We start from the raw sequence: 72,089 nt of genomic DNA on the forward strand, positions 1-72,089 counted from the left end.
ACGGCATGGCAAGATGAGCCTTAAGCGGGGCCATCTGCCTTTGCCGTGTCAGCCCCCTCACCATAAAAGACACCTTCAAAGGAACATGTGTCCTCCACGAAAGCTTGGGAATTCCAGGGTCACGAAGCGGACAGTGTCCGTTCGCTGGCTACTTGAGGGCAAGAGACAAAATGGACGTCGTATCTAAAATGGAACGCAAGGGTTCAGATAGACATACCCAAGAATGAGACGAACCATACATAGTAGCGTAGCGAAAACGCGTACACCCACTAAACTCGTCATTTGCGGTTCGTAGATACCAAACTCGTCCATATTCGAACATACCCAAAATGTCGGTCAGATTCTCACGGAACCTCAGACGCTCCTTTTGCCCTCATGTAGGCAAGCACTAGTCGAGATCAGAATCAATTTCAATATTCATCAAATCGTTCAGTTGCTGCTGGAACATCATTCTATTCATCAACGTCTCCTTGGTAACTGATGGCCGTCTTATACACGTTGTAGCACAGAGGCCACATAAGGCCGGACCACACTGTACGCAAAGACAACACGTGAACAGAAACGTCACAACAACCCCCATGATCATCAGAATCTTCCAACCCCAAGTTGATATCAGGCCCCAAAACCATCCTAGAGGCGTCCAATTACCCTCGTCCACGTGTATGGACTCGGAGATCTTATGCAACTTCGAGATGGCTTGGTAAACAGTTGGAGCGTTGTCAGGAATGAAAATGCAACAGCTTGAATGGATAACTTTGCACACACCACCTCTATCTGCAAGAACAACATCTAGAACCATACGGTTCTGCAACGTCATAAGTCTATCCGCCTGAAGTTCCGCTGTTAAATTACCAAGAGCACTCGCAGTTATGTTAGCAGTCAATTCTACCACACGGGTCAACTGTCTCAGGTTCCTACTATTAACCATAGGTCCCCAAAACGGCAAGAAACCCTTAAAGAAGTCTCCTGCTTCTTGACCCGCAGTGTCTTCTTTGCTGACAACGCCTCTCACAACTCTAGTTTTATGATAGTCGGAGGCAACTGTAAAAGTCGGTGGCAAAAGATTCGCAATGTAACAGGTTCCCGAGAAGTCACGGTGCAACCATGTATATGCACGCTCATAACATACGAAATAGGTACCCTTGGCAGTCAGGAAAACAGGGGAAGAGAGCATCGGTAGAACGTACGTGTCAGTACAAGCACTGTCCCCAAGCTGGGCTCTCAGATTTCGACCAAGACCTTTCAAGCAGAAATTACCGAGGTGGGGTACAATCCATATTGGAGACGAGCTCTTGAGCTGTCTATCACCCACTGACATACTATACTCAGCCTCACTCAGATCTTTATATGCTTGTATCTCTGCATCTGGAATAAGCGACACATCAAAAATATCTCTATCGAGATCAGCAATCGCTATCGCCAAAGGCTTGTGGTACGGACCAGGACCAAAGTTCGCTGAACGTGGCTCTCGACTGGGGTAGGAATCTAGTGCACTACGGAACATAGTTTGGAATGCTCGAGCTGACCCCTGGGAACTATAAGGAAGAACCAAATACGGAATACCTCTATCCATGGTATGTGGCATTAACCCACACACCCAACAGTTGGTAGTATTCATCACCAACTGATGCTGATGTAGGAGTTGAACAAAGGAGTTATTCATAAATTCCGCACGTCTAACCTGCTCATGTTGGGGCAGAGGATGAAAGGAATGTGGAGAAACAGTAGTAATGGAACTTAGTTTAGGAGAAAAGGTAGGTGAAACAGAAGGCAATAACGACTGTATCCCAAAATAAACTCCGCCCACCAATAGCATAGAAACAGTCAGAAACAGTAGAAATACCTGAAACAAAAAACATTTTGTTCGTACAATCTTATGCAATTTTGATCTTTGCGCCGACATCCTTTCTACTTCCAACAGCTTAGAGAACGCCATCCTCTAAAAACCGTCCGTACGTTCTTGACGCACTTCATTCTGAGTAGCAATTATCAATCCCCAGGAGTTCCCAGGAATCGACAAAAGGTAACTGACCTAGTATCAGGAACCTGCTAAACAGAAGGAAGTACCCGCACGGCCCTACGGTTAACCCAGATGATAGGTTTTCTTAAACAACATCCAACTTAATAAAAATCTCTTAGCTGTAAAAAAATGCACGTAGAAGGAAACTCAAAAATCAGCAAAGGACGCAATGGTTCTTAATGTTCGTGGCAACAGTAAAGGAAAATATAGAAAAAATTATTAGTCTTTGTCATGTGAACGAAGAAAATATCGACATCTTCCAGGTCGAGTCTGCTCTTCAAATAATTGTTCAGCTGGTGAAACAATGTTCAATCGATCAGATGACAATTCAGACCTTGAGTTCTCCAAAACTGACTACTCAACAGATGTGTCCGGCTGCAATGAATTGTCTACTACAGGTTGAGCATCGCTAAACGGCACGTAACGTAGAGGAGTCTCAGTTTCCGCTGTCGCAATACCAGTTCTCACCCAATTATCTGCTGGTGAAGGGATCGAAACCTTTTTGGTATGGGTGGCATGCACCCAGTTCTTTCTGCCTTCCAACCGAACTGCAGTCCTTGTTGCCAGCAGCACTTGAAAAGGGCCCACAAATCTTGGCTCCAGATTGCGTTTTCTGCCAAAATTGCGGGTAACAACCCAGTCACCCGGTTGGAGCCGATGTCCAGGACCCTCTGTCTGTGCCGGCAAAGCTTCAAAGACCTGTTGATGAATTAACCTCAGTTTAGCAGTCAGATCATGAAGATAATCAATTAACATTGGATACTCAAGGCTATCAAAGGCCTTAGGCCTCGGGACTCCCCAAATGTTTGCAGGGCGGCCGAACACAATCTCATATGGGCTAAGCCCTACTCGAGAGTGCACAGTCGCCCTGGTTGACAAGAGAGCCAGAGGCAAAGCATCAGGCCATGACAAACCAGTCGTAGCTTGTATCTTTGCAAGTTTCAGTTTCAGAGTACCATTGTACCCTTCAACCAAACCCGCTGCCTGGGGATGATTGGCGCTATGGAATTTCTGTCGAATTCCAAGGCCCTTACACACACTCTGCATCACACTTCCCACAAACTCACTTCCATTATCTGACCACACAATCCGTGGCATTCCATACCGAGGAAAGTATTCCTTCAGTAGGACTTTCGCTGTGGACAAGGCAGTATTATCCTTAAGAGGATAGGCCTCTATCCATCTGGAGAACGCACAAACCACAACCAAAACGTACTTCAGATTATTGCATCTCTCCATATGGATGAAGTCCAGCTGGATAACCTCAAAGGGACATGTAGGAGGGGCAAAATGGCCAGGTGGAGTGGGAGTGCCCTTGCCAGGATTGTACATCAAACACACCATACAATTCTTAACCACTCTCTCAGCACATTTAGCGATACCATCATTCTTCCATACAGGAGACAATAGCTTACATATACCTTTCGCGCTAATATGTGACAAACCGTGAGCCATAGTCACAACGGCTAGCACATATGCATCCGGTAACATCCACCTCTGACATTCTGACAAGTCAACCCAACATCCATAGGTATCTAACTTTCCCGTACTTTCTTTCCACTTGGTCTTTTCAGTTTTAGTGGCCTCATTCTGAATTGCTTTCACGCTCTCAACAGTGTCTTCACACATACCAGTCTCCGTCGGCCACCGCACTGAACTCGTAACATACATTCGAGACGCAAGATTCTTAGCCGTTTCCTTAGCAATCTCATCCGCAAATGCATTACCACGACCAACATCATCCGTAACCTTTCGATGCGCACTACATTTAATGATTGCCACCTGTTTAGGCAATGTAAGTGCATCCAAAAGATCATTCACAAGCTGTCCGTGTTGGATCTTCTTCGTACCATGCGATGTCATAAATCCTCTCTCTCTCCACAATCGGCCAAAGCTATGTGCAACACCAAATGCATACTGACTGTCAGTAAACACATTCACTCCCTTTCCTTTAGACAAGACACCCGCTCTCGTTAACGCAATCAACTCTACCGCCTGCGCTGAATTCTGACTCAATCTCGCAGTTTCCACAACCGTACTCAACGTCACTACAGCATACGCAGTCGTCACATCACCATTCGGCAACTTAAAACATGAACCATCAACATACAAAGTGCCATCGGGGTCTATCAATGGAGTGTTTTTCAGGTCCACACGACCCTTCGTTTCTTCTTGAGTTCGTAAATAACAATCATGTGGTGATACATCATTGGATTCCACATTAATCGGCAACAATGTCGCCGGATTCAGCACATTACAACGCTTAATCTGTATATGACTTGCCAAAAGTGTTAACTCGTAACCGGACAACCTTGCACTCGTCAGATGTTGAGTTTTTGTACGATTCAGGAGAGTGTCAACTGCATGCGGAACCATCACTGTAAGCATATTATCCATAACCAGACCTGCGGATTGTCGAATAGACACCGCAGCTGCCGCTGTCGCCCTCAAGCAACTCGGCAACGCTCTAGCTACCGGGTCTAAGGTCGAGGAAAAATATGCACATGGACGCTGCTTACCACCGAATTGTTGCGTCAAAACACTCAACGCACAACCTTCTCTCTCGTGAACGTATAGTGTAAATGGCTTACTGTAATCAGGAGTACCTAACACAGGAGCCGAACACAATGCATCTCGCAGTTCAGAAAAACTTTTCTGACATTCTTCCGTCCACGACAAAGTAGTCGAAACATCCTTGCACGTGAGAGCTATCAATGGCTTCGCTAACAGTGAAAAGTTTGGGATCCACTGTCTGCAGTATGACGTGATACCTAGAAAGGCACGCACATCTCTCTGAGTTGTTGGCACCGTCATTCGAGCAATCGCTGCAATTCTTTCTGGGGTCAACCTTCTTCCCTCCTTTGACAATAAGTGTCCGAGATAGGTTACTTCTTGACAACAATATTGCAATTTAGAGGGTGACACCTTGTGATGTAAGTCACATAGATGCTGTAACAGTGATACAGTAGCAGTTTTGCAAATCTGTTCAGTGTCAGCAGCTACCAACAGATCGTCAACGTACTGAATCAAGGCCGCACCAGTCGGTAACACAAACGCATCAAGTTGGCTCTTAAGCGCTTGACTATAGATCGATGGACTCTCACAGTAGCCCTGAGGTGCGCGTTTAAACCTGAAACTGCGACCACCTAACGAGAAACCAAATAGATCTCTGTTTTCCTCAGCAATTGGAATGCTAAAGAAGGCATTCTTCAGATCGATTACCGAGAACCATGATGCAGAAGCTGGAATCAGAGTCAGCAAAGCCGTAATGTCGGGCACTACGGGGAACTGTGGAATCACAATTTTATTTACCTCCCGTAAATCAATAACAAAACGATACACAGGAGGCTTAGATGGATCAGTTCGTTTCAAAATAGGTAACACAGGACTATTACACACGTTACCCCGAGTTTCTTCGATGACATCTTTATCGATCAAATCGTAAATGATCGCTAATAGTGCTCGCTCTCCATCAAGAGAGATACGATACTGGGGAATGCGTGGTAAGCGCACATTTGATTTCAATTGAACAACATAAGGCGGTATATCCAACAGGCCCACATCGTTGGGACCCGTCGCCCACAAAGACTTAGGAAGAGAACTCAATTCCGGTGGGAGCTTACCAGTCGACAAATACATAGGAGAGATCACTTTCTGACCCAACGTAAGCTCCACTCCCGCAGAAGAACAGTACAAAGTCGCATATAACCGCTTCAACAAATCCAGGCCCAAAAGATTCTCACCACAACCAGTAGTCAAAAGCAAAGGAGCTTCTAACTCACGATACCCAATTGTAAGGGGCAACGGGCTAGAAACTGGATTGCTAACGGGGGCGCCAGAGAATCCAACGGAAACATTCGTTAAGCCAGACAAAGGCGCGCCAGGGAGTTTCGAATGCATGATGGAGCTTTTCGCTGCACCAGTATCCAACAGAAAAGGCTCAACTACGCCCATTGTGGCAACTGTAACGTAAGGCCCTCTCTGATCAACCGGAACCGATACCACTCCCTTTCTTTGTCTATGGCTGTCCTAATAATGACCATCAGCAACATCATGCTCGACATAATAGTCATCCACATGATACTGTGCAGATCTACCAGCCAATAAATCGCGCCGATCAACGCAATTCTGCGAGTCTGCTGAAGTGGCAAAACGCTCATTCTGATTCTGAGTAACACCGCGACCTCTACCACGTGATGCTTGTTGAGGACCACTACAACCTCCTCGAGCCAAAACACCATTGTTTCGGTCACGCAAAACTGGACAATTAAACTTCAGATGACCCTCACCCCTACAATATGCGCATTGATTATACCCCAACATAGTTCGCGGTGTAGAGGAGTCGGTACGCGACTGCGACCTAGAAAACTGTGACTGTAATCGATTTTGCTGTTGCGAGTTATTTTGATTCGAGCGCGGAGAATACGCTTGCTGCAATAAGACCTTAGTTTTAAGATCCTTCGTTTTCTTATCTGCCCGTTCGCTTTCTTCTTTTTCTCTATTTTCGTAGTATTGGGCCGTAGCTAATATTTGAGCAGTGGTAGAAACAGCCCACGAACTTTCAGAATTCTTCAATTTGTTGCTTAGTTCAGGCAGCAAATTCGCTATAAATTTATCAACAAACAGTCGCTGACCTCCCTCAGTGCTCATATCCTGACCACTGTGATCAATGAATGCCTCCTCAAATCTCGTAAAGAAATCGGAGACACTCTCGTCCTTCTTTTGTTTGCACGCAGACAGTTTATCCCAGTTAACTCTTATTGCCGGCATAAGTGTCTTCATAAGTGTAATTATCCTCTGGGGCAGATTCTCAATGAGCTGTTCAGGTTTAGCCCCACCAACTTGCCGTGCGTCAACCGCAGCAAGAGCAGCCCAATCACCGCCTAACTCGGCTACGTGATTCTCTTGGCGGATTTTCGCCCAAATCGGTTGAGGTACTACATTACCGAACAACATATCGATATCGGCAAGGTTCATAATAGTAGCATCCACAAGTTGGGATAACTCCTTATAATAACCTGCCGGATTTTTGCGGGGGTCAGGCAAAGTTTGCTTCACCTGCAAAACTTCCGATCGCTTCCAGGGGAGGTGTATCCAAACTCTCTGAAAGTGTGGCGGAATGGCAGGGTTAGCAGCAGCATCACCTGGCATCCACACTGGGGGAACTTCCCGCATAGGGTACTGACCAGATTGTGCCATCCGCTCCTCAGCTTCGTCCTTAAACAATGCTCATGGTGATACCGTAGATCGAAAAGATAACAGACGCTCTAAAGCATGTCGGACATTACTACCCACAATCATACCACTCAAAAAGCGATTCTGAAGTTCAGTCATCTCGGGCGGTACATTGTCTACCGCATCAGTATCCCACTCTTCTCGCAAAGATTTACACATTTCCTCGTACACAAATCTTTGTGTGGGCTCATTAAACTGAGAAAATGTCTCGAAGACTATACGCGAAGTGTACTTCGCAGGATATCTAATCCATTTACGCGCCAGTTTTACCAACGACTCACGTTCTCTACCATCAGGAATTTGACTACGCCTCTGAGAGACATCAGAAAGATCGGACCCAAGTATCGGCCCAAAAAGCGGAGAATAGAGATTAGCGACAGCATTAAATATGCGACTACGAACAGAAGGGGAAGAAGAAGGAAGCACAGGAGTAACTACATCAGGGGTAACCGTAGAACTAGTAGAAGTAGTCGAGATAGCAGGAGTAGTGGTAACAATAGGCTGAAGAGGTACAGGCAAAGGAGCAATAGGGAAAAGAGCGGGTAGCGGAGGATGCACAATTTGCGGCACAAGAGGATTCGGAAGAACAGGAGGAACAACAGGCTGTCCAGCAGCCACCAAGACAGCAGGTTGGGGAGCAGGAGGAATCACAGGACCCACAGTATCTGGTGCATAGGGAGGTGGTGATTTCAATAGATAAGACAATAAGGAATCCTCGACCGTTTCTTCTCCCGTCTTATCAGGACTAGACGGTAAAACCGGATAACATTTATCCACCGCCATATGATGCAATCTAGCAGAAACTTCCTGCTCCTTCTCATCCTTGTCTCGCTGATACTGTTCTGCATTTCGCATCACCGCAATAACACCTTCTCTCTTATTTTTCTTAGACTGTTTAATTTCTTTCTGCTTGGCCTCTTTACGCCATAACCGAAAGGAATCAAACATGGCCGGCCTAGCCTTCTTTTTAAACAATTTAGTTTCAAGATTATCCAATATTGCAGTTTCGAAACTACCATGTGGTGGCCAACTAAGAACACCATCATTTTTAGTATATCGAATCCAATATTCATTATATACGATAGGACCTACTCCATGGCGACTATAGAGCTCATAAATTGGAGTTCCAACTGGAGGTATCGGACATGAATCCTCTAGTCGGGAATCCGTGCTACAACATTTAAAGAAACCAAACAAAGTACTACGGCCAGGCATCGTGCACACTAACCGAGTTTACAAACTTCAAGGGCTATCGAATTACGATGTCCTCGCAAAAAAATGCAAGACCCTCGGTTTTTGGCAATTGCAATTGTCAAATAAAACCCAACAACTAAGAACCAACGACTAAGAACCACAAATCCAATGGAACCATGCAAACAACCAAGTCTACTTTGGGAGCGACCCACAAATACTTAACTGAAAGAGCAATGGCGTCACCAGGAAGGCCCGTCTATCGTCTCACCGTACAAAGGACTACGCCAGGTGCCAAAACAGGTCGACAGTCAGGGCATCAGTCCGTCGCAGCCGTCAGGAGGCGGGAATCTTCGCGTGAAAAGTCTTCGGGCCACTTATTTCGACAACTGGATCGATGAAGCGGGGTGCACCTTCCCTCGGAGATTTCACACGAAGTTCCTCACGATCGTCGGGCTTTGGACCGGTACCGCTGATGTCGCCCCACGTTGGGCGCCAACTGAAGGACTGGGCTATTCTAAGGCCCAGCGGTGCCAGGGGACAACACCTGAAACCTTCGTGGGTTACCTGTTCCGGCGTACAAAACACAGAGATACGGGACACTTCCTGCGGCGTCAAAGATCAGCATTTATTCACTGCAGGGATACAGAAATCGCAAGAAGTACACAACGTGTAGGTTCTGAGAGACTGCTTCGAATTGCACAAGTGGATCGCTCCTTTTATACACATTTTCGTCATTGCACAACATAACGAACAAAGGTTACAACTCAGTTCCCACAATAAACTTCAAAAAGGTCGCATTCATGTTTTCAGAAACCTGAAACATAATTACAGCAGCATTGCCGGTTCCCAACTGTAAAAGCACATTAAGCACATTCCATTCTGACCGTAACGAATTAGAGGAAGGGACAGGAACAGATGCAAAGGAAAAAGATATGGATGTACAACAGTTTAGAAAACAGTGTAGAGAGCAATAACGGAAACTTGATTGCAGGATCAAAGGACTCGTGCCTAATGTATGCACGACTGAAACAATAAACGGCATGGCAAGATGAGCCTTAAGCGGGGCCATCTGCCTTTGCCGTGTCAGCCCCCTCACCATAAAAGACACCTTCAAAGGAACATGTGTCCTCCACGAAAGCTTGGGAATTCCAGGGTGACGAAGCGGACAGTGTCCGTTCGCTGGCTACTTGAGGGCAAGAGACAAAATGGACGTCGTATCTAAAATGGAACCCAAGGGTTCAGATAGACATACCCAAGAATGAGACGAACCATACATAGTAGCGTAGCGAAAACGCGTACACCCACTAAACTCGTCATTTGCGGTTCGTAGATACCAAACTCGTCCATATTCGAACATACCCAAAATGTCGGTCAGATTCTCACGGAACCTCACTTGGGAGTCCGCAGAAGCTCAGGATCAGCAGACCGGTCAATTGCGTTACTGTGCCTGCGAATGCAGGGGGAGTGACTCCTTTACCCCAAGGGAGATAACTTCAGTTGGCCTTGATGCTCCACAGGTCCTGCATGGAGCCTGTATGGTGCACGGGCACAGACAATGCTTTGGACAGAAAGGGGGACGAAGTTGGGCCCAGTCGAAGTCCAAAGTGTCCAGGCGGTCAAAGGTCAGTGGTTTCTTGTTCAGATTCTTGCCCATGTCAAATCTAGGGTCCTCAAGCCAGGTAAGCCCTTAAGTACCCATGGGAGAGGGTTGGACGACAGATTCCAGGGAGCCTCCTAGGATAGGGATTGAACAGTGGGGAGGTTACTCCCATGTCCTTTGTCCAGTTTCGTGCCAGAGCAGGAGCCAACGGCTTACAGGACTGGTTCAATTGGACTATGCACAGGGACAACAAATGTGCCCCTTGTGCAGACTTTCAGGAACTTTGGAAGTGCACCCTCCCAGCTCCAATACAATAACTCTTGTCTGGGAGGTGGTCACACCTCCCTGTGACAGGATGGCTACTGTGCTGCCTTCCCCTGCTCGAGCTAGGCTCAGCAGCAGGAGGGCAGAAATGTGTCTCTGGTCATCAGCAACCATTTTGTGCTGTCTGGCTCGAAAAGGCTGGTACTGGGAAGACCAGGGACCCCTTGAAGCTCACTTCAGAAGGGTGGAATCTTACCTCCCACACCGGTTACCGGTATGGAGGTATGATTCCAAGGTGTTTGATACCAAACAGGACATGTTTTGTTGCAGCCGTATTCGAGATAGCATTTTTCACAAGCTTATAATGCACCTATACCTATATGTCTGGCTGCGTCACCGACTACCCGGGAAAATGGTCTCCGAAGGCTGCAGGGGTGTTCGGCTCATGAAGTGGCACCCTCTTGTAAAACCCAGCATCCTGCCTTCAGGATTTTTAAGGCCTGCTAGAGGGGTGACTGATAGGTTTTAAGTTTAGTGACCTATAGATATAGTTGACCTATATCTTTAGTAAGTGGTGCAAGCACCAGCTTACACAGGCTGGCCTGGCAGGCCTGTAGTTACATTTTGCATGGCCTCTCATGGGTGGCATAATACATGCTTCAGCCGAGGGGAGGCCTCTGGGGTACCTATGCCCTGGGTACATGTGTACCATATACTAGGGACTGACAAGGGTACCCCAGTATCCAATCTGGAGTGCACCTAAGTACATGACATAACATTATAGGGAGAAAGCAGATAGACTGGGGTCCTGATTAGCAGGATACTAGTCAGACCAGTCAAAAACAGTGTAACATCGAGCAAAACGTGGGGTTAACCAAAATAAGCAGATCCTACTTTCCTACACACAGTGAATACAAGACCCACAAGAATGCACAATTTGAGATCAAAGGGCCTTATTTAGATTATGGTTGATGGGATATTCTGTCAAAACATGGTGGAATCCTGTCCACTCCACCATTTTACAAGTCCAATCAGCAAATATTCACTTGTAACACAGCGAATGGAGCATCTGCCACATTATTCATGGAGTTTCACATCCACTGAACTCTAAATAAGGCACTAAGTCTCTGGTGACCAGTCATTCTTATTTTATCCTGGCTCATGTATTGTTGGTCATATTTCACACTAAGTGGTTTACAGATAATACATCCTTGGTATTTTGAAATGTTCTTGGCGGGATGTTGCATTCTTTTTCTTTGCAAATCTTTTGAATTATGTCGTTTTTGACTTTATTCCATTTCCTACATAGATGCAAACCCTTAAAAACTATGCTGGCAAATAGTAAGCAAACAATGCCTTAGAACTTCACATTTTGCCACCCTTAGCACGCTGTTTTGCACTGCAGCATACAATTGGCAGCAAGTGCCACAGCAATTTTAGAACTCACTTAAGAATCTAAATAATCACATACTCCTTAGTGTCAACTCTACCATTACCAGGAAAGAAGTCTTCAGAGAGCGTTAGCACAATATGACTTATTAACCCATTGTCAGAACCCCTTTCAGAGGGCCATGGGACAAGCAGGAGCTACTGGGTCCAACTGTGGGGGTTGAGGTCTTTTACTCCTGATGTTCCGGGGCCTGGCCCACTATGGGTTCTGAGTGGCTGGGCCAAGTACTACCCCATCCAGGACCTGACTCTCAGTGGTGCACAAGGGGGCAACAGCCCAAATTTCACAGTGGTTCCTTCCTGCACACAGGGGTCACAGACTTGGCAGAAACAGGCAGACGGCCCACACTTCGGTCAAATCTGGACCATTGCAGAACGCCTCACACTTCACTCACTCTGATCCTCTTGACAGTATCCCCACTGGGCCTTGCTGCCTCCAGGTGCTCTCCTCCTCACGTGGTCCACTGGTCTTTGGCAGGCAGACTCGAGGTGCTCTCCTTCTCACAAGGTAGTCTGCATGCCTACCCAGGCCAGACAATTGGCGTTTAATGCTCAGGGCAAGTGGTCTTGACTTCATGGGTGATGACTCCTCACCTAGCAAGGAGTGTGTCAGACCTTGTCCCTGAGCCCTGATTTCAGCAGCAAGAGATTGTGGCAACCTTCCCTCTCCTGACAGGGCAGTGATGTTCATTAAGTTTGGGACTCGAGGCCCTACCTTTACAGTCCAAACTGAAACACATATGTGATTTAGTGTCTTGCCTTTGAAATTATTTTAGGGCATATCCACTCCTTTGCAGTGCTATCTCCTCTGCACTGCCCTTTGTCAAAGGGACTGTCTGCCAAAGCAGCATGGGCTCCAACTTTGATTGACGTGCTACAAATGCCAAGGGAGTAACAATGGATCACACCTGGCTGCCAGCCCCTACTAAAGTATACACATTATATTTTAAAGACCAAAGCCTTCCTCTCTTTCAAGATTCCATAGTCCACTGTGCCAACTTTTTCAGTCCCATCCCCTCCCTGACAATGAGTCCTGGGCCCACTGACCAGTAATATTTGCTGGAATTAAATAGACTTTGATGTGCACTTAGGATGCTCTGCTCCCCTCCTTTCAGTGTGTGTCCCACCCCAGCCCTCAGAAATGTCAGAAATGCACATCCTCTGTCATGGGGTTGCAGTCCTCATCCTTATAGCTTCTCTAAGGTCTGTGCTTTAAGAATGAAACCCCCAGGCTTCCATGTTATGTAGCACATATAGGTAAACATATTCATCCCAGCACGAACAGAGAAGTTTCACCTACTGTCCAGCACTACACACAATCCATGCAGACCAAGGGTGAGTTAAGTACACAGACACAGAGCTTAGCATGAGTGAGCCAGTAGACTCCACTACAGTGGCACAGATAATATTGGCATTTCACACTACAGATTATACTGAACACAAAATGTGTATGCTGCCACTACCAGGCCCGGATTATTTAACTCCATGTTAGGGCAGTAGCTCTGTACCTTTATGAGGGCTGTACTTTGAGAGCACCTCTTAGGGTAATATGGTCAGATTAGACAGAGACAGGCTTAGGTCATGGCCAATACACATTATTCGTGTTCGCCCATAGGCCAAATTAATGACTAGGGATCCAGATATCCATACAGCTGGGGCACTCGGGGATGGGGTGCATGTCTGTATCAATCCAGGATCTTTATGTGCCAACACCTAGTTCATATATGTATCTGATTTATATAAACCTTCCCTTTTGCTTATGTGATTGTTTCTATTCACTTCGTTATAGCTGTGGTTTACTGCGTCTGTACAGTGTCTTTGGTTCCTTTAGCCTTGTGGCTCAGGTAGTCATACTGCCCACTGTTTCATGCAAATCTTCCTTTAACACTAACTTTCAGTGCCTTGGTGCTTAAGTATAAATAACTTTTATGCAGTAATTATGATTGGCAGTGTTACATATGTTGTCATAAGTGACTAGGAGCAGAACACAAGTATTTGTCTACTTCAATCCTCTTTTTTGTGAGATTCCTACATTTCGAGGCAATCACAATATATTCTCAAACTATGATCAGAAAAACTTGATGTGCACATACTGCCACTTAGTTGGTCTAGCAAGAGGAGGCTGCAACTTTGGATGGGGAACTTCAATCCGACCATATGTAGGTAGCGCAAGTTGCTTTCAGCATGTCGTGACAAGCTACTCCATCACCCTCCCTACCCACACTACTCTCCCAGAATGAATAACCAATTCGTCCTCCAATCAGGAAAGATTTCTTCCAACTTTCCTTCCCTTTCCTGTAAGAGCATTGTCATATGTCATTAGTAAGAGAGTGACATATTTATGCAATTTTCGTTGGCTTAATTACTGACACTTTTGTAATAAATATGAGAAATTACATGTATGTTAAAAAAAGCAAATTCGATATTTAGAGCAATATTTTTACGTGAAATGCGTATGTAAGAATGCATATTGTGCTAAAAACACAAGTGCGGGAAAGCAGCAGCTGCTCGCATTCTGGTGGTGTGTTTCCAAGCTCTCACAGTACTTTTTTGCGGTGCATGGCATGTACATATGTAATGGGGCTTAATAGTGTAATTTCGGTAATTCTGTTTTGAGCAATTAATGAAAATCCACAAAGTTAAGCCAGCATAACATCACTTTTACTCAGGCCTAATACAGCGTTAGACATTTCCTCCTCCACACATGTCAAAGATTACACCTGCCGGACACTTGTAAAGGCTGCAGGAAAGACAAAATGCTCACTCGGATTGACTGCCATTTTCAATTGGCATGATTACAGCTGTGATTTAGATTTCTAGCAAAAATGCTATATCTCATAGAGATATCTAGCCGCGGATTCCTTAGCTTGTGAATTCTCCCCGGGCGTCAGACTGGATCCGGAAATCTTTCAGCAATATCTCTGAGACAGCGCGACTCCGTCACGCCGACGTCTGTTTCTTCTTTTCCACCCTGCAATGCGGATCCGGAGAACCGGTTCCTCAGGCTGTTTTTTCTGGCCTTTATCTACAGTTTGTGTCAGTGGGAACAGTATACCTTTCTCCAATGTCTTCGGGCTTTTTAGCCTTATGGGTCCTGTACTCAACAGAATTTGTGTCTGTAACTGACATTTGTTTGTATGTAGTGTTTGGGAGAACATTTGTTTAAATACTAGAACAAGCCCATCGACTCGAACGCAGTGCGCACTGTTCACTAATAAACAATTAATCAATTTATAAATCACAATATGTACTCTGCTCTGTTTCATTTTTAATTACTCATTTTCAACCTTAGTTTGTTGTATTCACATTGTTTGCAATGCCTCATACATCATCTAAGCAATACTGTTACCCGTCAGGCTTCCTGCACCCTGCCCCTGTTTCCTATAAGAGCATTACCTTTGCCATAATGCACTATTTCTGGAGGAAAACGCCCCCTCCCTGGATCGGGAATGTGTCAGCCCTTTTTAGGTCTCGCCTGACCCAGCGCATGCGTTGGTCTGGCGAGACATATTGTGAGGGCTCCAAAAAGTGCTACCAGGCCAGCCTAGACCTACAGTGCATGTGCGCGGGCACGTGCGTCGCGCTTTACCGCTATTAGTTTCACTTTTGCGGCCGCCTGGCCGCTTTGATCACTTTCGCGGCCGCTTTGATGTTCTCCGTGAGGCTTCAATAGATTGCAGCAGTTAAAACAAGCATTGGCATAGCCAATAGGTCGCGCTTTTGGGACCTTATAAGTGTTTAGTTATGCAACTGTAGCATGGCTAAACACTTATAAGGTCCCAAAGGCGAGACCTATTGGCTATGCCAATGCTTGTTTTTTTTGCATTCTTGATTATCGCCAGCGGGAGTAAGGCTCTCTGTTTCGCCTCTCCACAACGGCGTTTTTGGCCCCGCCTGCTCTGCCTTTTTGGACCCGCCGATCGCACACTCACCTTACTTTTGTAAACCTGAAGCCGGTTGAGTGAGGCAGCTTCCTTCTCCTGGATACATCTCAGTAGCTCCTTACCTCCTGCAGTGCAAGGACGTGCCGCGTCCCCTACAAAGAGGCCGCTTTCAAAGACGAGTGCCCCCCCCCCCCTTTGTCAGTAAGCGGTATTTCAATAACGGTGAGCATCGTAACAAAATGTTTATTTTTTAAAAACCTGGAAACATTTACTTCCTTTTACCTGCTAGTGCGAGGCGCATTAGAATTTTTTTTTGTTATTTGAGCACAGTCTGAGTCACTGAGGATTGAAGGACAGTGCTACTGACTTTTTGTTCTTTTCAACAAACTTTATTTAAACAATCTTGCTTGTTGAGAAGTGGACATTGGAGTCTATACATTACTTCTCTGCACATGCAGCCTTTGGCAAGATAGGCAGACTCTCAAGCACTTCAGCGGGACCTGGTTCATTATTTTCCTTTGGGTGTTTACGTGGTCACTCACAGAAGAGACCTTGTATTTAAACAGAACTCACCTTAGAGCATTTGTAAGTATGCGATGGTACACAACCTGAATTCTTGATCTTTTGCTTTACCATGTATCCCTCTTAATAACGGTTAAGACATATTTGATTAACACTTGTCACTGCATTTTTTCTCTTTTTTTATTGTTTTCATGTACTGCAGTTTAGTGGACAGATTATCCAATTTCTCACCCTCTTAATCTGCTGGCACTGCTGAAGGTCCTGTGATTGTCTCTTCTCTCCTAAGGGGTATTACACTATTCTGGTCTCCTTTCCTTTACTGACTGTGACTATACCTTAGAGGAGAGTTGGGGCCCTGTCTTTGCTCCCGAGGATACTGGTGTTCGCTGCTGTTCTGGAAGTAAGTTCCGACAAATACATTCTCTAACATAAGTTTACATTGAACATTTTTTAAATTATCAAAAGTTATACTGTAATATCTTTCATAGTACAAAAGTTCACATCCTGACTCTTTCATGCCAAATGTATTTTGGGACAATTAAGTCCCTTCCTCAGGGGCATACCTGAAACCCCAAACAGAATACCAATTTTTAATCATTGTCTTAGAATACATGGAGTTACAAAATCAACCAATAACCCATTTTATGCATGCTGGTGCACAATAACAGCTTACATCCTCGCTTATCTTGAATGCCAACGTTAAGTAAAATGATACCGCCTTGTGTGAGAAAATTCCCACGTGTCTGCTCGAACCATTTGGTTAATTACTGTGTGTTGTGATGATATCTACATATGTTTAAAGAAATTGTGCTAAACCGAATCATGCACATCACCCCCAGTGTTTAGATGCAAATGTGAACATAGCCAACAACTTGGCATTAGACGCCAATTTGTCTAACTACTGTTTGAATGCAGACAAACAGGTAACTGTTTCCATTGCTCATGCACGCGTGATCAAATAAAAATGAAAAGCTGCAAAAATAAGTGAGAAACAGGAGTTCAACTTAAACCAAATAATTATTGTGTTTGGGAGAACACCACGACTCAGAGGACTGGGGCTCCTGCCAGAGACTGAAGCCGAAGGTGCTCAAGGAACGCTGTATGAAGTTGCAGGCATGGTCTTCTGAGAACCTGCAGCCTCAGTCGTCTTCTCGTGTGGAGGTCAGTTTGCGAGGCCGTTCCTGGAGGCGGAGCCATTCTTTAGGATTTTGTTCTTCAGAAACATCCATGGGTAAGCACAGATATTTCAAATCGCGTCTCTCCCGACTTTGGCGTGTGGAGACTCATCTCCCATGGATCCTCCTGCTTGCCGGTTGAGGAGCGCATTTGTGACTCTCTCTCACCCTCTTCTCAGGAGCCGGGGCGTTGATGGCACAGATGAGGGAGTATTATAACTCTCTACATCTCATCTGTGGTCCTCCTTCCACTGGAGCACCCACATGCCCTTAAGGAGATGACTGGAGCCACGCCGGTGGGTTCGCCCTAGGTGTCAGTTGGGCCATTTGAGTCTTTATGTCGGCGTCAGCCCACTCTGCACTGGTGCACAGCCCTTCGGGGACTCCACCTTTGACGTTCTTATTGATCAGCCAACTGTGACATTGGCATCGGCAGCGCAGATCAAAGTCTCTCCAACTCCTCCTCCTCCGATCGGCGTCAGGAGCTGAGTCAGTAGAGAAAACTGGGGGGAATATGACATTTTTACTTTTTCCGAAGTCTCACCCTGAGAAGGGTCACCTTGTAACGGGTGATGCAAGGGGGCCTGGGCTTTTTCAACCCATCTCTGAGATGATTCTATCTCAGGTAGAGGAGAGTTGGATATCTGCTCTTGGTGAGGCCAGTGGGCTGGAGTTATTTACAGCCCCTGGGCTTCTCTCACCTCCTAGTCTTGTTATTGAGGCAAGTTCCTCCTTTGCAGATTTGTTGAAGAGAGTGGCAGCAGTGTTGGAATTGTCACTACCTACGTTGGAGAAGTCCACCAACCCTCTAATGCATGTCCTTTACCAAGGTCAGTCAAGGGGGAGCCTCTTCTTCCATACAGTGAAGCCCTGTTTGACATATCGTTAGGAACTTGTGCTAAGCCTGATTCAGAGTCTCGGTGGACTGTGCTATATCTCGCAGGCATCTGCCTGCTTCAGGATATCCAGTTTGTCTCCTCAGGCATCTTACCATGCATAGCATGGTAGTTGAGGTGGCTACAGCCTCTCGTGATTTGGATTCTTCCCCTAAGGCTCCATTAAGTGAGGACTCTCCGAGTCAAGTTACATGTGGCAAAAACATATTTGCTTCTGCAAGTTCTGTGTCCGGGTCTACCAACATGTTTTGTGTTCTGGGACGTTTTTCCCATGCTCTGTGGGATACCTTGCAGACTACGTAGCCATCACTTCCTGATAGCCTCCATTCTGATGTTGAAAACTTGATTAGAGATGGCCAAGAAACAGCTAAGCTGATAATCAGATGTGGCATGGATACTACTGATTTAGAAAATGTAATTATAAATTACTTAGGCTACCAATGAGAATATAGGCAAGCAGATATAAATACAAAAAAACCCATCACAATCTACATTGCAAATGATTTAATAATATAAAAAAACTAAAGATATGGAGACGTGTTTAATATACATCAAATAAATACACGATTCAAAAAGATATTTTCATTTTTATAACTTTTAAAAACAGTTCATTCTCCATCATCGATGTAGTGAAACTAGCCTATTTATCCAGTCATACCTCATCACTCATCCTTCTATTGTGCATGCATCATTCTTCAATGGTCTAATTGAAAAAATTGAGCCTATTGACTATATATATTAATATCCGTTCTATGTCTAGTCAGACAATGATGGATACAAAATTGAAACATAAAGATGATGGATGATATATTTCTATAGTCTACAGAGTTTCACATTTATTGCATCATGAATCACAATTTCTTTGCGATTCCTTATTGCTTGCTACAATGAGGTAAAAAAGAATGAAGACTGGATTTCAATATGTAGCTTGGCTTGTGACAGCATGGCTTAGGAAAAGGGACCTATGAGTGTTTCGGCTATGTAGCCTTCATCAGGAAGCCATGATGAAAGAAAAAACCTAAAAGGCATATGTGGAAAAATGATCTGTGTTAGAATGGCAATGTCCTATAAAACATGTTAAGAAAAGGACTGTCTATTGAGTGAGTCACATGAAGAACCCTAATAAGTGTGTAAAGACGGATAGCAAATGGATTAAAATTGTGCCCAGGCAGGATAGGCAATATAGAGAGCAGAGACTTACCAACCCAGTTAATAAAAATTTGGAGAGAGAGAGTTTAAAAATAATGAGACACAAGTTGGCCTCAAGGTTTACATATACCTTCACCCAAGGGGGAGAAAGAAACCAAACATGCACCGATGATGTACATAATGCAAAGTGTGCTAAAGCAGCTGTGAAGAATTTATAATTGCTGCTAAGTTGTTCCCATGCCTGCAAGGGATTGTGGAGAGGATTACCGTGTTTATGTGCGGTAGTCAGAATGCAGATGAGCAGAAAATGTGAGACCATCTCACTCTGAAAAAAATGCTACTGAGAAACGGATACATGATCTGTGAGGTCAATGTAATCAAACTAATGGGGAGGTGCAAGCATCCAAAAAGGCTGTGCAATAGCTACCTGGGTATCTACTTACATGCTAAAAGGATGGGCAGCAAATGTGCATCACAGGGTATATTATTCCCTATGGATAGCCCAAGGGAGAAATGGATAAAGAAAAACACATTTGTAAAGCATTAGCATAGAAAGGAACTGAGACCCTACTGTATATACGATGAAAATGGTGCTTTCCTGTCTATGGGTCACTCTCTACTAAAAACGAGTTTCCTTTGGCTGGTCTGGACTGGTTAAGTTCCAGATTTGGGTGTAGCGGTCCCGGAGTGTGACTTTGGTCGACCACAGTCCTATTCAGGTTGGAAATTAATACAGGACTTGCTGATTTGAGCTCCGGTGGAATGGAAGATAAGGGATAAACCATAGAGTCCAGGTCGTGGTAGGGGCCAACAATATGGACAAGATCTCAGCGATATGAGATAGTGGCGCCAGCTACGAAGGTGGCCCGCATACCCCCACGTACGAGGAGGCATTGGAATGCTGAGTTTAGATGGAGCACTGTAGAACCTACGCATGCTGGTCATCTAGCAATCAGGTGTGTGGTGAACACCAGAAATGGAAAAAGACCAGGCGGCCACCTGAAAAAACGGGTTGGCCATCTTGGATAGGGGATGAATGGCCCAAGCCAAATTTGGCGCAATGCGCGGAGCAGCGAAAACCGGCAAATACATAGACTGCCATATAGGATGGTGAGAGGTAAATTCTCATATATAAAGGTCTAAGCATTGCAACTAAAAAGTAGGGCAGAATATCATTTTGAATTTCACTGTTTAAACCTTTATTGTAGGTGTCTAAGGAGAGAATCCAGTAGACCTCTCTGTTTCCTAATCTCAGTATTTAGACTACCCATATTGGTGTGGATTATACAATGACGTATTCTTAAGATATAATTCATGGTATGTTGTGCCTCAATATAGTGTTTCACTAATGGTGCTGTGGTGTAGTTCCTATTTCCCTAATAGGCTTTGCGCATTGGAATAATAGACCTTATAGATTTGGCATAGGACTGAGGTCAGTATGCCCCTATCGAGTATATTCAACTTAATTAATTTGTACCAGCTAACTCAGAGGCCACTAGAAACTCCTTCTAAACAGGAAGGGATCAGTTTCTGGCAACCGCATAAACATGACAACTTTGTTTCCCTTTAGAATCAGGACACTCTCAGAATCGTGGAAACAACAGATAAGTTTCACTCAGCTAATCGTGCAGGCTTAGTTTCTTCAGAGTTACACAGAAAGAATAGACAAACATTTCAATTAAAGGATTTATTGAACAGTCTTGTTTCTCGTGTAAGAGATATGAGCTGTTACAATCACAAGACAGTATGCAAGATATATTATGTACAGCGTAAGCAGTAGAAAGAAATACTGCGCTAGCATTATCTTTTAGCTATGACACATATATTCATATACATAAATAACATAAGCTAAAAATGTGAGTACTCATAAGATGCTTCTCTATCTAGTTCTACCCCAGTGTACCTAACCTAAGTGTAGTACAAGGTAAGAAGTAGGTGATGTATTCTATAGTATGGTGGGCTATAGTATGGTATGCTAAGTTTAGTATGCCAAGAGTCCCTCTAGGTTCTAATCAGCTTCATACCTAGAGAATGAGAGAGGTGGGAATCTCTTTCCGGGTCTCGAACTTTAACACCTCACGAAGGGAGTCAGAACACTGGAAGCTGGATTCTCTGCGAGCAGGGATGACAGCGTCTCTTGTCAGTGCGTCAGACTAGGACACGGGCTCATCTAAAGTCGAGGTCTCCTCCTACTTGCCTGGGCAAGGGAAGGTATATTTATACCCGGTAGGTGCCTTGGAATGTTAGCATTGGCGTAAAGTCGGGCAGAGGAAGATATCCGGAATGAACCCTTAAGGAATAGCGGTTCATGCATAATAAATGAGTTCTCGGAGAAATCAATAATCCTGTGCTAGGGGAACTCCCAAGAGCTTAAGGGTCTAGTTTCTAAGAACTCGTTGTGACGTTGGGGTGGACAGATGTAGGTGACCATGCCTGTATTTAGATAGCATGGCTAATGCCTAAATAAGGACTGGGATCTTATGCCTATGTAAGGGCAATGTGAATTGTGCCTATATAAGGACATGTATCATCAAAACCTATATACAAACACCTAAAGCAGAATACAACACCCACTCCACTTTCGAATGAATGCTCATACTAAATGCTAAACATAAAAATGCTAAACATTAAACGGAGTACCACATGTTGCTAAAAACATTTGTAAAACATACTAAAAAGTTTTTTAAAAATCTGTAGCTAAACATGTAATGAAAAGGTACTGTACATTTTAAAGCAGTTTTTCATTCCAAGCATATATCGGAAATAAATGCAATATGAATGAATAAAAATATATTTATATGACAAAATAGTTGATGATTATTCAAAAAACAAAGCCATTTCATAACATGGTACTAAATGAAATAGTGGTAAATAAGTTGACAATGTGTCCCTGAAAGTATTTCACAGAAGTCCGTTCTATGTGAATAGTTCTTGTCAGGGTGTCAGTGGCACAAGGTAGAACTGAACGCCACTAACCTCTTCTCAGCAGCCAGCAGGGACGATGGCGAGTCGAGGAGCCTCCCTATTCCCTTGAATGCTACACCCCACAGTGCAGAGAACGCAACTATGGAACACAGAAACCCCGGGGAAAAGGGAAGGGGACAAAATAACAAAGGGTGCTGCTAGGAATGCGTCTGTCCTACGTCTGGTCTAGGCTCTGTATTTCTTCTATACGTGTGTGCACTGTAGGGGGGGAAACAAGAAGGAAAGACAAGCATGAAATGCAAACTACCAAACACATACACATTCAATCTATACGTGTAGCACTAGCCTTTTACGTACAAGGAGCCCTGCAGCAGCTGTCTGGGAATAACACAACAGTTCTCTTGTTTCACTGGTGATGAGTCTTTGTTGTCCAGACACAAAGGAAATCAGGAGTTCACAGAATCAGAGTACATCAAGGTTGTACATTGTCTATACAAACAAAAAGCAATCCAAAAAACGGAGACTTCGCTGTTGCACCACAGCGCGAGTTTTGTCTATAGTGAAAAACGGGGGCCCCTTGTTATATTCGGGAAAAGCATCACAGAAGTGTCATTAGCAGTACCCCCTCGGTTCTCAAGGCCATAGAGTATCTGCCTGGAAGTCAATGGTGATACGCGCGGTTTTCAGAACGCGCGTGCTGAAGTTAATGGCAGGCCGCTGAAAGTTCGCCGGTAAAGACAAAATAAATAAAGAAACGGAAAGTGCGGCCACAATGGAGTCTGCCAGCAAGACTAGCCATTCAGCAAGACGAGCCGAAAGCAAACACCTGCGTGGGTCTATTGAATCGAGAACTCCCCCTCGCGTTCCTTATCAGCAAGCCTCTTAAATACCTGTTCCATGGCTTTCTCGTTCTCGCACTCATTGCGAGACACCCGAGAGCACCGTAGAGCTGCTCTCTGCGGATTCTTCGTATACCAACGAACGCACGCGTCCCCAAATCCTTTAGAGGGGAGGAAACGTCCGCTTCCGAAAGTGTTGTTCAAAATTGTCAAGCACCTTCCCACTGCGTGGGAGGTGCTTATAAGGAGGCTTGTACGTAACATGCTGTTTGTTTGGCAGTGCTAGGCCCCACTGCCTTCTGGGAACGGTAGTGCCACGGGCACCTTTTCCATTTATACCAGTGTTCACTCACACAGGGGACTACGTGGTGGAGTGTGTGTATCTGGTGTGGCGTGCTATGGGGCACAATCGCGACAGTTCTACTGTAAACAGACTGATTTGCCATGTATTTTCAAATTTAACTTTTAGGAAGAGTTCCAAGTTCTGTTCTGTTATGAAAATATGGAGGCCAAATACATTGCTTTCCTGGTACACTGTGAGCAGAATCAAAGTCAGTGTATGGGTCTGGAGAAAACAGGAAATCATCAACTCTTGTAGACAAAAGATCGTCTACCGATGTCGGTGACAGTTGGAACACATCGTTTAGAAGGTTAACTGCACAGAGATGTGAATCATTGCCTTCAACATGGGATGCCGCAGCAATGTTCACGTCCGTTGTTACCTGTTTGCCTGTTGATCCATCTCGCACCTCAGCAGCAGCAGGAAGCGTCTGTGAAATCTCAATGAATGCCGTAATCAGGATTGATAGCCTCTGGGGACAACACAGAGCATGGGCCGTTATCGGGTCCAGCAGAGTATCGATATCCTTTGGAATGACTGATAGGAGTGTTAGACAAATGTCTAGCACGCATTCTTCACCGCAAAGCAGGCAGCGTAGAACAGGTAAGATGCAATCTTGCCAGATTGGTCTAAATGACAGAAACCATGTTATATTAAGTTCCCGTAGACGAGGTATGCCAAAAGTTGCACTATGCGCTTACGGCACTTCCGTTCTAGGAGAGCTTTCTCCAAGTTGCTGAGAGTGACGCCGGTGGATAGGCTTGCCATAGCGTAGCAGTAGGAATAGAAACAGGATTCCTGCAATGAGTACTAGAACTAATGGCAGAGCACCAAACAACGAATGCACAAAGTTTGGAATGATTCCAAGAACTGCCTGAAAAGGTGTTAACAGTCCTGAACATATGGTCTTAAACATGTCTGATACAAGCGGGATTGTACATGTATTTAAGATACGTCCCATCATTTCTATGAACTGTATGGGTAGTTTGTACGTATTAGAGCTTGTATCTCAGCCGAAGTCCTTGCAATATGTAGATCAAAGGTTTCGTTGGCCGAGGTCAAAGGCATGGTCTGTTGCAAATGCATGTCTTTCATTCTGCTTAAAGTATCAAAACGTATAAAAGAAACATTCAATGAAGGCCATAGAAGTGACTCCTTGACTGTATCGATTTGGGGGAACAATACTTGCATACAACAAGTAACCCTGGAGCTAACCGTTACCAGATATGGGATTGCTGGCAACATGCCACAGCAACTTTGATCATTTAACATGAGGTAACTCTGTTAGAAAGTTGGCCAAATGTTGGATTAATCACAGCAGCTGGTGTACCATGCAGGTGGCAGGACAAGTTTGCCACAGAACCATTACAAGCCCCATGTAAAGAAATGTCCTGACATATGAGAGGTCCGCTCAGTGCATTTTCACAGTGTGTATCGCTTAGAAACACTTCAGGACCCCCACTCCAACTCTGTATTTGTAAGGTAAAATCCAGGATGTCTTAATGTATTCTTTACCCAACCTTTCATATTTGCCTGCTTGCATTTGTTTGAGGCAAAACTGAAAATGAAAAGTAGTGACTGGCAGAGTTATTCTGCCATGGATAAGCCATTCTGGAGCTGGTTTTTCTGCTACCAAAAATGGTAGTTTTCAATGCTCAGCACTGTATACTTTGCTCCCCTTTGTGCCAGTTCGATCTGTTTATCTGTGAGATTGTATTCTGAAAACAGAGACGACGTGTTGATAAAACGCCAAGGCACATAGCCTGCACGCAAGGATTGCAGCGTCCAGCCTAATAACATAATAGAACGTAACTGAGATTGGCCTTGTTGTAACATGGCTAAATCTTGTTCTAGTATGTCAATAGCAGAGGATACAATGTTGTACAGTTAATATATTCTGGATGACAAAGTTGTTAACTGATTGTCGACCACAGAGAGAGATTTCTCTAAGTTAATACTTTCAAGCTCACGTATTCTTTCTGCGGCCTCCACCTGTGAAACCTTCTGTATTTCATTATAAGCAGCATAAATGCCAGCATATATGAAACTTTTTGACGTGGTTTTCTCGGTCCTAGCAAGAAATCCCTAAGGTCTGTATCTTCTTTAAGTAAAGATAAGTGTTGTTTCACATTTTCGAGTGTAGATTTTTGTAGCCAGTCAAGGCACAATTTTCCTACACTGTATGTTGTTACTACCCCCGGGTGCTGTCATTGAGCATCACGTGGGTCTGGCCTATGGCTAGTGAAGCCCTGTATTCTATTCAGGAATCTTTCTTGTCAGATGTTTGTGTCTGTGGGTCAGAGCAACCATTTTTCCTAATCAGGATCTGATCTCTTGTTTTGTAGTATTTTGTCTACTGTGACCACTCCCTGTGTAGTGCTATTACTTGCAGGTGTTGGTACAGAAGGTGTGTTCATGTGTTTGATCTTGGCTAATCCAAGGCAAGATGTTTGTTGCACCGTGTCATTCAAAAACATTATTTGCTGAGGGATGATACAGGCTCTAAACAAAGCTTCTATCCCCTGCACTTGCCAATCTTTAGAACCTAAGACAGATTTTGTGGCGATTGTGTCTTTCCAAAAGTCAAATCCTTGTCTAAACAGTTGGGCAATAAAGGCTGCAGAATAAATCTGTTTTGTAGTAAACATGTTTTTCTATCCTGTATTGTTTACATTTCTATAGAAAAAAGTTTCTGGATCAGATGTATCGTACCCTGAAAAATATGGAAACTTATTTGCAAACGTTTTTGAACTACCTTTTGGTGGTGTAGGGCAATGTTCCCATTGGTTAAACATAAATTCATTTCTAGGTGTTGCAGATCCATGCAAGAAATGATGACCATAGTGGGTGTAACAATAAAGATGTTCGTAGTCTGATGAACCCTCTACGTTTTCATAGCTAGAGAACGCAGGAGACCTTTCTAGATCAGACATCATGTTATTAACAGTCTCAAAGTCCCAATCATCAGAATAGGTACTGGAGGTAATAAAGTCACTTAATGAAATTTTAAATAAATGTGGAATCTTCAAAAGTTCCGTCGGGCCGAATATGTCAAAATTGGTTTTGTCCCAAACTATACCATTCTATATAGGAACGGCGGTGATGTTCACTGCTGACATATCTCTTGCTTCACGATGGGAAGATTGGTGTTGTTTTAAAAGTAAGCTCACATTTTTACTTTGTGTCCAAACTAATGTATCTACCATTCCTAAGCACGCTAAGAGTCATTACCAAAGCTAGCCAAAGCAGAAAGAAAAATATTCCAGAAATAATCCATAGTTCAATCCATAGTGAAACCACAAAAGTGTCTTTCAGAAAATGAAAAAAGTCTTGTACTTGTTGTTTGAAAGTTTTTAGGGCTGGTGTTGTTTCAGGCTCACTTGGATCCTCAGAAAATATATCAAAGTTAATGAAGTAGCCAGAAACAGTTCGGTCAATTGTTGGAATTGCATCAGGATTCGTTGAAATTGCTGGAACCAGTTGCTCACGTGTTACGTTTGTGTAGACAGGTTTATCTGGGCGAACTGTTACTTGAGTTACAAGAGGGATGAGTTCCATAGCATTGTTACTTAGTCCTTCATCTCTTACTGCTGAATTCCCATTGGTTATGAGTCTTTCAGCCTGAACCTCTTGGATAGTAGCGAGAGGAGGGCGTTTGCTACTAGGTCGGAGTCTACGAGGCCTACTATTTAGTATCGGACACATAGTGTGGTTTGATGAGGTCGATTGACACAAATCTTTTCTCCTTTTTTCCAGCAAGAGGCGGCAGAAGTACTGTTCTTGTTCCGTGGACAGATAGGATAGGTACTGGTTGTCTGTAAGAAGGTCCAAATTCCTTCTTGTCCACAATATTCTCTCTGACTAGACTCCCAACTTTTGGGATCCAGACAGGCCTTGCTGGGACTGCCGGTTTTTCCCCAGAGGTGGTTGGCTTCCGGAACATGTTGCCTTGTTTCGATCTTAGTTCATTTAGAGCCTATAAAACAGCCAAATGATCTTTGATATCAAAGGGTTTACTTTCCACCACTGTGCCTTTATATTCAAGATCAGGAACCCACATTCTTGTCCCAAATAGGACCTCATATGGAGTGACCCCCCCTAGAGAACTTCTTGGCAAATTATTTAATGAGTGTTGGACCCCATAAAGATGTTTGACCCACCCATCACCCAAACCTAATACTCTAGCTGTTATAGACTGCTTTATGTCCAGGTTTTTCCTTTCCACAACAGAATTTCCCTCAGGATGAAATGGAGAGGAGTTCCGCAATGCTACGCCCAAACTGGCCATGGCTCCTTTGTAAGCCCGAGAGCTAAACGCAGGGCCTGGGTCAGAATGTACTGTGCCAATTGCGTATGTGCCGATAAAGACTCGCAAATCTTTTATATCAGTTCGAGCATCAGCCGAGCGCTGAGGCCACATCCATAGGAACCTTGACTTAGTGTTTGTGGGAATGCATTTGTCATAAAGGACGCCTGTCCACAGATAGTCTAATGTTGTCTATCAATGGTGTCTGTACTGGGCAGGCTATTTCGTAGTCTGGTGTCTGATGGCATTCTGCACTACGCTGTCTATTGCAGTCTCTGCAGTCATCGATAAAGATGTGAATTAGCTTATTCATTCCAGGCCACCAGTACATCTCTTTTAATGTTAATATAGTTTTAGAGATCCCCAGATGTGGCACACCCTCCCCAAGATGTGCTTCATAAATCAAAGCAGCTCTACGTTCCATGTGTGAAATTACCCTATCCCCCACTCCAGGGATTTGAGCAAAAGGAACGTTGTTCACATCAATTGCATATGAGTACTTGAGTGGAAATTTCTTTGGTAACGCTGCACCACTGCCTTTGCTTGAAGCATTGACAGCTAATGATATCTCACTGCCTAATATCGTCTTTGAACCAGTGATCGCAGCTATGGAAGCCGACTGAACAGCCCCCTTTTCGGCTTCATCAGCCAATTAATTCCCTGCAACATGAACGCCATCACGTTGATGACTCAGGGTGTGTATCACGTGATCTTTTGGTAGTTTGTTTCTCAACTGAACTACTTGTTCCTAAAGCATTTTATGCTTTATTGTGCCACATTTTGCATCTTTGAATCTATAGTGTGGGGAATTCGCGATCTGTATTCTCATATGTGCCAGTTTGAATGCTTGTAGTTTAGCTCGCTGAGCTGTACAATCTCCTAGAGATCGAGTTTTAGTGACCATTGGTCAGAAATTACCATCGCGCATGCGACCTTTAAAGATTGCGCACGCTGCACTGTAAGTTGTTTTACTCCCTGTAGCAGGTTGTGCTGATCCGTCAGTATAAATGATAAATTCGTACTGATTGAGAGGCAGAATTTCAGTGGGCAGAGGACATTCATGTTCATATTGCAGGAACGCTTGTGTTTTTAAATCAAGGATCAAAAACATATTCAACATCTGTTGCAGCAAGAGAATTAACCCATTGTATCCATCTAGGATATAAAGCTTTTGCATATGGAATGCTCGCTTTTGTAACCCCCTCTAAGGCTGGTACTGGAGTCACGACAATAATGCGTTTCCCCTGGGCTAGAGCTCTTTCTTTTGCTACAGCGGTTTGACCTGCTGTCAGTATCTTTTCTGTTGAAGTGAAGCGCATTTCTGATTGTGTGTACAAATGTGATTTGTATGCTATTGGTACTTTTTCACCCTCATTAAATGTTAAATAGGTGAATCCGCATTGACCCGAAATTATTCGGATCACTAAATTGTGTTTATTTATGCTTGTTTGTAAGTGATTTGTTGCTAACATGTTAGCTTGGAGTGAACGCAGGATTTCTGTGTGTTCCTGTGTCCAATGTTTTGTTGAAAAACCAGGTTTGATTAATTCATAGAGAGGTTTAACCCTTTCTGGGTAATTTAGAATGTAAGTTCTTCCAAAATTTATGAAATCCAAGATGGATTGTAAGTTGTTCAGCGTTTTTGGAGGTTGTAGCAGCGCACACTTTTCTAAAAAGTTGGCTGCCAGGCTCTTGCCTTCACTTGAAAGCCCATATCCTAGGAAAAGGACATTGAGATGGGCAATTCTGGATTTTTTAAAGTTGAATTTATAGCCCTCAGAGGCGAAGCCCAGTATAATGGTATTCACCCTGCTCAAGTGCCTATCTAGGTCATCGTCTGTCAGATAGATGTCATCGACGTATGACAATGCTTTGTTATCATAAATTTGTAGTAACTCTATTACCCTGGGCTGTTTTTGAACCCTTATGGAAGTCGACAAAATTGACGTTTGTTCCCCATTATTGAGTAAGCTGTTAAGTACCTGCTTTCAGGTGCTATGTTTTCACAAAAGAAACCATTGAAATGTCCAATGTGGTTTTATATTTTTTACGCACAATGTTATTTATTAATGCTGTACTATGTGCATTTTGCACTGCAAATGTTTTGGAACAAGTGTTCAAGTGTCTGTAATTCAAAACTAGACGATATGTTTGGATACAGGAAACAAAGGATTGTTCATTGAGGAGGTGCATGTTTCAATCCCCCGTTGGTATTCAAGTGGATCTAAGATCTCCCTAACCTGTTTTTTTTAGCTTCTTGCTTTGTTGGGTACTGCCTTTGTGCAGTAGGTTGATTTCCTAGCTGTATTTTGTGGTGAGGTGAGTCCTCATCCCATCCTACATGATTTTTGTATAATGCTGGGGCCTGGGCAACTGCCCATTTCCTGGCATAAGTATATTTTAGGTGAATTGGAATATGGTTGGAGAAGGCCGGCATAATGATGTCCTCGCCATGTGGGCACTCCCTGACAAATTTTAGTGACCAGTCCTGTTCTGCTACAAGTATATCATAACCCTTTGAAAGTTTCTCCCAAAAGAGTGCTTTCAATTTTCTTGGTATATTTCCCTCCATCCGGAGTGTTATTTCATATAACTTTTGTGGAGTACTAACCCTGGTGTCTACTGTGATGTATTCATTCAAGTACACTATCTCCAGAAGTTCCTTCAGGTTATGGCGAGTTATTGTTACTTCTGCTGCACTGTCCAGCATTGTCTAAGCCCATTCTCCGTTCTTGAGCTGTGTTCTCAGTGTTCTCGGCATGTCTGATCTTCAAACCTGCTATCTTCTTTTGGTGAATTGAGGTTTTTATTTATTTTTCTGAACGTGTTGATCGTCTTTTGACTTCACGCGTTCTTCTTTGTGATCTGACGTCCTCTTATTTCTGATGTCTGTGACGATATCTGAAATGTACGAGAGGATCGTGTATCAGTATCTTGATAACTGTCAGGTTTTCTTAAAGTATCTCTATTCCTGAGGTTATACCTCCTTTAAGAGGGCTCCTTTTGAGAAAACCTACCTCTGGATAGAGAACGTGTTTCTTTTGGATTTTGTTTATTAGTTTCCCACTTCTTTTTTAGAAGATACAGGATTTTGAATATTAGAGTCCTTCTCAGGACCTTCTGCCTAATTCTGCGTAAGATTTTTCTATTATTCTGGGTAGTTCATGTTGATGTTCTGTTACATCAAATTCCCTTAAGCGTTGGCGGATCGCTACTGATGCTGCCTCCCCTTTAATATTAGATAATATTATTGTTGAGACCTGGTCGAAGTTTTTCAGTAATTTCATACCTAAATTCAGAGCAGGCTCTGCCCCGTATTCGTTTTGAATTTGTTTCAGGACATCTGGTATTAGTGCAATTGACGGAACACCATGTGATTTAGTATAGATGGCAGCAAAGACTGTGCCCCAAGAGGTGCAGTCTTCCAGTTGTGGTGCGATCCTCATTGGTAAACAGATTGTTAGTATTCTGTGTTTCTCATAAGGGCTAGTATTTGGAAATACTGCTTCAATTTGAGTAATTCTTTGAGCTATCCAGAATGGAATTTGTTCACGTTTTGTGGGCATTTTACCCATTACTATGTGTAAAGTCTGTGGAGTAATTTTTAGTGTATACCCTTGTTGAGGGGTTTGATTTGAAATGGTTATTGGAGGTTGGACTGTGAAAGTCTGCATAACATATTGGAATAATTGTCTGTAAATTTTTATTAACTCTTGTAATTGAGTAAGTAATTTCTCGTCTGGCATTTCTTCGATGTCAGGATGAGGTGTGTAGCCTGCTAGAATCGGCCATGTTGCTCCTGGTCTACCTAGTGGACCGAGCCTGGTAATGTTTTTGTGATGTTTTAGGGAGCCTTTAAACCAGAAATTATTCTCCTGGTATGTGAGTGGAATTTCAATATGCTCAAAAGGAATATATTCCTCTGGTGGTTCACCTTTAAAGAAGTGAAATACTTTTGTTACTGGATTTGATTCTGGGGATACAATCAATGAATAGAATACCTCTGTCTGAAAGGATTTGTGTGTCTCTATCATGAAAACTGCTCTACCACCTCTTGGTGTTAGGCCGTGTTTTACAAGTTTTAGAGTGATGACTCTCCTTAAGTTTGGAGGGATGTTTGTAACACCCTCATCGGTTTCATTTAAACCTGTAAAATTAAAAGCTGTTACGACTGGATCAGCCGCAGCTACACCGTTCTCAGTGTTAGTATCCCCATTCAGGGACATTGTTTTTGAAAAATGTAGAACAAGTTTCAAGGAAACAAAGATAAGGTGCATAATATATTGGAACACTATCCTTCAACGTTGAACAAACCAAACATCTAATATATAGTATTTTTTCCTATTCAGCTTTGGCGGATACTGAACCCAACCCACTCCAGACGTCTTATGGAGTATGTGAGTAAGGATCTTGGAGAAGAGCATGACTGAGTTACTCAGTATCTAGCGTTAAATTAGTGCCTTACCAAACGTAGGGCGCCATGTAGTGTAGTTCCTTTTTCCCTAATAGGCTCTGCACATTGGAATAATATACACTATAGATTTGGCATAGGACTGAGGTCAGTATGCCCCTATCGAGTACATTAAACTTAATTAATTTTCACCAGCTAACTCAGAGGCCACTAGAAACTCCTTGTACACAAGAAGGGATTCGTTTCTGGCAACCGCATAAACATGACAACTTTGTTTCCCTTTAGAATCGGAACACTCTCAGAATTGTGGAAACAACAGATAAGTTTCACTCAGCTAATCGTGCATGCTTAGTTTCTTCAGAGTTACACAGAAAGAATCGAAGGGTGTTTCAATAAAAGGATTTATTAAACAGTCTTGTTTCTCGTGTACGATATGAGCTGTTACAATCACAAGACAGTATGCAAGATATATAATGTACAGCGTAAGCAGTAGAAAGAAATAATACTGCGCTAGCATTCTTTTAGCTATGACACATATATTCATATACATAAATAACATAATCTAAAAATGCAAGTACTCATAAGATGCTTCTCTAACTAGTTCTACCCCAGTGTACCTAACCTAAGTGTAGTACAAGGTAAGAAGTAGGTGATGTATTCTATAGTATGGTAGGCTATAGTATGGTATGTGAAGTTTAGTATGCCAAGAGTCTCTCTAGGTTCTAGTCAGCTCCATACCTTGAGAATGAGAGAGGTGGGAATCTCTTTCTGGGTCTCGAACTCTAACACCCCGCGAAGGGAGTCAGAACACTGGGAGCTGGATTCTCTGCAAGCAAGGATAACAGCGTCTCTGGTCAGTGTGTCAGGCCGGGACACGGGCTCCTCTAAAGTTGAGGTCTCCTCCTACTTGTTTGGGCAAGGGAAGGTATATTTATACCCGGTAGGTGCATTGGAATGTTAGCATTGACGTAAAGTCCGGCAGAGGAAGACGTCAGGAATGAACCCTTAAGGAACAGCAGTTCATACATAATAAATGAGTTCTGGGAGAAATCAATAATCCTGTGCTAGGGGAACTCCCAAGAGCTGAAGGGCCTGGTTTCTAAGAACTCGTTGTGATGTTGGGGTGGATGGATGTAGGTGACCATGCCCGTATTTGGATAGCATGGCTAATGCCTAAATAAGGACTGGGATATTATGCCTATATAAGGGCATTGCGAATTGTGCCTATATAAGGACATGTATCATGAAAACCTATATACGGACACCTAAAGTGGAATACAACAGTGCACTGCATTTCTCGGTGTGAATGGCTGACCGATGTTTCGTCAGTTGTGTGGCCATGGTGCGGTAGGTTTCCCTACATGCGGGCACAGTAATAGATATACAATGTTACTGGTCTTGCAGTTTTTTAGGTTTCTCAGGGATATGTTGACATCATTGATGGTGTATGAGGTGGTTTCAACAGCAAACTGGCATGCTGTGCATGACATACATTTATAATTCCCTATGGGAGGTGTATTACGCACTATAGTGGTCTGAAAGGCAGGCTTCCGTTGTGTAATGCGGGATCACACCACCAAGTCCTTTAAATTTGTATTCCTTCAGTGGGTAAATAAAGGTCTGGATATGTGTTTCTCCTTCTCTCTTTCAGTTTTGAGTATGTGCCAATGAAAGTTGACAATGTGACGTATTTTCTCATTCATGGTACAATGTCGGGTGACAAACACCAAGATCCAAATCTGTTTAGGCTCTCGCTTGTTGAGCAGATGTTGTCTTTCATAGTAACATGCTTTTTTGTAACAGTCACATACTGTTTCAGATATCCTCTTGATATGAATTTAGCTTTCATGTCTAATACTCAATGGTCAAAATCAGCTAAGTTAGTACAATTCCTGCGAAGATGCAGGATTTGACCGAATGGGATACTGTCTTTTTGGGACTGGGGGTGATAACTGGCAAAGTGCAGGAGGGTATTTATGGATGTAGGTTTGACGTACAAGTCGACCTGAAGATTTTGTTGATTGTGTCTGATGCTGATGTCTAAAAATTCTACACATTTGTTACTGATGTATTCTGTGAAATGCATGCTGTTGTCAGAGGTTAAGCCACATAATGGATTCAGATAGGTCCTCCTGACTGCCTGTCCAGACAAAAAAAAATATCGCCTATATATCTAGACCAGTTGGTAATAGACTCACTGAAGAGGGCAATTTCATTATAGATGTATTTTGATTCAAATTGGGCCATGTATATATTCGCTACTGTGGGGGCACAAGATGCCCTCATACTGACTCCCTTAGTTTGTTTATAAAGTGAGCCATTAAATACAAAGGTGTTACGTAATCAGTCAGTCAGAAAAACTTTATTTCGGTCTTTTGCGACCATAAAAGTATACAGAATAGACAACATACAATTCAGTAGAATAAGAGAATAAAAAGGTAAAATGACATACAGCCCTGAAATTCAATACTGTCACAAATCCAATAGGCTCAATAAAGTGCATGTGCAAAATGTATGCTGTGCAGAAGGCAATAGCTAATAGATACAAACACTATTTAGGAAGTTTCAATAAAGTCAATACAAAAACAGTTAATTCATTTTGAGCAGCATTAGAAATCTTATGAATACTCTTACATTGGTGATTGGGTTAAAATTGCATACTAAACCACAAATAAATAAGACATTTAAACATTTATTAATTGAATAAAAACGAATTTCGTCTTGAGGTTAAATCAATAAAACAAAATTGAAGCCCTAGAGAAATTAGGGAAAATATGCTGCTTACGGCTAAGATAACGATTTTACAAAGGTCCAGCGCCTACGCCACATTGAAATAAAAAATCGTGTAACAGCAAAAACAATGGGCTTGCGAGTATCAGACTTCAGAACTCTAAATGCCACTGCACAGTGTACAAATCCTAGGTTCCTAGAGATTTGGAGAAGCCAGCTCTTCCTTGTTGGTTTATAGCCTGGATAAAAGAAAAAGACATGAAGCTCCGACTCTTCCTCCCAATTACAAGCTGGGCACTCACGCAGAGCAGAGTTTGACCATTTACATGTAAAGACACGGAGCGGCAAGGTGCCCAGTCGAAACTGGACATAGTTTCCTTGCAAAAAATGGCTGGATATCATCCAAGAAGGGTTCTATTCTATAGACATCTTTCAGCTGCAAGAATTGGAGCGTCAACTGGCCTGTGGATGAACACCCCTGTACAGCGGTTAGCTTGCTCTTTCGGTAGGCTTTTACCAATTCTATGCGTGAAATTACGATACATGCTTCCTCTGGGTTGCTCCACAGTGTTGGTTTTCCCAACCTATTGCATTCTTTCTTTATGTGCAAACCAGGGGATTTTTGCAGCTTCAGGGAAACTCAATATCTTTTAATTCTGCGCTATAAGTTGCCAGTTCGGGGGTCACCCATAATCTGTGCCAAAAAGTTAGGGGTCTGAGGCCCAACTCCTCCAGGATAGGTCTAATTCCGAAGTCCAACCACAAGGGAATGAGAGGAGTACTAGAGGGAAGGCCCAAGATCTGCCTCATAAAATATTTTCTACTTTGCTTACTGCTCCAGAACAAGAATGCCCCCAAAGTTCCACCCCATACATTGCCGCAGCCCTTTCCTGCACCTTATAGATCTCTACTATAGGCCCAGCGGGTTTGGAGAATGAGTTTCTCAGTAATTTTGCAATTCCTCCAGTGGTCTGCGCTAGCCTGAGCTTGGCTTTGGCAATTTGTCGGCCCCACTCCATATTTTCCGTCAGGGTAACCCCTAATTATTCAAACACCGACACCCTTTCCAGCACGATACCCTCCAGACTGGGGGTTAGGACAGGTTGTCTTAGTGGGATTGAAGACCATAAACTTTGTCTTCAGAGTATTAATCTCTAACCCCCTGTTGTTGCAAAAAATGGCAAAGCTGTTTAAAGCCCTCTGAATGCCCATCGGAGATTTTGGCAGTAGAAGGGTGTCATCTGCAAACATCATTGCAGGCACCCTGGTACCTGCCAATTTTGGGGCATCATTATCCTTAACCTCCATAAGTTGGGAAACCAATGCATTGACAAAGAGGCAAAACAGGGTAGGGGTAAGCACACACCCCTGCCTTACTCCACTGTCGACTGGAAATCAGGGGGGCAGGTCACCTCCTATCTCACACCTTACCTGGGCAAAATTACCTTCATGCAATCTCATTAGTAGGTTCAGAAGGTAGGGGGGAATGCCCATATCTCTAAGCACCCCCCACAGCTTTATTCTGGGCACCAAATCAAAGGCCATCTTCATGTCCATGAAGATCAAATAGAGGCTGCCACCCTCCATTCTCACCGTTTTCCAAAACATAAGTTGAAGTCTAAATATTTGGTCAACGGTGGAGATGTTCTTCCTGAATCCGGCTTGGTAAGGGCTTAAAATGTCATGGTCTTCATTCCACCCCTGCAGGCGGTCAAGGACTAAACGTGCAAAAAGTTTTTGTGAGACGTAATCAAACTGATCAGTCTATAATTTGCTGGCAGAAGTGGCAAACCTTTTTTGAAAACTGGGACTATTTCGGCCCCTGCCCAAGTTTCGGGGATCGGCATACCCTTCATAATGGCATTGAATAAAACCCATAGATAAGGTCCCCAAATTTCTGGTTCTTCCCGGAAAAGATCCCCTGGAATCTTATCCAATCTCAGTGCTTTGCCGGGGGAAAGCTTGTCTATTGCGTTTACAACTTCGAGGGTGAATTCAGAGGCTTCTTCATGGACAGCACTAACCACTATCATGGGTGCATTGTCGTGAAGGACAGGGTCTTTCTTTGTAGCATATAGGGCCTGAAAGTGTACTTCCCATGCTTCTGCTGCTATATTAGGTTCTAGTGCTGGCTTTCCCTCACTGCTCCCTGAACTAACTATGTACCAGAACTCCTTCAGATCTTTATTTGAGAAAGCAGTTTTTAGAGCATACCATCTGCCCATGTCCCACACCTCCTTTGCTGTTCTAGTGGTCTCTTTCTACAGAGCCCTCATTTGTTTGGTTAATGGCTTGTCCTTAGCTTTGATTGCGTTCAATAAAGCCCATTTTGCCATATAATTGAACCATGAGCGAGTGGCACTTTTTTCCACCTTAGTGTGCATTTTTGGGTGGAATACCTCAGCCAACTTAGAGACCAGACCAGCATGTTGATCTCCAACTTTCTCAATGGGGACAGTATTGGCCGCCGCTGCAGCCACTTCTCCCAGTTCTACTAGTACCGGGACAACTGCTGCATATAACGCAGACAGCTTTTCTGGAGACTACTGGATTGCCCCCATTTGATTCTTCTCCTATTATTGGAGAGGATTAAACTATTATCTACGGGGGTACTAGTATCCAAAGCGGTTCCTAGATCCAGCAAGTTCAATGTTAGAGATAAAGCATTATGATCACTGTCATGCCGTGGAAGAACTACAAAATCGAGAACTCTATACCATAGCCTAGTCTCAACTAGAATATAGTCCAGGAGAGATGCTTGTCCTATTATATTGAATGTTAAGTTCCCAGGAATATCCGAAGGTGTGCATCCATTGCATGCTGTCAAGGAATGCATTAATGTAAATGCATTGATCTGAATTGCTAGTGGGGACCAAGCTTTAATTGCGGGAATTTGCGGTTTTGGAATTAACCATTGAACATCCTCCTCTGTGAGAATTGTACCAGACATATTTGGTAGATGCTCAAATTGACAATTAAAATCTCCCCCCACTATCAGTCTTGTATTAGGGGTACAGCGGGAATGATGGAATTCAATTGGTCAAAGGTCGGGATTCCTTGCTCTGACGCACAGGGCGAGAATAAATGTTGACAAAGGCCAGTTAGAGCTTGGTAGGAAAACTGAGTGCAACCCATAGAATGTCGCTGGACAAGGAATCTAACTGTTTGGCTGTACAGCCTAAGTGTGAGGGGGCCTATGCATAAGCCCCCTGATGGTCTACCCTTGCCTCCCGAGGTTGCTAGAATGGTAAACGACACAAATCCCACCCTAAAAGAGTCTTCCCGTGCCCATGTTTCCTGGAATAGGCAGATGTCAAATTGGTCCACGAAAAGCCCCCAGTCAGAACAAGGCAGTTTGCTTTTGAGGCCGGCAATGTTCCAGGATAGGATCCTTAAGCTCCTACCCTGGTTCTGTTTATCAATGGAGACCTCGGGAGCATGGAAATCGAGGGTTTGGGTGCCCCTGGTAGGTCAAAAGGGATGGTGTCAGTTGGGCAAGCGAGTTGTTTTGTCACCATAGCACTGGGTTTTAAAATATTGATAGTTAGGAAGGCTTGCTGGTCGACGGACTCTACTCCTGGCCTAGTTGTGTCACCATCTACCAGCTGAGTTTGTGTTTCAAGAGCCAGTATATTTGTCCCTAGCCCAGGGCCAATGGGCTGTCTTGATTGGACATGCCCAAACTCCCCAAGTTCTACATGGGGCCTTAAAGTTCTCTTCCCCGATTTCTCTGCGTGTCAATCCACTTCCTAAAGGCCCTCAAATCTATTCCTTACAGGTACTTTATAAAATAGGAGTCTGAAGGTGGTGTGTCTTTGGCCATTATTCTGATGGTTCATTGGCCCTCTGTCAGGATCTGAAGAGGTGCTAACACTGGCTAGTGTAGGGTAGCAGGGGTAAAAGTGGTCTAGTGGTAGTGCTTGGATCTCTGTGTGGTGCTCCAGGAGATTGTGATTCTGGCTTAATAGCCAGCATACGGTCTGGCGATTTTTAAAGTTTGACTACACAGTCTCCTTGCTTTATCTTTGGGCTATTTCCCACCCAACCAACTCTGCGAACCATTGTACGTTCTCCTGCCCTGTAATAAGGGAACTGTCTGTACCTTGCCATCCAAAACAGGCATTTGTTCCTGAGATCCAAATTTGTCTCTCGCTTGCCTCTTTTGAGTGCTGGTACCCCTGTTAAGATGAAGCTGGAGGCAAATTTATAGTGGGCTTGATTATTGCTTCTAAGCTATACACTGTTCTCTCAGCCCCACAAGCCCTTCTCTACTCTAAATGGGCCCTGTTTGGATGATGGTATTTTCACCTAGGCACTGTCCAATGGGTGGTGTCTTCTCATTCCTAGCCTCACAATCGGAGTCCCTGCGCGTAGTCAGCCCAGCAGCTTGATCGTTATTACTGGCATGGTTGATGGGCCATCTAGAGCCACATAAACTGATGGAGTCTTGTCTCCTTTGGGTCCCTAGTTTGTCTGCAGTAGTCGAGCCTAAAATATCTACCTGGCAACTAAAATCGGTGCTCCTCAACGTAGATTGTGTTGAATTGTTCCCCCTGTGTGCTTGCCTATGATCCCCCAGTGTTTCTAGTCTGTGTATGCAGTCTAATAGGGGGGCAACTTCATCCTTCTCAATGTCTCTAAATTGAGCCAAAAGGTCTCTAATCACATTCTGCACCCAGGGTGGGTAAGATGGATCAGTTTGAGCATTAACAGAACAGACTCTGGAAGCTTTAGAGATATCCGGGGATTGCTTGCTAGTTATTGTGCCCCCTTTTGCTTTCTTGCTCTTAGGTGCCCCCCACTTACTTGCTTACACTTACCATTCTTCCGCAGGGTAACAGTAGGCCCCCCTGCGAGTTTCTAATACAGGTGTAGCTTCTTGGCAAAAGGAAGGTGGGGGCACAGCAACCCGGGGTGAAGGAGGGGGGGCAGAATTTTTAGAAGTAGATGGTTCTGTCAGCGAGAGGCAAAGATCTGGGGTTAATGACAAGCACCTTTCAATAAGTTCTATTTCTGATGTTATCGCCCCTATTGCCCTCTGTAGCATTCTATCAATTGAGGTTTTGGGGTAACAAGGAAGAGGGAGTTTTTTGTGGGCAAGACTGTTTGGCAGCACAAGTGCGCGTCCCCATTGCGAGACTGGGGCGTTCCAGTAAGATGACCTCCGAACCGGCACCCGTAATTGGAGTACTCAAGCCTGAGGTTATCCGCAATCTAAAGGACAAGTGCTAAGTACACTTCCTGAGTAAATAAATGAAAGCTAAACATACAAGGAACAATACAGAGTTTCTCAAAGGGCCGTAAAACCTTCCCTACGCACAAAAATAGACCACTCAGTAAGTCTCTGCTACATGAACTCGTCCCCGTCTGCTTCCAAGGAGTTCACTATGGCAGGGTCGACAGAAGATGTTAACAATGTTCATAATGTGCAGGCAATAATCAGGGGAGGCCGGGCAGCAGTGTCTAACCCAATATTAATCCACAGACACAAGACCAAGAGGGGTGGCCGTGCCCTGCCTCTTCCTGGCGATGATGGGCGAAGACGGACCCGGCCGCAGCCCGCGTGCGTGAAGGCAGAGCTTTGTAGTGCGATAGTCATGCCTCCCCCCTCAGCAGCTGCGGGTAATTACAGGCGTTGCACCCTGGGACTCTGAGTCTCACCAGGGTGTCAATGGCAGCATGGATCCGGGACAGAGGGGCACAAAAACCAGAGTTCTCCCCACCACAGCCGCAAGTCCCGTGCATAGCAGAGTCACTCTTCCCCAAAAATCAGCAAGTGTGCAAGCGCATAATCGCTCTATGATGAATGTCCTCGAGCAGTCAATCTGGAGTACTTGGACAACCCATGTGACTGCCTCTAGGGCCTCTTCTTGTGGGATGTTGCTGTAAAGGACCATTGTGTCTCTCGTGACATTAAAAGGTAAATGCTCTACTTTTTTGATAATGACCCTAGTGTCTTGGATATAGGACTGTATTTTTGGAACATGTGGTCTGAGTATTGAGTCTACATATTTGGTTAGGAGCTCTGTGATGTACCCTATGGTGGTAACAGTTGGTCTGTACGGTGGATCTGTGCTGTTCTTGTGAACTTTGGGAACCCCATAGATGGCAGGCATTTTGGGTTTAGCAACATTGAGGAATTCCCATTCCTTGTCACAGATGTGGTTCTGTTGAAGTGCTTTGATGGTAATGTCTAAAATTATTTTCTTGACATGTGTGATGGGATCAAGGGTAAGGGATACATAATGATCTGATGGAGACAATTAGTTATTGATTCCTTACCTTTGAATTACCCCAGGCATCCGACTGGATCCGGAGAATTTTTCATCAGCAGTACCCCTGCGTGTAAAAAGGTGGCAACAGTCGGCTCTGCATCCCTTGTTGGTGTCGTGGTCGCCGGGATGACGTCCGGGACACTACATATTCGCCGCGCTCGCACGCTAACGTTGGTTCTTTCTTTTCCTGTTCCAGCCAGCGCAGATCCGGAGAGAGCGGTACCTCCGTTTACTTTTTGACTGACTTTTTGAGACTTTTGTCGATGCCGTCTTCGACTTCTGGTGCACATCAGGAATGCCCGGTTTCAAGGCTTGCGGTTCCAGATGAAAATTGATGTCAGTGACTGATCCGCACCGCGTGTGCCTGCGGTGTCTGGAAAGCGACCACGACCCCAAGTCGTGTTCCGACTGCCGGAAAATGAATCTGAAGTCTTTGCGGGAGTGGTCCCGAATGCTTCTTGAGGCCCAGCAGTCTGCTTTGCACCATTCGTGGTCTCGGTAACACGCAAGGTCGAGGGACCAGTCATGTAGCCACCACCACCCCCCCTCCCCCCGGTAAGTCGAAGCACAAGAAAAAGTCAAAGAAGCATCGTCGCTCTTCGAATTATTCCCATCCGTTGGCCGATGCGATGAGGGATGCTATTGATCCAGCTCTGCACGCGTAGCCGCAAGTGTTGACTCAGAGTTCCCCCCCCTTTCTGGGACCCGGAGTGACCCCTGCCCAGCTGCGCAGCTTTTACGAAGTGATGCATGCCATCTTTGGGCAGCCCGACTCCGCTGTTGCACGTTAGGGCCCCGCGGACTCGGCTGGGGCCCTGGGCCTTCGACGCTGGCGGCTTCGGCCCTGGCACCGCAGAATCCCCTTAGATCCAGGCCTGAATCCGGATTGGCGCCGGTCGACGTGATAACACCTCCCCGGCACGATTCCACCGGCACCACGCCCGCAGCCAATGCCGGTTGTATTCACAGCCGGCATCGAGCCTGGCCTCCATCCCGATGTGGACACTGAACCAGACCAGCATCAACCACTGCCGGATCTGGCGCAGATGGGTACTTTTGTGCCCTTGTTCCACCCTGGTTCTTTTTGGCCAGATTGGCAACCAGAGGAGGGTGAAAAGGACTGGGTGGGGTCTGGAGTCCCTTTATCTGACCAGTTGGAATATGATCCAGACTGGCGAGAGGATTTGGGGGATTCCAGTGGACTGGATACTTCTCCAGACCTTGGCATGTTGTCTCCTCCTACCATGGCTATGGAGGAGGGAGCTTCTTACGCAGTGGTGTTGCGTAGGGCGGCCAAGGGTCTCAACCTCCAGCTACCTACGATGGCGGTCAGGACTAACCTCCTGACAGAGGTGCTTCAACCGGCAGCGAGCTCTTCAGAGCCCCTGCTGCCGTTTAATGAAGCCCTCACTGACATCCTTTTGGGTACCTGGTCCAGGCCTAACACAGGGGCTCCTGTGGATAGGATGATCGCCCAACACCACCACCTGGCTCTGGGCAACCCCTCTCTCCTCTCCCAATATCCCTCCCCTGAGAGCTTGGTGGTCCAAGCCTCAACGTCCAAAGGCATATTCCCTACCGTTCCACTTGATACGGAATTCAAAAAGCTGGACCATCTTGGGAAGATAATGTTTTCTTACTCCAGCTTGGGACTTCGGTCGGTAAACACCGCATGTCTGTTGGGCCATTACACCCACTCGGTGTGGGATACTGGGCCGCAAGTGCTGTCCCAGTGCCCGGAGGAGGCCCGAACTGTGTACTCCCGTGCAGTTGCCGAGGGGAGCGACGCAGCCAAGTTTACCATTCGCTGTGGACTGGACACCGCCGACTTGCTAGGCAGGACAATTTCAACGTCTGTAGCCCATCGACGTTATACCTGGCTGAGGTCGACTGGTTTTTCAGGGGATGTCCAAGTTACCCTTATGGACATGCCCTGTGATGGGCGTCGCATGTGCGGTGACAAGGCAGACAACACGCTAGAGCGATTCAAGGACTCTCGGGCTACGGCCAAGTCCTTGGGCCTCTCCACCACCCGCCCTGTGCAGTCTGCTTTTCACCCCTTTCATGGCTACGGAAGGGGAGCCTCGCCATGTTCTGCCCAGAGCCACAGGCCGGCACAAGATGTTCAGCCCCTGCACGGATGGGGAAGTGGGACCCACTGCCGTGGGTCTGGGGACCAGTGAGCGGGCCAGTCCACCACTGCCCCCTCTGCAGCAGGCTCCAAAGCCTCCTAGTCCGACCTTTCAGGGCCACCAATGACCAGTGGGTGGCAGGATTCCCCATCACCTTCCCCACTGGCGCACCATCACGTCGGACAGGTGGGATTTGCTCAAGGTCCGAAGTGGCTGCTCCCTCCCCTTCGAGACTACCCCTCTATCCATGCCACTTCAGCACCATCGCATATCGGATGATCATCTGGCCCTTCTCCAACAGGAAGTTTCTGCACTCTTGGCCAAGGGAGCCTTTGAGCGAGTTCCTGCCCCAGATGTTGGTCATGCTTGTTATTCCCACTACTTTCTGGTGCCCAAGAAGGACAAAGGCCTGCGTCCTATCTTGGATCTCAGGAACATCAACCGCTTCCTCCAGACGGAGAAGTTCAAAATAATGGCGCTAGCTCAGCTCCTGCCTGCCCTGGAGACTGGATGGTAGTGTTGGACTTGCAGGACGCTTATTTTCACCTCCCCGTCCAGCCGGCCCACCAGCGTTACCTGCGGTTCACGGTGGGCCAGGAGCACTTTCAGTTTACCATGCTCCCCTTTGGCCTTACCAGTGCCCCTCCGGTGTTCACGAAAGTGATGGCGGTGGTTGCAGCTCATCGGCGCAGATCAGGGGTTCCAGTCTTCCCCTATCTCGTGAGGCACCATTTTTACCGGGAGACTGGGGGAACGCTGGGTGGTGGGAAATTTGAGTGAGCCTGGTGATGCCACAACTTTTCCACACAAAAATGTGTGAAAAATGTGATTTTTTCAGCTAAAATTGAGGTTTGCAGGGGTTCTGGGTAAAGAAACATTGTGTGATCCACGCAAGCCATACCTCCCAGGAAGTTTTCAAAAATGTATAAGTTTGCTAGGTTTCCCAAGGTGCCCGCAGAGCTAGGGTTCAAAAACTACAGCTAGGCACTTTGCCAAAAAAGGGTAATTTTTCACTGCAAAATTGAGGTGTGACCACGTTGCGTTTTATGCCGTTTCCTGTCGCGGGCACTAGGCCAACCCGCACATGTGAGGTACCATTTTTCTCGTAAGACTTTTGAGAACGTGGGGTGGATGGAAATTTGTGCATCCACGCAGAATCCGGAACTTTCCACCATAGAAATGTGGGGAAAATGTGGGTTTTTTTGGACAATTTTTTAGGATTGTAAGGGATTTTGAGTAACAGACCCTGGTGGGAGGCAGTCAAGTCACCCCATCCTGGATTCCCCTGGGTGTCTAGTTTTCAAAAATGTGTAGGTTTGCTAGGTTTCCCAAGGTGCCCGCAGAGCTAGGGTGCAAAAACTACAGCTAGGCACTTTGCCAAAAAGGGGTCATTTTTCACTGCGAAATTGAGGTGTGACCACGTTGTGTTTTGCGCCGTTTCCTGTCGCGGGCACTAGGCCGACCCACACAAGTGAGGTACAGTTTTTCTCGCAAGACTTTGGGGAACGTGGGGTGAGTGGAAATTTGTGGATCCACGCAGATTCCGGAACTGTCCACCACAGAAATGTGGAGAAAATATGTTTTTTTGGACAATGTTTTAGGTTTGCAAGGGATTCTGGGTAACAGACCCTGGTGGGAGGCAGTCAAGTCACCCCATGCTGGATTCCCCTCGGTGTCTAGTTTTCAAAAATGTATAGGTTTCCTAGGTTTCCCTAGGTGCCCGCAGAGCTAGGGTTCAAAAACTACAGCTAGGCACTTTGCCAAAAAAGGGTCATTTTTCACTGCGAAATTGATGTGTGACCACATTGCGTTTTGCGCCGTTTCCTGTCACGGGCACTAGGCCGACCCACACAAGTGAGGTACCATTTTTCTCGTAAGACTTTGAGGAACGCGTGGTGGTTGGAAATTTGTGGATCCATGCAGATTCCAGAACTTTCCTTCACAGAAATGTGGGGAAAATGTGGGGTTTTTTTTACAATTGTTTAGGTTTGCAAGGGATTTTGGGTAACAGAACCTGGTGGGAGGCAGTCAAATCACCCCATCCTGAATTCCCCTGGGTGTCTAGTTTTCAAAAATGTATAGGTTTGCAACATTTCACTAGGTGCCGGCAGAGCTAGTGTTCAAAAACTGCAGCTAGACACTTCGCAAAAAAGGGTAAATTTTCATTGTGAAAATGTGGTGTGTTCACGTTGGGTTTTGACGTAGGGGTGGGCGGAATTTGCGAAATCCACTTTCGCAAATTATCGCGAAAATGTTTAAAATTATCGCAAACATGCGGAAATATCGCGAAGATGCGGAATTTTTTTCCCGCATGTTCGCGAGATTTTCTGCATGGTTGCGGGTCGCCAACTTACCCATGTGGTTGCTCGCGGGTGCGGCCATCTTGTTTTGAGTTGTCTCGCGGTGCATAATCACGAGAAGAAAGACGTGATCGCGTGATGCATGACGTCACTGCGGGCGCGAACTGTCGCGAGACAGCGCAAATGGCTAAAAACAATTCAACATCTCATGGAGAACGCGACCGGATCAAGAAAACTTGTCGGCGATCGCAGGGACTCAGGTAAGGCGATCGCACGCGCGCGAGAATGTATTATTTTACAGCGCGAGCAAGAAACAAATTATCGCCAAGCTGCGGAAAGCGGAAATTTTGAAATTTCCGCGCTCTCCGCGGAACGCGAAAATGTCAAATTATCGCTACGAAATTTTTGCCCAGGCCTAGTTTTGAGCGATTTCCTGTCATGGGCACTATGCCTACCCACACAAGTGAGGTACCATTTTTATTAGGTCTCGCCTGACCCAGCGCATGCGCTGGTCTGGAGAGACTTTTTGAGACGGCTCCAAAAAGTGCTACCAGGCCAGCCTAGAGCTACAGTGCATGTGCGCGCGCGCCGCGCTTGATTGCGATTACTTTCACTTTCGCGGCCGCTTTGATATTTGATCACGATCGCAATCACAGCCGCTTGTTTAAACTGTTGTGGGGAATGGAAGCGTTAGTGCTTATACTTTCTGTACTTCCGCCTAGCATCTGCCCTAATCTGTTTTTTTGTGCCAATACCTCACTGCAGTCTCCTCAGGCGTCATTTCCTCTGCCCTTGTTTCCCGCAGTATCCCCCTCTCTAATATATCCGAGCTAACTCTTCCTGCTCTGGCATTCCCTTATTCTCTAAATATTGTACTATGTATGATGTGCACCTGTATACCGGTGAGTGCAATCCCGGGCTCGCGGCCAGAAACATATCGCAACATTTAGAGTATTCTTAAATGGTAATTATGTGTTTAAAAATACAAATAAAAAAGAATAATGAAAAGATCACAGTGCACAGCACGGATTCCCAGGCGTAGGGTGTCCTTTGTGTCCACGTCCTGCTTTCATCCATGGTACCCACCCCCCACCCCATTCCCATTTCGCAACCTCCGAACCCACGCACACTACTGTGCACGTCAAAATACCGCATGCAGTGGCACTCTAGTCTTTTTTACACTCTTTTTTTAAATCCACATCTTTTATTTTGGATCTTTACTCTACAATGGCGCAAAGGACCTGCATTGTCAATTGCAGATTTTTATCTATAGTGACGCTTTTTTTTTAACAGTGTTGGAGTGGAAAATGTTCACAAGCTGGCACTGAAGTGTTGACACCCCCGCCTGACATGTCCCAGAACGAGTCAGGTGATTTGGGGATTGTTTACCACAGCACACACAACAATAATATCTGTACGCTGAAGGCATACTGTTGCACAGAATCCGACCTGGAGTTGGGCTCTGGGGTTGAAGGGACTCACCGTGTGTACCCTCGACTGACTGAAAATCGCCAGCTCACCAGGCTGTAGAAGACTGACAGTAGTGGCAGCAGCACAGCAAAGCGGCAGGACATGTATTTGTTTCTGTACCCTTCCAGGAAGAGATGCCTACTAGACTGACTCTTATTTTTAACCGGTTCTGTGAGTCTCTCCTATTGCATCCAGTCCTTCTTTGGAAACCTAGGAATCCAATATGATTTCTTGCACTATAGTAATACGTAACTTTGAGGGTTCAGAGAGCCCAGACAACAATGTGAATTTCAGGGCTTCCTTGAAATATTCCTGAGGTACAGTGTGGCGGACACGACTCTAGAGCCCCCAGGGTAGGATATAGTGGGTCCTTTGTAGAGTAAGGAAAATCATCCTCTATTGCTTATCCAATCGTCCATGAAATGCTACTCACAACAGTTTGAGTGGTAATTAAATAGGGAGGTGTCTCGCTCTATTGGCCTTAGTTCTTGCTCTCCCCTGTCAGGCAGCTTCCAGCTCCACCCCACTTCCCTGCTGAGAGTAGAGGACGAAGGCCATGGCCTGATCTGGCGAGGAGAAATACTCAAACATCAGAAAATGCCCAAAACTAGTCCTAGAACTGGACTTGTAAAGTCTTTGTCTTCATAATGAGCATAAGTATAGGGGTAAACCCCCCAGTCATTGCACCAAGGAAAACTTGAACCCAGCCGAGGATCGTGCAGGTAAGAGCAGTTGGGCCGAGTTGGATGGGGGGGGGGGGAATTCGACAGACGACCATGAGTGAAAATTGAATAAATAATTAATTTCCCCTCATTTTTGTCTATCAAAATCCCCTCCAACCGACCCCACCACTCTTACCTGCATGGGCCGCGGCTGCTTGAACCTGAAGAGTTTTGCAACCTGCTAGTCAGAGCTGCCTTGAGACCACTTTGATCGAAGTAGCTGACTGCGGCTGCGTACCATACACAAAGAAAAAGCTCACTGGAAAAGGAGGACTAAGGGGGACTGGGGCAGGAAGAACGAAAGCAATATGTCGCGCCAATGGAACGATTTGCACCACTAGGCCTTGAGATGAGGCCTTAAGACTGTGGCGCTTCTGTGACATGCTGAAAAGCCTAAGCGGCTGTGTTCACAATTTTAAGGAATCCTTGGGGACATCGAGCTCAGCCTTTGCCAATCAGAACCTTCATGCCACTGGTGTCCATCAGCTTTACCTTACTATTGACCCAAAAACTGAGCACCAAGTATGCACCTTAGCACTTGACCCTCAGGGTAGTGAAGTCGAGCAGTCCAAAGTTTAATCGGGGATGTGGTGTGGGGTTATAGTCTCAGCACTCAATAGAATACCTAATACCAATCAATAAATAAATATCCAGCCAGTAATTTTACAGAGAAAAGAAAAAAAGTAATTTACTTAGAACACACAACATAATGCTGTCCAAAATCATATCATCATCAGGTCCTTCAATTTCTACACTTACACAACTAACTAATAATAATGATGACTTGGGGGACTGTGTAGATTGCTCCTGTAGGACAGATATTAAGTTTGAGCTCAGTACAAAGAATACATCAGCCCTTCTAGCGGAGTTTGTGTGTAGTGTTTTCAGAAATTAGAAATTACCCCTTTCCAGGAGTTGTAGAACTCTTAATCACCAAAGTGAATGGTTCCCTCTTTCTCTCAGTGTTGCACTTGCTAAGTACCTTTTTAGGTCTCGCCTGAGCCAGCGCATGGGCTGCTCTGCGAGACATTTAGAAAGCGGGTTTTCAAAGTGCTACCACAGGCATTTTGGTGGCCTCAAGCTTGCGTGCATGCGCGCAGCTGCCATCTGTCTTAACTCCTGTCACGGGTCATTAAGTGCATCGCGATCATGATGCACTTTCACTTGCGGGGCGCGCACGCATACGACTCCAAATGCCAGCGTGAAATTGGATTTGGTCGTTTTCATCTGTCTCACCCTCTAAAATTCCAAGACGGAACAGATTTCTTTTAGCAACTCTTTCTCTGCTCTGATTTAAGCTCATTCAGCAACGCACTGCTTCTGTCTTTCTGAAGAGCTCACGCGGCATCAGCAGACATCAATTACCTCCTACCTGGAGTTAATCAGGCTTGGAACAAACAAAGGGGAACATTAGCATTTAATTAGGCAATAGCTTTAAAAAAAAAAAAAAAAGAAAACAAAAGGCAGAAGAGCGGATGCAGCCAGTACTGGTCGGCAGCACAAAGGCTCATAGGCTGCATTTGTTGTAGGCAGTCTGGTGTGCCTTGTAAATCCCGCCAAGTAATCCCATATGCTAATTTATCACGTTTAGGCACGCACGCTTGTCTTTTTCTGGTGAGCAGCGCGTGCTTACTGTATGTGCCGGTGGTCTCAGAGGTCCGGTACAAGCGTGTAAACCTCATTACAGCATATGAAGCTTACTGTAAATCGGGATGACGTACTCCACATGTATTAAAAACCTGCGCGATCTCTGGGTGCACTGAAAAACAGCTTGGGGAGTCTCTTGACAAGGCTCGCATCGTACCTCCCACAAGGCAGCTTATCGCCTCAAAATTTCAAAGTGTGGGCTTCAAAAGTTTTACTTTGGCACGAGAACGTTTTATGGGAAAACACAAAAAAAAGTGTAGCATTTCTGTGATTGGGTCTGCTTTCATTTTCATCAACGTACCTGTTATCCACCTCCAGGAGCCTGCCATAGCCTCGGAAAAAATGCTGAATGTCATTCTCCTGGACCTGCTGTCTGAAGTCTACATTTAATTTAATTCTCTCTGAACATCCTCTCTGTCATGATAGCCTTAGCTCTTTCGAGGCTGGGATGTGAGCTCGCTTTCTCCATCTCTCTAAAACTAAAATCTTTTTTTCTCCCCACTCTCTGGTTTTGTAACCCCCGTTCTTCATCCATTCTCGGTTTCACTGCATTCCTTCCTGTCTTCTGTCCAAAATCTTAGAGTGATAGCACATTCTGTTTTCTTTCTTCCTTTGCTTTTGTTTTCAGCGTCCTACTGTCTGCACAATCTGGCCTTTTCTCGCTTTCCATGCTTCAAAAATAGATACAGCTCTTATTTTCATCCGTCTGAAATGTTGCTCTTGTCTCTGGACTTCCTGCTTGTTGTAATTTGGAACAAGGCAGTTCAGAAAATAAAATGTTGTACCAGCCACACATCAGGAGAGATCATTTATTCCTGTTATTTTAGTTTCATAACATTTCATCCTTTACTGTCACTCTCCATTACCTCCCTCAGCTCTAACTCCACCGCTGCCCGTCCCTGTCTCTGCTCTCTGCCCTCTCCTGCTCTCACCCCATGCTTCTGGTGCCATGCTCACTCTCCGTTACCTCGCTCAGATCTAACCCCACCGCTGCTCGTCCCTGTCTCTGCTCTCTGCCCTCTCCTGCTCTCACCCCGTGCTTCTGGTGCCATGCTCACTCTCCGTTACCTCCCTCAGATCTAACCCCACTGCTGCCCGTCCCTGTCTCTGCCCTCTCCTGCTCACACCCCGTGCTTCCAGTGCCCCCTGCCTGTCCCGCTGTATGCCACAGCACCCTGCTCCCTGTCTCTACTCTCTACCCCCCACCGTCCCCCGCTCTCACCCCACGTTTTTTCCAATACCTTATGCCTGCTTAGCTCTGCCACAGCACCCTGCCTCTACTCTGTGCACCCCCCGCTCTCACTTTTTAGTTATGTTTTATATTATTGTATGTGAAAGTTTTAACACTTTTATTAGAACTTTCACATACAATAATAAAACAAAACTAAAAACTTATAAAATCCCAAAAGCGAGACCTATTGGCTATGCCAATGCTTGTTGGGAGACTTGGGGTAATTCAGATTTGCAAAGCAACTGTTATTACCTATTGATTTTTGATACATTTCTGCCTTCCAAATGAAAGACTTTGTGTAAAAAAGAAGTCATTTTGAAAAATGACTGATAATTCTCATGGTAGTATGAGTATTCCCAGTTTCGAAAATGTGCAAATATGTACTGTTTCTAAACTCTATATGTGGTTGCCATTTCAGAAATACATAGGTGTCTTTCATTCCGATATTTCCATGTATACATTTTCCCACAATAATTGCTATATACCCGGAACATAATAAAAAACCATTGTAAATTGCTGCTCAGTTTTTGACTCTGGGTTCGTCGGGTTCTTTGTGAACCTACAAGTCCTATATATCCCCACAACCAGGAAGGTCCAGCGAACGTAACGGTATATTGCTTTCAGAGTCATAATTAGAAGAAGTTACAGGTAAAAACGCTGACACAAAAGGCAGCTTTTTTCAACTAATTTTCATTTTTTTCCCTATATTTAACTGTTAGTTTCTATAAAGAAACCTTGATGGATCTACACAAATGACACCTTGCTGAATTCAGACTTTTGTCTACTTTCCAAAAATGTATAGCTTTCCAGGATCCATTATTGCTTTCAGACCCATTTCTACCATTAACTGGAAGGAGGTTGAAAGCACAAAAATTAGCAAAAATAGGCTACGTCCCAGAAAAATGCCAAAACTGTGTAAAAAATGTTTGTTTTCTGACAAAAGTCTGTCATTCCCTAAAAGCTGTGAAAATGGTGATTTCAGCCCCACAAACCCTTTTTTGATACCATTTGCAGAGAAAAACCCAGACGCTTCCATTTGCAGCCCGTTTTTCCCATTTTTCCCCCCAAACAAATTTTGCTGTATTTTGGCTAATTTCTGGGACCCCTCCAGGGGAATCCACAAACCCTGGGAACCTTTAGAATCCCCATGATGTTGCAAGAAAAGGACACAAATTTGGCGTGGATACCTTATGTGGTCAAAAAGTTACAGGGGCCTAAGCGCACACTACCCCAAATAGCCCAAAAAAGGCTTAGCACAGGGGGGGAAAGGCCTTGCAGCGAAGGGGTTAACCTTTACTAGTACACAATCCCCCCCGCATCCATTCCCACAAGCAGAATGTGACTTTCCACCTGGGCTGACTTTTCAGTTCTTGACACTTTTGTGATAACTTGTTAAGTGCCACAGTTACATTTATATAGTAATCATGGGGCTTGTTAGACGTGTCAGCCTTAGGGTGGTCTTCCTCCAGCTTACCTCCTCTTTTTGATGATTCTTTTTGTTGCTCTTAGGAATCTGAGGGACAGATTTATGAGCCCCTTGCGCCTCATTTACGCCGCTGTTGCGTCACTTTTTTGACGCCGCGACGGCGCAAATCCTGGGCCATGCTGTGGGGTATTTACAACGGGACGCATCTGGCAGATGCGTCACCTTGTAAAGCCCTGCGCCACATGTAGGCGTTCTGGAGCAGGGGGGGAGCGTTCCGGCGCAGGAACGCCTCCTAAAAGTGGCTGAGTGAAATCTACAAGATTTCACTCAGCCACTTTTAAGGCCATGCTGCGTCAAAACCCTGCGCCTGCTTGAAGCAGGCGTAAGGATTGACGTAGCATGTAAGGGATAGGGCACCCCCGAGCCTTGCCGCCTTTCCGACAGGAGATGCGTCACGCATCTGCCCATCCGAGTGCCACGGTGCGCCGCATTGTAATTGCGGCGCATCAATGGTGGCGCACGGGTGGACAGATGCGTCGCAACTCTTCTGGCGCATCTCTGCTGATTAGAAGAGATACGCCAGACGTCATAAATCTGCCCCTGAGTACTTAACCACTGCTGACCAGTGCTAAAGTACAAGGGCTTCTCCTCTAAATATGGTTACATTGGTTTATCCGCAATTAGGATATTTAATTTCTCTGTAAGTCCCTAGTAAAGTGCACTACCTGTGCCCAGGGCCTGTGTTAATTGATACTAGTAGACCTGCAGCACTGATTGTGCCACCCACAGAAGTAGCTTTTTAAACATCTCAGGCCTGCCGATGCAGAGTGGTCACAGTTTTATGGCCATGTCGATTTGGCATTGAAAACCCCTTGCCAAACCTTAAACTACACTTTTATTACCCATAAGTCACCCCTAAGGTAGGCCCTTGGTAGACATAGGGCAGGGTTCAGTGTGAGTTAAAGTTAGCACATGTACTTTTAAGTTTTGCATGTACTGATGGTGAAAAACACCAAAGTTTGTTTTTCACTACTGTGACGCATACTCCTCTCATAGATTAACATTGGGAGTTCCTTATTACTCTTTTAAGATGTATTTCCTGATTGTGAAGGAATATCTCAGTCATGTTTAATATCATTGGAATGATACTGATAAGCCCTCTTTGCTGGTAAAGTTGAAGTTAACATTACTATGTTAGAAATGTCACTTTTAGAAAGTGGACATTTCTGTGCTTGTAAAGCTCTGAGTGCTTTTAACCTTGCTCCAATACATGTCTGGGGTAGGTGCTAGCATGACATTTTGCATTCCCTCTAGACAGCAACACACAAACATTATGTGTATCTGAGTGCACATCTGCATCCTGATGTTCATCCTAAGGATTGGAGGGAGGAGCTGACACACCTGAATAGATAGTGTCCTGCCCCACATAAAGGGTTGATTACCCACCTTTAGTGAGTCTGGAGTCAGGGCTAGAAAGAACGCATCTCTGTGCACTTCAAAGACCATTCTTTGAAGTCATCCCCACTTCAAAGGCACAACTGGGTAAAAGTACTGAGGGCCTGATTACGACTTTGGAGGTGCAGCAGAGGAAATTCTTTTCTTGAGTCCCCTCACTCACCAAGGGTTGCCCCTAGGTGACATACTTCAACATTGGGGCGATCCCAGACAGCTACTGTCTGGGGCGTGCTGCAACTTGCGGAACTACGTAGGAGCACGTTTTGTGAAAAAATATGTAGTGCAGTGCATGGGGGAGTGGTGATGGTGATGCTAACAATACCTAGCTAGTGAGCGATTAATGTATTCCTGCTCCTAGGTGGTATGGACAAAAAGGGGTTAATAGTAGGGAGGAAGTGTAATGGTTGTGTATACTGTCCCTAGTATTTGGTCGACATGTTTCGAGGTGTCCCCTAAACCTCTTCTTCAGGACCACATGGGGACCAGCCCCATGCGTACCACTCTGTGAGAAAAACAATCCTATACTAAAGAAATAATAAAATAAAGAACAGATGCACACCTAATGTGTGAGCACCACAATTAAAATACATACGGTTGAAATCAGACTCATAGTATTTTTGTTTTGGCAGCGCTGTGCCTCATGGACTGCCAGGGTGGAGGGGCTTGTAGTAACCTTGGCTCAGCACTCCTCCGTCAAGGACACCTATTCGTACCCAGGTGGATCTGTCATTTACAGATTTGTTAATAACTGTTCCCATGGCAGTACCTTTCAAAGAGGTACCGCAATGGGAATTCCAAAGGCCTATTAGGTCCATGCTATGCAGGAACAGGTTTACATGCACACAGGGGGCACAACATGTGGCCCCTTCATGTATACCCAGGTCCAGAGGCACACCTCCCCGACTCAGTTTTCACGGTGGGCTCACTGCCGTGAAATTTGATGTGGGGAGGAAAGTCATAATATGCTTGGCACTGCCAAGCATTTTACATCCTCAGGCCAATCCCCGTCGGTTGTGGCGGTCCCTTTATGGTCTGACCACCGCACCCATAATGTGGCAGTCGCACCACTGGTGCGGTGGTCCACGACCACCATCACACCTCCGCCACGGGTTCGGCGGTCCAACTCATAATCGGGCCCGGAGTCTCTGACCCACCAAATCACACACTTCTGGACATGTAAGGAAACTTTGTCAGGAAGAAGGACTGCTGTGCTGCTACAAGGACTGTTACTCTGCTGGACTGCTGCTCTGGAAGAACTGCTTTTCTGCTGTACTACCTTGCTGCTCTCTCACCCTGCTGAAGAAGAACTGGACTCTGCTTGAACCCAGAGTGATCTCCAGGGGCTTGTTGGCTTGCCTCGTGTTTCTGAGACTCCGGGATATCAAAGTCTCACCACCTACTCATGAGCCTGGTCCATTGGAAGTGGATGCAGGTTCTTGCTTCATTGGAACCAATGCAACCCCTGCTACTATAAGCAGAACTGATGCTTTACAGGAACATATATGAACAATGGTTCCGTAGGGAAGATATTATTTACAACAAAGAAAAATCAATTAAACATAAACACAGCAATCGATGATCTAGAAAGCAATTAATCTTAAAGGATGATTAATATTTCAAAAAACGTCACAATTTATTTTTTTAGTATTTCATCTGAATTTTAAATCATTCATCAACTCCTTTAGACATGTATAAAAAATGAAAAGGGCTGTATATACAATGATATTTACAAAACAACGACGCAGTGACAACGTGAATAAAGTGACTTTGTGTGATTGTGAAAAAGTGAATATGTACAGTATCAAATATAGTACAAAAAAAGTTTTTTACACGAAGAGTCCTTGACTAAATTATAGATAGGTAATGGGCCTTGTATGGCACAAGTCCTGTAATCTGTATGTACAAGGAATTCCAATTCGTGTAGGACTATGAAACCGTCAACGTTTCGACCCTGTGTCGACCAGTGGTTCTATGCGGTCATGTCGGGTCTTCTTCAGGACATTGGGAATGTATAACAGCCTGCATAAAATAGATATAGATCAATATCTCTGCTGTGTTACAAATAAAAATAAAAAGGGGGGAAGGTATAAGTTTCCCATAAACTCACCCAATTAAAGGCGAAAGGACGAATGTCCGACTGTATGGCGTGATTACTGCTCAGTGCCAGTCAGAGGAGAGTACCTATTGACATATGTGCCCATTAGTACTCAAAATTTAAAACGTCAGTCTAATTTCAGAACCATATGGGACATGTAAAAATGATTTTTACCAGTATCGTAGGAAGTCTATATTCTTCTTCGCCTAGTAATCTACTCGTTAGCTTCGTATATCATTCTGATTAGCGTGTCCGCTGTGAATCACTGTAAATATGAACGCAAATAAGGATATTCAGAATAATGATTGTAGAGTAAAATTAGACGCCATTAGAGCTAAGTGATCCATGTAGTAGCTCACCTGATTTAAGGATAATTTATTTAGCGCTGCTGGGGTCAAGGTCATCAGGGTATCAATTCAGCTAGAATAAACCATAAATGAGCCCTCATTAAATATTTGAATGGTGTAATTCGTAAGTTTTTCAAACCTTCTAAAATATTGACTCACAGTATGTTCCGATTCATAAAAAGTGCAACCCTATTTAAGCAGGAGTCCCTTGCTGGCGATATATCAAAAAATATATACTCATAAGAGCAACTATGATCTATGCGCGCTCATTATGTATATTCATTAAATATCTGACAAATGTGAATTGTGAACCTTTAAAAACCTTCTAAACTATTGAGTCACAGCGTGTTCAGATTCGATTTAAACAAGAGTCCCATATTGGCGATATAACAAGAATACACGCTCATAGCAGCAACTATGATCTATGCGTGTTCCAACTAGTGTTAGGATTCCCCTCCCAGAGGCTTAGACATGTTACTCAACGGAAGAAGGATTATTAGGAGGTCAGCGAATGGTTAAATATGCTAATTGCTTGTTTGTAGTACAAACGTTACTACGCGCGCAATCCGCGGCGCGCCCCACGTCATCCGAATGAACCAGATCGACTATATTTAGCAATCGTTGCTTCACGCACTTGTAAGTGTCAAGCGAAGCATTTCGGAGAATTCCCTTACCTGATGTATAAGTTATATTCCCCTAGTTTCGCGAAGTCCGTCTGATGCACGCCACCAGCCAGAGTGAGGGGCGTGCAGCAGCTAAATAGTAGCTGCTGTGGATATAGAAATAGGACTGGCGTCGATGTAGGTTACAATTTGTTAAGTATCCAATTGTTTACCATTTTAACTTTCTAAATATTAAGGTAGATAGATAAATGAAGTGGATACCACAATTATCAAATTCTGAACTAGCTAAATTGCGTGCGATGTTGGTGGTAATAGGGCGGGTAATCCGATCGCTCGTACCGCTTAGTTCTGCCTAGTGTTCCAATGTGCTAAAGAATCATTGGCGCGTTACATTTAAACAAAGATTAAACAAAAATTAATTAACCTATAGGCATTTGAATACCATATAGGTGAATTCACAATGCTTAAAACCACAAAAACAGAGCGTGTTTTGCATGTTTGGGAACAATAAATAACCCATATCATTAGATTTTGCCATCTTCTGTGTCCAAGAGCGGTTTTTCCAAAAGAAGTCAGAGGTCATGAATACAGTTTTGCCGAAGCGATTTGGACCTCTAAAGCAAACCAAAAATGTGTATGATAGCATTTGGTGGCATTACAATTGTTCTTAACTAGATTGCATTTCATATGACATGTAAGGTCATGGATACAGTTTAGCCTAAGCGAGTTTTGGACCAATAGAGCAAACCAGATATATGTTAGATGGCATTTGGTGGCAATATAATTACTCCTACAGACATTGCATTTCATATAACATGTAAGTGACATAGAAAGACTGTCAATGTATATGCGTTTTTTTGACATTTCATCGCACCTTGATGATGGGACAAAAATCGTTAGTTGTAGCATGTTTCTTTGGAATGCTGTCAAAAGAAGCGTATCAGTAACAATGACATGGACCATATTGTGTACAGTTTGTTTCATACAGCATAGACGTATTGTGCATAATGATGTCCAAACATGTATATTTCAACAATTGTTGATCAAATCTTTACAGTGAATATGAACTTAGCCTGTGGATAGTTATCAAAGTTCCACAAGGCTTAGCGCAGATAGATCAAGTGGTAATGTAAAATTACCTGAAACATAACATTCCCAGTTGTTTGTTAGTCTCCTCATTTTCGTTGAGCCCTGTCTTCACAGAATCTAGGGAGTGTATCCATCTGCACTCCTTATAGTTGAGCAAGGAATGAATATTGCCGCCTCTCGGGTGCAGTCGTACCCTTTCAATTACTGTCCATCTCATACTGTCTGGTGGATGGTTAAAGCTCAAGAAATGGTCAACTAGAGGTGCACCTTGCGTTCTGCATTTGACCCTGCTCATATGTTGGAGAATTCTACATTTGATTTTTTGTGTAGTTTGCCCCACATAAACTTTATCGCATGGACAATAAATTGCATAAATAACGTTATTACTATTGCAATTAGTAAATGTAGGACGTGTAAAGTTCTTTGAGCCATACACAAAAAGCATACCCTCTATCGATGTGTCACAGGCCTTGCAGTTGCCACATTTTTTGTGACCCAAGACGGGTGGCAATGATAGTTGGGAACGTAAGTCTGGTTTGGGGGGACCATGAAGGTAGGCACTGACTACTGTATCTTTTATACTCTTGCCACGTTTGAAGGCAAATAGTGGTAATTCCGTAGTTCCAATTTCTGTGGCTACCAGATTCCAGTATTTAGCAATAGTTTTTTTAATGGATTGGCTATCTGGATTAAAGGTGGTGACACAGACTATTCTATCACTCGTCTTCTCACTTTTTTTAGGCTCCAGTAGTGATTCAGTAGTGCTAAATACTGGAATCTGGTAGCCACAGAAATTGGAACTACGGAATTACCACTATTTGCCTTCAAACGTGGCAAGAGTATAAAAGATACAGTAGTCAGTGCCTACCTTCATGGTCCCCCCAAACCAGACTTACGTTCCCAACTATCATTGCCACCCGTCTTGGGTCACAAAAAATGTGGCAACTGCAAGGCCTGTGACACATCGATAGAGGGTATGCTTTTTGTGTATGGCTCAAAGAACTTTACACGTCCTACATTTACTAATTGCAATAGTAATAACGTTATTTATGCAATTTATTGTCCATGCGATAAAGTTTATGTGGGGCAAACTACACAAAAAATCAAATGTAGAATTCTCCAACATATGAGCAGGGTCAAATGCAGAACGCAAGGTGCACCTCTAGTTGACCATTTCTTGAGCTTTAACCATCCACCAGACAGTATGAGATGGACAGTAATTGAAAGGGTACGACTGCACCCGAGAGGCGGCAATATTCATTCCTTGCTCAACTATAAGGAGTGCAGATGGATACACTCCCTAGATTCTGTGAAGACAGGGCTCAACGAAAATGAGGAGACTAACAAACAACTGGGAATGTTATGTTTCAGGTAATTTTACATTACCACTTGATCTATCTGCGCTAAGCCTTGTGGAACTTTGATAACTATCCACAGGCTAAGTTCATATTCACTGTAAAGATTTGATCAACAATTGTTGAAATATACATGTTTGGACATCATTATGCACAATACGTCTATGCTGTATGAAACAAACTGTACACAATATGGTCCATGTCATTGTTACTGATACGCTTCTTTTGACAGCATTCCAAAGAAACATGCTACAACTAACGATTTTTGTCCCATCATCAAGGTGCGATGAAATGTCAAAAAAACGCATATACATTGACAGTCTTTCTATGTCACTTACATGTTATATGAAATGCAATGTCTGTAGGAGTAATTATATTGCCACCAAATGCCATCTAACATATATCTGGTTTGCTCTATTGGTCCAAAACTCGCTTAGGCTAAACTGTATCCATGACCTTACATGTCATATGAAATGCAATCTAGTTAAGAACAATTGTAATGCCACCAAATGCTATCATACACATTTTTGGTTTGCTTTAGAGGTCCAAATCGCTTCGGCAAAACTGTATTCATGACCTCTGACTTCTTTTGGAAAAACCGCTCTTGGACACAGAAGATGGCAAAATCTAATGATATGGGTTATTTATTGTTCCCAAACATGCAAAACACGCTCTGTTTTTGTGGTTTTAAGCATTGTGAATTCACCTATATGGTATTCAAATGCCTATAGGTTAATTAATTTTTGTTTAATCTTTGTTTAAATGTAACGCGCCAATGATTCTTTAGCACATTGGAACACTAGGCAGAACTAAGCGGTACGAGCGATCGGATTACCCGCCCTATTACCACCAACATCGCACGCAATTTAGCTAGTTCAGAATTTGATAATTGTGGTATCCACTTCATTTATCTATCTACCTTAATATTTAGAAAGTTAAAATGGTAAACAATTGGATACTTAACAAATTGTAACCTACATCGACGCCAGTCCTATTTCTATATCCACAGCAGCTACTATTTAGCTGCTGCACGCCCCTCACTCTGGCTGGTGGCGTGCATCAGACGGACTTCGCGAAACTAGGGGAATATAACTTATACATCAGGTAAGGGAATTCTCCGAAATGCTTCGCTTGACACTTACAAGTGCGTGAAGCAACGATTGCTAAATATAGTCGATCTGGTTAATTCGGATGACGTGGGGCGCGCCGCGGATTGCGCGCGTAGTAACGTTTGTACTACAAACAAGCAATTAGCATATTTAACCATTCGCTGACCTCCTAATAATCCTTCTTCCGTTGAGTAACATGTCTAAGCCTCTGGGAGGGGAATCCTAACACTAGTTGGAACACGCATAGATCATAGTTGCTGCTATGAGCGTGTATTCTTGTTATATCGCCAATATGGGACTCTTGTTTAAATCGAATCTGAACACGCTGTGACTCAATAGTTTAGAAGGTTTTTAAAGGTTCACAATTCACATTTGTCAGATATTTAATGAATATACATAATGAGCGCGCATAGATCATAGTTGCTCTTATGAGTATATATTTTTTGATATATCGCCAGCAAGGGACTCCTGCTTAAATAGGGTTGCACTTTTTATGAATCGGAACATACTGTGAGTCAATATTTTAGAAGGTTTGAAAAACTTACGAATTACACCATTCAAATATTTAATGAGGGCTCATTTATGGTTTATTCTAGCTGAATTGATACCCTGATGACCTTGACCCCAGCAGCGCTAAATAAATTATCCTTAAATCAGGTGAGCTACTACATGGATCACTTAGCTCTAATGGCGTCTAATTTTACTCTACAATCATTATTCTGAATATCCTTATTTGCGTTCATATTTACAGTGATTCACAGCGGACACGCTAATCAGAATGATATACGAAGCTAACGAGTAGATTACTAGGCGAAGAAGAATATAGACTTCCTACGATACTGGTAAAAATCATTTTTACATGTCCCATATGGTTCTGAAATTAGACTGACGTTTTAAATTTTGAGTACTAATGGGCACATATGTCAATAGGTACTCTCCTCTGACTGGCACTGAGCAGTAATCACGCCATACAGTCGGACATTCGTCCTTTCGCCTTTAATTGGGTGAGTTTATGGGAAACTTATACCTTCCCCCCTTTTTATTTTTATTTGTAACACAGCAGAGATATTGATCTATATCTATTTTATGCAGGCTGTTATACATTCCCAATGTCCTGAAGAAGACCCGACATGACCGCATAGAACCACTGGTCGACACAGGGTCGAAACGTTGACGGTTTCATAGTCCTACACGAATTGGAATTCCTTGTACATACAGATTACAGGACTTGTGCCATACAAGGCCCATTACCTATCTATAATTTAGTCAAGGACTCTTCGTGTAAAAAACTTTTTTTGTACTATATTTGATACTGTACATATTCACTTTTTCACAATCACACAAAGTCACTTTATTCACGTTGTCACTGCGTCGTTGTTTTGTAAATATCATTGTATATACAGCCCTTTTCATTTTTTATACATGTCTAAAGGAGTTGATGAATGATTTAAAATTCAGATGAAATACTAAAAAAATAAATTGTGACGTTTTTTGAAATATTAATCATCCTTTAAGATTAATTGCTTTCTAGATCATCGATTGCTGTGTTTATGTTTAATTGATTTTTCTTTGTTGTAAATAATATCTTCCCTACGGAACCATTGTTCATATATATCTAAGAGGCCCAGGTTCCTCGGGTTATAGGGTTACCCCTGTATACTTAACTATTGTCCTGTGCAAGCGCTGGCTTGCGAGGGTTTTTTCTGCAAATTCATTTAGAAATAAACTATGTCAGATACTCTTTCTTATACTGAAGAATATATAGCGAAACTAATAGCTGAACAAGGAGTATCAAATTCTTTTGGAGTAGAGTTATCAGCCATCAATACTACACTAAATGATAAATTGACAAAATTAGAACGTCTTGAAAAGAAGCTGGTACGAACTAGACTACATGGACATTTTCTGACTAAATACTTACAGGCCAATATTATTCCTAAGGGTCTCCAAGTTCGAAACGAACCCGCGATTTTCATTGATATTCCCAAATTTCGAGAAGGTTTCAGTTTTATTTCGAATAACTGTTCAAGATACTGGATGGTACTTGGAGTTGAGACGGCTTTGGAATATTCGAAAAAACTTATCCAAGAAATCAATGATTTAAAAAGAGAAATAGTGGGGGATAGTACTTTAACAAACGCTAAAGAAGCATTGGAAAAGGCTGAGAAAACACTCGCCGAATTCCATACCTTCACATTACAAAGAAAGTCAGATAAATTACAGAAGGATATACAGAATTATGACAAAAAGATAACATATCCTTACATTTCAGACGATTACTACCAGCAGGACAATCAAGGCTTTTACACGAACCGCAGCAGACAGGGTCCACGAAGGTTCACCACCTTGTCAAATTCCTCCTTTGGGAGTAATTCCGAAGGTGAAAGTGAGCTAGCTTCGACAAGCACAGCATTAAGACCACAAGGCCCTCAACAACAGTCTTTTTTAGGGGACGCGCCATGGAGTTCCAACAGAGGGAGAGGGTTCCAGAGACAGAGAGGTTGGTATCGCGGCAGGGGCGGGAACCAACAGGCCCACACCCAAAGGGGAAATCAGAATCCCCCACCCCAACGAGGCAATCAACAAGTGAGATTCTACGACCAGGTGAACCATGGGGAAATCTCAACAAGACGCCAGACATACCGGTGGTAATATCAACATCCCCCGATACAATGTCTGACATTATAATTACGGAAAATTCAAGTATGACCTTACTACCGACAAATGTTTCTCTTAGAGAGGTTGACACTAGAGATGCCCTCATTTCCAATAACATCCAAATTGAATTGGCGGCTTTAAACGAGAGTAATCCCATCATTAATCTCTCCAACCATATTTTGTCACAAGAAGAGAATACTATTCTATCTAAAGGGCTATCTTTCGTGCCCACTCAGAGAACAGATCCTTTTATGGTAAAACTTGAATTGATGCAATTTTTCAGGAAGGTCAGACTAAAGTACTTCTATGCACATAGAGAACCTTTTATTCGGTCTATTGCAGCAACACCTTTCAAACCCAATTCTGTTTTTACACCGGTTATACAGACTATGAGCCAGAAAATTGTAGCTTTTGAACAAATTGTTACACATGAAGTTTTGTCCATTTTGGACAAACCTAGATTTGTCCCGTATAATATCTCTTTGGGAGAAAAACTGGCCCTACAATCCCTAAAGAACAACGACCAAATAATTATCAAAGCTGCTGATAAAGGAGGCTCAATCATAATACAAAATCGGAGTGATTATGTAGATGAAATTCAAAGACAACTTAATGACCGTGATAGTTACCAACCAATCACAAAGGATCCTACCCCCGAAATAAAAATTCTGATTGACTCCTTACTAACACAAGCACTTGATTCAGGTTTCCTTAGTATCCCAGAGTCCAAATTTCTCACCCAGACTAATCCCAGAATTCCAACAATTTATACTCTGCCGAAAGTCCATAAGAACCTTGACAAACCACCGGGACGTCCAATCGTATCGGGCTGTGGCTCCATACTGGAACCTCTGAATCAATATATTGATTACTTTCTTCAGCCATTTGTGATTGCCACTAAATCATATGTTCGGGATTCAACCCAAATGATCCAGTTCATAGAGGACCATCTATTTGATAAGGAGAAACAACTTTTAGTAACTTTGGACGTTTCTTCCTTATACACGAGCATACCACAAAAAGAGGCTCTGTCTGTAATACAAGAAGTACTCAATACAAGACCCGCTCCACATAGAATCCCTACAGATTTTTTAATAGCCATGTTGAACATCGCAATGACAAAAAACTACTTTGTGTTCCATAATCAATACTTTCTTCAATGCAAAGGCGTTGCCATGGGCGCAAGCTATGCGCCGTCCTTAGCAAACCTTTACATGAACCATTTTGAGTGGACCTTTCTTTATGGAGAAAATAATCCTTACAGAGATAGCATTAATATATGGAAAAGATATATTGATGATGTCTTTATGATTTGGACCGGTTCAATCACGACCCTCAAGTCGTTTTTTGACTGGCTAAATGGAAGATCCAACGACATTAAATTTACGATGAGTGAAAACAATGAAACCATAAGCTTCTTAGACCTCGATGTGAAAACGGCAGACGGGGTACTCTACACTGGATTGTACAGAAAACCTATTGAGAGAAATGCTCTTCTTAGCTACAATTCGAACCATCCCCGCAGTCTTCGAGATAATCTGCCCTATGGGCAGTTTCTCAGACTGCGCCGCAACTGCACATTGAGAGCTGATTATTTTATGGAAGCAACTGTTCTCACAAAAAGGCTAAGAGATAGAGGTTACCCTAACGTCCTCCTGAAACGGGCTAAAAAGAGAGCCTGGTACTGCCCACGGGAATCACTACTGGAGCCTAAAAAAAGTGAGAAGACGAGTGACAGAATAGTCTGTGTCACCACCTTTAATCCAGATAGCCAATCCATTAAAAAAACTATTGCTAAATACTGGAATCTGGTAGCCACAGAAATTGGAACTACGGAATTACCACTATTTGCCTTCAAACGTGGCAAGAGTATAAAAGATACAGTAGTCAGTGCCTACCTTCATGGTCCCCCCAAACCAGACTTACGTTCCCAACTATCATTGCCACCCGTCTTGGGTCACAAAAAATGTGGCAACTGCAAGGCCTGTGACACATCGATAGAGGGTATGCTTTTTGTGTATGGCTCAAAGAACTTTACACGTCCTACATTTACTAATTGCAATAGTAATAACGTTATTTATGCAATTTATTGTCCATGCGATAAAGTTTATGTGGGGCAAACTACACAAAAAATCAAATGTAGAATTCTCCAACATATGAGCAGGGTCAAATGCAGAACGCAAGGTGCACCTCTAGTTGACCATTTCTTGAGCTTTAACCATCCACCAGACAGTATGAGATGGACAGTAATTGAAAGGGTACGACTGCACCCGAGAGGCGGCAATATTCATTCCTTGCTCAACTATAAGGAGTGCAGATGGATACACTCCCTAGATTCTGTGAAGACAGGGCTCAACGAAAATGAGGAGACTAACAAACAACTGGGAATGTTATGTTTCAGGTAATTTTACATTACCACTTGATCTATCTGCGCTAAGCCTTGTGGAACTTTGATAACTATCCACAGGCTAAGTTCATATTCACTGTAAAGATTTGATCAACAATTGTTGAAATATACATGTTTGGACATCATTATGCACAATACGTCTATGCTGTATGAAACAAACTGTACACAATATGGTCCATGTCATTGTTACTGATACGCTTCTTTTGACAGCATTCCAAAGAAACATGCTACAACTAACGATTTTTGTCCCATCATCAAGGTGCGATGAAATGTCAAAAAAACGCATATACATTGACAGTCTTTCTATGTCACTTACATGTTATATGAAATGCAATGTCTGTAGGAGTAATTATATTGCCACCAAATGCCATCTAACATATATCTGGTTTGCTCTATTGGTCCAAAACTCGCTTAGGCTAAACTGTATCCATGACCTTACATGTCATATGAAATGCAATCTAGTTAAGAACAATTGTAATGCCACCAAATGCTATCATACACATTTTTGGTTTGCTTTAGAGGTCCAAATCGCTTCGGCAAAACTGTATTCATGACCTCTGACTTCTTTTGGAAAAACCGCTCTTGGACACAGAAGATGGCAAAATCTAATGATATGGGTTATTTATTGTTCCCAAACATGCAAAACACGCTCTGTTTTTGTGGTTTTAAGCATTGTGAATTCACCTATATGGTATTCAAATGCCTATAGGTTAATTAATTTTTGTTTAATCTTTGTTTAAATGTAACGCGCCAATGATTCTTTAGCACATTGGAACACTAGGCAGAACTAAGCGGTACGAGCGATCGGATTACCCGCCCTATTACCACCAACATCGCACGCAATTTAGCTAGTTCAGAATTTGATAATTGTGGTATCCACTTCATTTATCTATCTACCTTAATATTTAGAAAGTTAAAATGGTAAACAATTGGATACTTAACAAATTGTAACCTACATCGACGCCAGTCCTATTTCTATATCCACAGCAGCTACTATTTAGCTGCTGCACGCCCCTCACTCTGGCTGGTGGCGTGCATCAGACGGACTTCGCGAAACTAGGGGAATATAACTTATACATCAGGTAAGGGAATTCTCCGAAATGCTTCGCTTGACACTTACAAGTGCGTGAAGCAACGATTGCTAAATATAGTCGATCTGGTTCATTCGGATGACGTGGGGCGCGCCGCGGATTGCGCGCGTAGTAACGTTTGTACTACAAACAAGCAATTAGCATATTTAACCATTCGCTGACCTCCTAATAATCCTTCTTCCGTTGAGTAACATGTCTAAGCCTGGGAGGGGAATCCTAACACTAGTTGGAACACGCATAGATCATAGTTGCTGCTATGAGCGTGTATTCTTGTTATATCGCCAATATGGGACTCTTGTTTAAATCGAATCTGAACACGCTGTGACTCAATAGTTTAGAAGGTTTTTAAAGGTTCACAATTCACATTTGTCAGATATTTAATGAATATACATAATGAGCGCGCATAGATCATAGTTGCTCTTATGAGTATATATTTTTTGATATATCGCCAGCAAGGGACTCCTGCTTAAATAGGGTTGCACTTTTTATGAATCGGAACATACTGTGAGTCAATATTTTAGAAGGTTTGAAAAACTTACGAATTACACCATTCAAATATTTAATGAGGGCTCATTTATGGTTTATTCTAGCTGAATTGATACCCTGATGACCTTGACCCCAGCAGCGCTAAATAAATTATCCTTAAATCAGGTGAGCTACTACATGGATCACTTAGCTCTAATGGCGTCTAATTTTACTCTACAATCATTATTCTGAATATCCTTATTTGCGTTCATATTTACAGTGATTCACAGCGGACACGCTAATCAGAATGATATACGAAGCTAACGAGTAGATTACTAGGCGAAGAAGAATATAGACTTCCTACGATACTGGTAAAAATCATTTTTACATGTCCCATATGGTTCTGAAATTAGACTGACGTTTTAAATTTTGAGTACTAATGGGCACATATGTCAATAGGTACTCTCCTCTGACTGGCACTGAGCAGTAATCACGCCATACAGTCGGACATTCGTCCTTTCGCCTTTAATTGGGTGAGTTTATGGGAAACTTATACCTTCCCCCCTTTTTATTTTTATTTGTAACACAGCAGAGATATTGATCTATATCTATTTTATGCAGGCTGTTATACATTCCCAATGTCCTGAAGAAGACCCGACATGACCGCATAGAACCACTGGTCGACACAGGGTCGAAACGTTGACGGTTTCATAGTCCTACACGAATTGGAATTCCTTGTACATACAGATTACAGGACTTGTGCCATACAAGGCCCATTACCTATCTATAATTTAGTCAAGGACTCTTCGTGTAAAAAACTTTTTTTGTACTATATTTGATACTGTACATATTCACTTTTTCACAATCACACAAAGTCACTTTATTCACGTTGTCACTGCGTCGTTGTTTTGTAAATATCATTGTATATACAGCCCTTTTCATTTTTTATACATGTCTAAAGGAGTTGATGAATGATTTAAAATTCAGATGAAATACTAAAAAAATAAATTGTGACGTTTTTTGAAATATTAATCATCCTTTAAGATTAATTGCTTTCTAGATCATCGATTGCTGTGTTTATGTTTAATTGATTTTTCTTTGTTGTAAATAATATCTTCCCTACGGAACCATTGTTCATATATATCTAAGAGGCCCAGGTTCCTCGGGTTATAGGGTTACCCCTGTATACTTAACTATTGCTTTACAGGAACAGGCATTGCAATCATATTCTATTGTTCTAAATTGGTGTGGAGTCCTTTTGTGGTGTTTCCACTGGGTTACTGTTTGAAGTGCTGCACAATTACTTTACACATCACCTCTTGAGTTAAGCCTGAATCTTCTGTGCCAAGCTACCAGAGGGTGAGCACAGGTTAACTTAGGGTGTTATCTGACTTTCTCTGACTAGGATTGTGGTCCCTGCTTGGACAGGGTGCAAACCTCTGCCAACCAGAGACCCAATTTCTCACAAGGCTCTTTTACACTGAAAAGCTTGTGTGAAGAATTCAGTGAATGCCTCATAAAGTGCAATACGGTATTACATCGTGGCCCTCAAAATGTATGTTGGACATGCCACACTTAGGTGTGAGTGCTTCATAAACCTTTGAAAAGAATTACTCGATATATAAAAAAAATGGAAAATAAAATAATTAGCAACTGTCTGTGCCACATTGTGCAGTTAGCAGTATCGTTCAACCACGGCTCCATCAAATCTTAAAACCGGACCATATGAACTGAAATGCTCTGTTACGCCTAAATCTTTCCAAATAATCTACTGTTCCTACGTTTTTTCTTTTATAAAATAACCTCTGTTGGGCATCGTGCTCACTGTAACATGTATATAAAAAAAGTTGCAGCTGGAACTAATGATTTACTACAAAATGCTAAATAAGGGTTATCACACCAAGGCACTCCAGATCAATAATCAAATTAACATATGCGCCCATTATGTATATCACAGCAGGTTTATAAGTGCAATTAAGGAACATATGGGTATTCTTTGTGCAATTGGTTCAAAAGTAGTAAACGGCTTAGATAGCAATAGTATAGAATTGTATATTTATACTAGCTATGTCTGACATTCTTTCATGAAAAACCTTGCAGTTAGTGCACTTCAACAAATGCTGATGCTCAAAATCTATTGTAAGTCTTTAGACTACAACATTTTCTTTTCTTGTGTCTTGCTAGGCAGTACACCTCTGTCGTGATTCTCATTACTTTACTTAGTGCTATTTAAAGAGCATTTAGGAATGCCTTAAAATGCATTGCTATTGTGTGAGTTATTTATAACCATTCGACATATGGCTATTCCCACTTTGCTCTGCCAAAAGTGGTGAAATGTTTTCTAACTTGTAACCAAAAATAGCATATGAAATGATATTTATTTTGTTTTGCTTCTCAGGGCAGGGACCTCATGTCTGCGTTTTCAATAGATTTAATCAAGGCCCTGCCTGTGTTCCATGGGAAGTGCTTAGCTACAGTAACCACTCTTTAAAAAACATGAGCCAATTTCAGTTCAGAAATAGCTTCAATTTGTGATCCCTGGACCCCACAGCAGTGCCCTTTGTGCAGCAAAACATAAATCATCCCTTTGTTTCTATCCTTCAGCATTCCAACGGATGTTTACTTAAAATGGAATCTTCCAGTGTACACGAAGGCATAATTATCTTTTAAACTTTCTTTTATTATCTATTAGGAATATAAAATGAAAAGCTTAGGAAAAAGAAACTGTGGACACGGTTGACATCGAGTAGTGCATCTGCACACCGTTGTGTAATATTGCTTATAGAGCACAGGATCACTGACACCGTATCAACAACAATAATATTGAGTAACAAAAATATTGTGTCAAAAATATTGTTTACCAAAATATTGTCTCCCCATATTCATAATAGTAAGTACAAAAATATCAAAAATAAGATATCGTTTCAAACTACTATCCTTAAAAAACATACAAAATATCATTTATGATATACACATACATATTGTAGTAAATCATAAATATTTTATACATCACATTAATATAATATAATTTAATTGTAAATAATAATTATTATATGTATAAATTCATACTTACATAAACCCACAAACATATATATGCGTATATATGTTTAAATATAATGGAACACTATTACCAAAAATATATTTTTTACAATATATTAAATCTTTTTGGTTATTTCTTTTAAAGTTACTACTATAAAAAGCAGATTATATATCATTGAAAAAACCAAAGGTTTCAGGTGCGTTATAGTTAGGAATTGGCATTTAAAAAACCTTAGAAATTCACTGAAAAAAACCATAGGTTTCAGGGGCGTTATAGTTAGCTGGACATTTCCCTCCTACAAAACCCTAGAAATTCCCCTGTTATAGTTAGTTCAGCTAACTATAACTCGCGCCCCCGCAATGCACTGCTGATGACGTTACATATTACATCACTCATGACATGGTCAGTGACATCACTGATATCTCAAATGACATCACTGATGACATCACTGATGACATCATCCAGTGAGTATGTGTTTCTGTACAGTTTTAATATGTTTAATATATATAGGGAAAGGCCTGTTGAAGAACGAGTGGGTGTACAAGTGTGTGAATGGATGATTTTCTAGGTGCGTAACTGACTCTATAAGTGAGTCATTAAATGTATCTTACTGCAGACTAGTGACTAAACTGTGTGAATGTCTGTATGTGTCTGTGTGTTGGTATATAAGTGGCTGCATGGTTTTGTGAATAGCTATATGAGTGTCTATATGGGTTATTGATTGGTTGTCTGAGTATCTGTATGGGTGCCTGAGTGTTTGTGTGGATAGGGTGTGTGTGACTCTGTGCATAGATGTGTGAGTGGGTGATTCTATGTGCAACTTTGATGGACTGTATGGTTGGGCGAGTGTATGTATGGGTGTGTTAGTGATTGAATGTATATCTCAGTTGTACATGTGTCAGTAACTACATATGTGAAACGCAGTGTATATGTGTGTAAGAGTATATAACTATATGTGAGAGTGTGTGATTGCAGGAGTGGCCGTATGGATGAGTGTGTGCTTGTATTAGTAATTGTATAAGAGCGTCAGAATTTGTTAGTATTTTTATGAGTAAGTGAACTTTAGTGTGTTTAACTGTATAGGTGAGTAAATTGGACTGTGTTTAATTATTTGCATGACTGACTAGGTGAGTCAGTACCTCAATGGATGATTGGCGGTGTGTGAGTATCTATATAGGTGTAAAAATGCATATGATAGTCTTGTACGGAGTGACTGTAAGTATGAGTGACTGTACAGGTGAGTGAGTGGAGATGTATGTAGACCTAAGAGTCAATGAGTGGGTATGTAGTTATTGGTATTGGAATATCTATGGTTTTCAAAATGGCCGTCTGAAATTTTGAGTCGGTGTATCAAAGGTTATATTAGGGTGTGAGAAGATGCACTAATTTATCACATGGATGACGTCATCAGTGATGTCATCAGTGATGTCATTTAAGATGTCATCAGTGATGTTATCAGCGATGTCACTGACCATGTCATGAGTGATGTAATATGTGACGTCATCAGCAGTGCATTGTGGGGGCGCGAGTTATAGTTAGCTGAACTAACTATAACAGGGGAATATCTAGGGTTTTGTACGAGGGAAATGTCCAGCTAACTATAACGCCCCTGAAACCTATGTTTTTTTCAGTGAATTTCTAAGGTTTTTTAAATGCCAATTCCTAACTATAACGCCCCTGAAACCTTTGGTTTTTTTCAGTGAATTTCAAAGGTTTTTTAAATGCCAATTCCTAACTATAACGTGCATGAAACCTATGGTTTTTTCCAGTGAATTTCAAAGGTTTTTTAAATGCTAATTCCTATCTATAACTTATCTCTAAAGATATCATGTTTAATGATTTTCATTGGATTTCTATATTATTCAAATTCAGTGTGTCAATTTCAATAATTATGTTTTTTTAAATACTTTTTTATCACCATTTTTTTAAACTTATTTTTTCAATTAATTCTTTTAAAAATGTAAAAATATTATTTGTTTTTATTGGGTTTTTCAAACATATTTTTTTATATTTTTAAAAATATTTTTTCAACTATATGTTCAAAACTTTATTTTATATATATTTTTCCATGTTTTTGGATCCGTGCACCCTATGCGCACCGTTCTCGATCCCTACGCGTTAGCATCCGCGCATGGCATGCATTGGGTACGTGTTTAGTGCGCGATCGCAATACAACCGGTACGCGACTCCCAGCCTATACGCGACACATTCGA

The sequence above is a fragment of the Triturus cristatus genome, chromosome 11, assembly GCF_964204655.1.
Source record: "Triturus cristatus chromosome 11, aTriCri1.1, whole genome shotgun sequence".
NCBI classification, from domain to species: domain Eukaryota; kingdom Metazoa; phylum Chordata; class Amphibia; order Caudata; family Salamandridae; genus Triturus; species Triturus cristatus.